This window comes from Colobus angolensis, unplaced genomic scaffold (genome assembly GCF_000951035.1).
Source record: "Colobus angolensis palliatus isolate OR3802 unplaced genomic scaffold, Cang.pa_1.0 Scaffold230, whole genome shotgun sequence".
NCBI classification, from domain to species: Eukaryota; Metazoa; Chordata; class Mammalia; order Primates; family Cercopithecidae; genus Colobus; species Colobus angolensis.
In genome coordinates, this window is record NW_012115489.1 from 1,473,024 (window position 1) to 1,545,112 (window position 72,089).

General features: G+C 41.2%; 1 protein-coding gene across 3 annotated transcripts; it reads right to left on the reverse strand.

Annotated features, from left to right (window-relative positions):
* Window positions 1-18,544: 18,544 nt before the first annotated feature.
* UGT3A2 (UDP glycosyltransferase 3 family, polypeptide A2) lies at window positions 18,545-50,161 on the reverse strand. 3 transcript variants are annotated; one of them, XM_011944354.1, is made up of 8 exons: window positions 50,100-50,161; window positions 49,590-49,778; window positions 47,152-47,253; window positions 35,232-35,346; window positions 32,263-32,794; window positions 22,814-23,045; window positions 21,142-21,361; window positions 18,545-19,331 (listed from the first exon to the last, which is right to left on the reverse strand). In XM_011944354.1, exons 2-8 carry the CDS (start codon window positions 49,681-49,683, stop codon window positions 19,055-19,057), a joined length of 1,572 nt encoding a protein of 523 aa, XP_011799744.1. In that variant the 5' UTR covers window positions 49,684-49,778; window positions 50,100-50,161; the 3' UTR covers window positions 18,545-19,054. The 3 variants fall into 3 exon arrangements, with proteins under 3 accessions (XP_011799744.1, XP_011799743.1, XP_011799745.1); XM_011944353.1 differs by lacking the exon at window positions 50,100-50,161 and having other exon boundaries at window positions 49,590-49,809; XM_011944355.1 differs by lacking the exons at window positions 47,152-47,253; window positions 50,100-50,161 and having other exon boundaries at window positions 49,590-49,792.
* Window positions 50,162-72,089: the final 21,928 nt, after the last annotated feature.

Below are 72,089 nucleotides of genomic sequence, written 5' to 3' on the forward strand. Positions count from 1 at the left end.
GTTAAATTATTGTGACCAAAATTCAGGTAGTGATATGAACAATGAAGTCCAGGCTGAGGAGCTCTCAGATCAAAATGAGGAACTTACTGAAAAATGGAGTAAAGTTTACTTTTACTATACTTTAGCAAAGAGCCTGGCTACATTGTGCCCCTGTTTTAGGGATCTGTGGAACTTTGAACTTGAGAGTGATGATTTAGGGTTACTGGCAGAAGAAATTTCTAAGGAACAAAGAACTCAAGATGTGACCTGGCTGCTTCTAGCAACCTATGTTCATATGCATGAGCAAATAAATTACCTAAAACTGGAACTTGTATTTAAAAGGGAAGCAGAGTATAAAAGTTTGAAAAATTTGCAGCCTGGCCATGTGGGAAAGAAGAAAAGCCCATTTTCTGGGGAGAAATTCGAGCAGACTACACAAGTTTACATAACTAAAATGAAGGCAAGTGCTCATAGCCAAGACAATGAGGAAAGGCCTCTATGGCATTTCAGAGACATTTGCAGCAGCCCCTCATATCACAGACCCAGACTCCTAAGAGGACTAAATGATTTTGTGGGCCAGGCCCAGGGCCCCACTGCCCTGTGAAGCCTTGGGACGATTGGGATGCTGGTACCTGCATCCCAGCTGCTCCAGCTCCAGCTATGGCTAAAACAGGCCCAGGTACAGCTCAAGCCACTGCTTCAGAGCATGCAAGCATAATCTTTGGCAGCTTCTATGTGGTGTTAAGCTTGCAGGTGTACAGAGTGCAACAGGTGATACTTAGGAGCTTCTGTGTAAATTTCAGAGAATGTATGGAAAAGCCCAGATGTCCAGGCAGAAGCCTGCTGAAAGGGTGAAGCTCTCATGGGAGGGAGTAGTGTAAACCACTACTAGGGTAAAGCAGAGGATAAATGTGGGATTGTATTCCCCACACAGAGTCCCCAATGGGGCACTGCATTGTGGAGCTGTGAGAAGAGGACCACTGTCCTCCAGGCCCCAGAATGGTAGATCCACCAGCATCTAGCACCCTGTACTTGGAAATGCCACAGGCCCTTAACACCAGCCTGTGAGAGTAGTCTTGTGGGCTGAATGCTGCAAAGTCACATCCCTGGAGTTGCCCAAGGCTTTGGGATCCCCTGGATGCATGATGTGGGATTAAAGGATATTATTTTGGAACATTAAGATGTAATAACTGCCCTGCTGGGTTTCAGATTTTCATGGGGCCTGTAGCCCCCTTTTTTTTTTTTTGGCAGATTTCTTCCATGGGGGATAGGAGTATTTACCTAATACCTATAACCCCATTGTATCTTGAAAGTAACTAAGGTTTTTTATTTTGCAGGGTCATAGGCAGAAGGGACTAGCCTTGTCTCAGATGAGACTTTGGACTTCAGTTAATGCTAGAATGAGTTAAGACTTTGCGGGACCATGAGGAAGTCAGGATTGTATTTTGCAATGTGAGAAGGACATGATATTTGAAGGCACCAGGGATGGAATGATATGGTTTGGATCTGTGATCTCTCCTAAATCTCATATTGAATTGTATTTTCTAATGTTGGAGGCCTAGTGGAAGATTATTTTATCATGGGGGTGGTTTGTCATGGTTTAACCCCATCTCTCTTGGTGCTATCATGGTGACAGTGAGTTCTCATGAGATCTGGTTGTTTAAAAGTGTGTAACACTTCCCCAGTCTCTCTCCTGCTCCTGCTTCCACTACATGAAGATGCCTTGCTTCCCTCTTGGCTTCCGCCATTATTGTAAGTTTCCTCAGACTTCCCCATAATTTACGCGGATGCCAGAATCTTGGTTCCCATATGTCCTGAAGAACTGTGAACCAGTATCAATTGAACCTCTTTTCTTTATAAATTATTTAGTCTCAAGTACTTCTGTGTAGTAATGTAGGAGTGGGCTTATACAGCCTTCACCTAAATGTAAGTAGAATCTGTGAATATAATGGGACATTACTCCTGTTATTATGTCACTTTATATGTCAAAAGAATTTTTCATATGAAATTAAGGTCATTAATCAGTTGAGTTTAAGTTAATAACAAGGGAGATTATCTTGGGTATGCCTGAACTAATCAGGTGAGTCCTTAGTATAGATTGAAAGCAGCAGCAGACACTCTCCTGCTGGCTTTGAGGCAGCACCCTACCATGTTGTAGAGTGGACTATGTGGACGGAAACAGCTATCATCCTCTAGAGAGCTGAAGGCCTCGGTCCTACAACAGCAAATAACTAAGTTCTGCCAACAATCTAAGGGAGCTTGGAACTGAACATTTCCCTAATTAAACCTTTAAATAAGGATACAGCTAACCAAAATACCAAAATCTTGATTTCACCTGGTGAGACCCTGAACAGATGACCTAACTGAACCATTTCCAGACTCTAGACCCACGCAAACTGAAATCTGAGTTTATAAACATGAGATAATAAATTTGCATTGCTTTTGGTTCCTAAGTTAGTGATAATTTATCACACAGAAGGAGAAAACTAGTACAGTCTTCTTTTGTTTTACCCATGAAGCCTCACTTAGAACCTTAAGAAAGTATTAAAAGTTTTAGTTAAAACTCAAACAAGTAGATTCCTCCTTTCATTCACAACAGAGTACTTATTATAACCAGATTGTCCTTCCTATCATCGCTGCCTACAAAACCAGTCAGGTACCTAGGAGACAATTGTTTTCAAATGTCAGACAGCAAGTGGTGCAGAACTGTGATGCCTGAAAGGAGGGAAATACTTGAGGATAGCCTCCCAATGGCTCTTATTTTCTCCGCGGAGGTTCTTTTTGAACTGATGTGCAGAGAGGAGGAACCCAGGCAGGGTACAGTGAACTTGCAGAACTGGGAAATCAGATATCAAAGTCCGGGACTGCTGGGCAGAATACCAGTGAGAAAACTGCCATGCATGCATAAACATGTATGCAGGTCTCCTTAAAGTTTAAACCAAATCATGGATTGCAAAAGTGCAGGGTGGGATTTTTATCAAAAACAAATTATAAGCATAGTTAAAATATTCTATAGTTGTTAATTTTTGACAGTTATGAAACATAGGAGACATACGAGTCTGTACATGTGTTGCTAATTGAAGTTTTCAGATTGTGGGAAAAGAGTCACAATTTCATTCACTTTCCCTGTCATAGTGAACAATATCGCTATCCAGTAAGAGACAGATATAGATATCTGTCTATATCTATAAAATAGAGATATCTGTCTATATCTATAAACTCTATAGCAAATAATCTGAAACCTGTGTGTATGAATATTTCTACAATAACTGCCCTGGAAGATTTGAAATTCTATGAACCTCAGTGCTAAAAACAGGGAAGTTCCAATGAGCCACAGTGAAGAGACCTCACTCAACAGCCCAGTCACGTGATGTCTGTCTGTTCTGAGGCTGGTGATACTGTTGAACTGGTTACATTCATTAAGTCCATTTATTGGTAGTTATTATTTTTCCTCTTATAATGACTGAGTGAAGCGATATTTTGAAATTATGAAATATCATCAAATTTGTATCCACTACTGTTAGCATCCATGAATAATTCTTGCAAAGTTAGCTGTTAGGATGATGGTTGCAAAATGGTGATTTTTCTAAACCCATTATTCCTTCAGTATTTATTAGATTAGCATTCAACTGTAAGGAAGAACTTTCCCTTATCCCTTATCTATCTGTCTGTCAATTCATCTATTTACCTATCTATTTCATATCAGTAGCAAATCATGGATATTAAATTCACTGAATGAGGTGTAACATATTACTATCATTTATTTTTCTTTCAATAGGTTTATGGGGGAACAGGTGTTGTTTGGTTACATCAATAGATTCTCTAGTGGTGATTTCTGAGATTTTGGTGCACCCATCACCCAAGCGATGTACACTGTACCCAATGTGTGAGCTTTTATTCCTCACACCCTTCCCAACCTTTCCCCTGAGTCCCCAAATTTCATTGTATCATTCTTATGCCTTTGTGTCCTTATAGCTGAGTTCCCACTTATGAGTGAGAACGTACAATATTTGGTTTTCCATTCTTGAGTTACTTCACTTTGAATAATGGTCTCCAATTCCATCCAGATTGCTGCAAATGCCATTATTTTGTTCCTTGTTATGGCTGAGTAGTATTCTGTGGTGTGTATATATATATATCACATTTTCTTTATACACTTGTCAATTGATGGACATTTGGGCTGGTTCTATATTTTTGCAATTGTGAATTGTGCTGCTGTAAACATGTATGTGCAAGTATCTTTTTTGTATAATGACTTTTTCCTTGGGGTACATACCCAGGAGAGGGATTGATTGCTGTATCAAGTGTTAGATCTACTTTTAGTTCTTGAAGGAATCTCCACACTGTTTTCCATGGTGGTTGTACTAGTTTATATTCCCACCAACAGTGTAAAAGTGTTCCCTTTTTGACTGGGTGTGGTGGCTCACACCTGTAATCCCAGCACTTTGGGAGGCTGAGGAGGGCAGATCATGAGGTCAGGAGATTGAGACCATCCTGGACAACATGGTGAAACCCCGTCTCTACTACAAATACAAAAATTAGCTGAGCATGTGCCTGTGGTCCCAGCTACTCACGAGGCTGAGACAGGAGAATCGCTTGAACCCAGGAGGTGGAGGTGGCAGTGAGCCAAGATCACGCCACTGCACTCCAACCTGGTGACAGAGTGAGACTCCATCTCAAAAAAGAAAAAGAAAAAAAAAAAAAAGAAGTGTTCCCTTTCACCACATCTATCACATTCATGCCAACATCTTTTATTTATTTATTTATTTATTTATTTATTTATTTATTCATTCATTCATTTATCTATTTATTCACTTACTTACTTTGAGAAGGTGTCTTGCTCTGTCTCCCAGGCTGGAGTGCAGTGGTGCAATCTCAGCTCACTGCAACCTCTGCCTCCCAGGTTCAAGCGAGTCTCCTGCCTCAGCCTCCAAAGGAGCTGGCATATACTACCATGCCCAGCTAATTTTTGTATTTTTAGTAGAAACAGGGTTTTGCAATGTTGGCCAGGCTGGTCTCAAACTCCTGACCTCAGGCAATCTGCCTGCCTTGGCCTCCAAAGTGCTGGGGTTACAGGAGTGAGCCACCACGCCTGGCCTATTTTTTTTTTTTTTTTTTTTGGATAATGGCTATTCTTGCAGAAGTGAGGTGGTATCACACTATGGTTTTGATTTACATTTCCCTGATCATTAATGATATTGAGCATTTTTCCATGTTTGTTGGCCATTTGTATTTCTTCTTTTGAGAATTTTCTATTTGTGTCCTTAGCCACTTCGATGGTATTGTTTGGTTTTTTTTCTTGTTAATTCATTTGAGTTCCTTGTAGATTCTGGATATTAGCCCTTTGTCAGATGTATAGATTGCAAAGATTTTCTCCCACTCTGTGGGTTGTCTGTTTAATCTGCTGATTGTTGCTTTTGCTGTGCAAAAGGTTTTTTGTTTAATTAGGTCCCATCTATTAATCTTTGCTTTTGTTGCATCTGCTTTTGGGTTCTTGGTCATGAAGTCTTCGCCTAAGCCAATGTCCAGAAGGGTTTTTCCAACATTATCTTCTAGAATTTTTATGGTTTCATGTCTTGATTTAAGTTCTTGATCCATCTTGAGTTGATTTTTGTATAAGGTAAGAGATAAGGATCCAGTTTCATTCTTCTTCCTGTGGCTTGCCAATTATGCCAGCACCAGTTGTTGAATAGGGCATCCTTTGCCCACATTTTGTTTTTGATTGTTTTGTTGACTACCAGTTGACTGTAAGTATTTGGATTCATTTCTGAGTTCTCTATTGTGTTCCATTGGTCTATATGACACTGGTATTTTTACACCAGTGTCATGTTGTTTTGGGGACTATGGCCCTATAGTATAGTTTAAAGTCAGGTAATTTAATGTCTCCAGATTTCTTCTTTTTGCTTAGTCCTGCTTTGGCTATGTGGGTTCTTTTATGATTCCATATACATTTTAGAATTTTTTTTCTAGTTTATGAAAAATGCTGGTGGTATTTTGATGGAAATTGCATTGAATTTGCAGATTGTTTTTGGCAGAACGGTCATTTTCACAATGATTCTATTCATCCATGAGCATGAAATGTGTTTCCATTTTTTTGTGTCATCTATGATTTCTTTCAGCAGTGTTGCCTGGTTTTCCCTGTAGAGGACTTTCACCTGCTTGGTTGAATATATTCCTAAGTACTTTTTTTTTTTTTTGCAACTGTTATAAAATGGATTGAGTTATTGATTTTATTCTCAGCTTGTTTGCTATTGATTTGTGTACTTGAATTTTGTATCCCGAAACTTTGCTGAATTCATTTACCAGTTCTAGGAGCTTTTTGGATGAGTCTTTAGGGTTTTCTAGATATACAATTATGTCATCAGTAAATAGAGACAATTTGACTTCCTTTTTACTGATTTGGATGCCCTTTATTTCTTTCTCTTGTCTCATTGCTCTGGCTAGGACTTCCAGTAATATGTTGCATAGAAGTGGTGAAAGTGGACATCCTTGTCTTAGTTTAGTACTCAGGGGGAATGCTTTCAATTTTTCCCTGTTTATTATAATGTTGAATGTGGGTTTGTCATAGATGGTTTTTATCACCTTAAAGTATGTCCCTTCTACACTGATTTTGCTGAGGGTTTAATCATAAAGAAGGCTGGATTTTGTCAAATGCTTTTTCTGCATCTACTGAGATGATCATGTGATTTTTGCTCTGTTTATGTAATGTATCACATTTATTGACTTGCAGATGTTAAACCATCCCTGCATCCCTGGTATGAATCTTGATGATGGTGGATTATCTTTTTGATGTGCTGTTGTATTCAGTTAGCTAGTGTTTTGTTGAGGATTTTTGCATCTCTATGTTCATCAGAGATACTGATATGTAGTTTTCTTTTCTTTGCTATGTTCTGTCCTTTGGTATTAGGGTAATACCAGCTTCACAGAATGATTTAGGAAGGATTCCCTCTTTCTCTATCTTTTGAAATAGTGTCTATAAGATTGGTACCAATCCCTCAAATGTCTGATAAAATTCAGCTGTGAATTTGTCTGGTCCTGGCTTTTTTTTTTTTTTTTTTTTTTTTTGTAATTTCTTAATCACCATTTCAGTTTTACTGAGTGTTACTGGTATGTTCAGAATTGCTATATTTTTCTGGTTCAGTCTAGGAGGGTTGTATATTTTTAGGAACTTACCCACCTCCTCTAGGTTTTGTACTTTATGTGTGTAAAGCTGTTCATAGTAGCCTTGAATGATCTTTTGTATTTCTGTGGTATCTATTGTAATATCTGCTGTTTAGTGTTTGGGTGATCAGATCCAACACAAGGTCCTGGGGGTGACAAAGTCCGGCGGAGTCAAAGGATTGAGAAAAGACAGTTTGAGACAGAAATGTGGGCACTAGTGGGCCATCACAATCATGGAGGCTGAGAAGGCCCTGAGCTCTGGGAGCCCGCGCTATTTATTGGTAATTCAACAAAGAAACAGGTGGTGAGAATGTGCGGGCCAAAAGGGCAGTAGCCTGAGCTACAGCTGTGACGGTTTAGCATTTATAAGGAACATGTTCTGCTACTTGAGATAATGTGAATACAATCGATCTAGGAGCCTAGGAGGGCTAGAAGCAAGGAGCCAGCAAGTCTAGACACATTCCAGAGGACATTATGTCAGACATGCATGCCCTGCCTCAGTTTTCTTTCCAACACTCAGCTTTTTCCCAATAGTTTTGTTTCTAATTGAGCTTATTTGGTTCTTCGCTCATCTTTTCTTGGTTAATCTTGCTAATGGTCTATCAATTGTATTTATCTTTTCAAAGAACCAGCTTTTTGCTTTATCTTTTGTATTTTTTTTTGTTTCAATTTCATTTAGTTCTGCTCTGATCTTGTTATTTTTCTTCTGCTGGGTTTGGGTTTGGTTTGTTTTTGTTTCTCTAGCTCCATGAGGTGTGACCTTAGGTTATCTATTTGTGTTCTTTCAGACTTTTTGAGGTAGGCATTTAATGCTATGAACTTTCCTCTTAGCACTGCCTTTGCTGTATCCCAGAGATTTTGATAGGTTGTGTCACATTATCATTCAGTTCAAATAATATTTTAACTTACATCTTGATTTCATTGTTGACCCAATGATCACTCAGAAGCAGGTTATTTAATTTCTATGTTTTTCCATGGTTTTGAGGGTTCCTTTTGGAGTGGACTTCCAGTTTTCTTCACTGTGGGAGAGAGTACATGCTGTAATTTCAGTTTTTTAGAATGTGTTGAGACTTGTTTTATGGCCTATCAAATGGTCTGTCTTGGAGAATATTCCATGTGCTGATGAACAGAATGTATATTCTGCAGTTGTTGAGTAAAACATTCTGTAAATATCCATCAGGTTTATTTGTTCTAGGGTATACTTTAAGTCCATTGTTTCTTTGTTGACTTTCTGTCTCGATGACCTGTCTAATGCTGATTCAGTGGAGTATTGAAGTCCTCCACTATTATTGTGTTGCCATATATCTTATTTCTTAGATCTAATAGTAATTGTTTTATAAATTTGGGAGCGCCAGTGTTAGGTGCATATATATTTAGGATTGTGATATTTTCCTATTGGACTAGTCCTTTTATGATTATGTAATGTGCCTATTTGTCTTTTTTTTAACTGCTGTTGTTTTAAAGTCTGTTTTGTCTTATATAACTATAGCTACTCCTGCTCACTTTTGGTGTCCATTTGCATAGAATATCTTTTTCTACTCCTTTGCCTTAAGTTTCTGTGAATCCTTATGTGTCAGGTGAGTTTCTTGAATCCAGCAGATATTTGGTTGGTGAATTCTTATCCATTCTGCCATTCTGTGTCTTTTGAGTGAAGCATTTAGGCCACTTGCATTCAACATTAGTATTGAGATGTGAGATACTATTCTATTCATCACATTATTTGTTGCCTGTATGCCTTAGCTTTTTTTCATTGTGTTGTTTAAGAAGATTCTATTTTGGTATATTTCAAAGATTTGTTTCAATATTTAGAGCTTCTTTTAGAATACAAGGGACATAATCTCTTGAGACTTCTATGGCCCTGCCCACCACCAGATTCCTCCTATTTTACCACAGCTGATATTCTCTTGAAAGTGCCACCTCCTGATTGGAGGGAAACCAACACAAAACCAGTGCATTTAACAAAAATACAACCAAGGACCCTCACAGAGTCCACTTCACTACCCTGCTGTTTTCACTGGAGCAGGTGCTGGTATCCACGACTGAGACACCTGAAGACAGATCACATTACAAGACTCTGAAGACACTCCCCAGTACCAGTCTGGAGGCTGGTAGCTTTCTTCAGTGGCTAGATCCAGAAGAGAGATAACAATCACTGCAGTTTGGCTCTCAGGAAGCCCCATCCCTAGGGGAAAAGGGAGAGTACCATATCAAGGGAGCACCCTCTGGGACAAAAGAACCTGAACAGCAGCCCTTGAGTCCTAGATCTTCCCTCTGACATAGTTTACCCAAATGAGAAAGAATCAGAAAAAGAATTCTGGTATTATGACAAAACAAGGTTCTTTTACACCCTCAAAAGATCACACTAGCTCACGGGCAATGTATCCAAACCAAGATGAAATCTCTGAATTACCAGAAAAAGAACTCAGAAGGCTGTCTATTAAGCCAATCAAGGAGACACTGGGGAAAAGTGAAACTGAACTCAAAGCAATCAAAAAATGATTCAGGATATGCATGGAAAACTCTCCAGTGAAATAGAGAGCATAAATAAAAGCAATCACAACTTCTGGAAATGAAGGGCACAGATAATTGCAAAATGCACTGGAAAGTCTCAGCAATAGAATCAAACAAGTAGAAGAAAGAACTTCAGACCTCGAAGACAAGACTTTCAAATTAACCCAATTCAACAAAGATGAAAGAAAAAGAACCTAAAAACATGAACAAAGCCTACAAGAAGTTTTGGATTATGTTAAATGACTGAACCTAAGAATAATTGCTGTTCCCCAGGAAGAAGAGAAATCTAAAGGTTTGAAAAATATATTTGAGGGAATAATTGAGGAAAACATCCCCAGCCTTGCCAGAGATCTAGACATCCAAACACCAGAAGCTTAAAAAACATCTGGGAAATATACCACAAAAAGATCATCACCTGGGCACATAGTCATCATGTTATCTAAAGTCAAAATGATGGAAAGAATCTTAAGAGCTGTGAAGATAAAGCATCAGGTAACCTATAAAGGAAAGCCTGTTAGATTAATAGCAGATTTCTCAGCAGAAACCCTGCAAGCTAATTGAAGGAATTGGGGTCCTATCTTTAGCCTCCTGAAACAAAACAATTTTCAACCAAGAATTCTGTATCCAGAGAAACTACACTTAATAAATGAAGAAAAGATAAAGTCTTTTTTAGACAAATACATGCTGAGAGAATTCGCCACTACTAAGCCAGCACTGCAAGAACTATCATATTTATTTTAATGCTAAAATTGTCCCAGGTTTGAGTTGTTGTAGCCTCACAAAATGGGCCTGTGTGTTTTTTTGTTAGGTTTGTTTACATCCTCCTTCTGTTTTTAAGCACGTTCTTACTTTTTAGCCAGAAAAGGTCTAGGCCCTGAAGTGTATAGATACACAAATATATTTACATCTATTTATACATATTTATTAAAAACCATGAGTTCATACTAATAACTCAAGTTCCATTATTTCAGTTCAATACCACAGGGTTCCTGCCAGTTTTCTTCCTTTCTATATTGGGTCTTCTTTCTGACAGTGAGCAACCTGACTCCTGACATCTTCAATATATTTACACATTTGCTCAATCCTACAATCAGAACACAATGCCAAATTTTCTAACTCATGCCACTGGTAAAATCAAACCTACTTCCACTTAATGAGGTATGGAGAATAGTCAATTCATGGAGGCAGAAAGTAGAATGCAGACTACCAGGGGCTAGAGGGAAGAAATAAGGGAGTTATTCTTTAACAGGTAAGACATTTCAGTTTGGGATGATGAAACAGTTCTGAAGATAGATAGTGGTGGCACAACAATAAGACTCTATGCAATGCCACCGAATTGTGCACTTTTCAATGGTTGAAGTAGTAAATTCTATGTAATCTGTACTTCATCGTGATTTAAACAACACTACAACACTCGTTAGACATCAAGATTTATTTGTTCTTGTTTTTGTCTTTAGACTGGGGAGATAGAGAGAGAGAGAGAGAGATGATAGATAGATTCAAAATCTATATATATTACTTATCTTCTTTTTAAGTATGGTTATCTTATTTATTGAAATATAGCCAATTTATTTTCATGTTGATTCCATTTAGTCTCCATCCTTTAATTTAGGTTTAAAACTGTGTAACATAATGGCATAATTCTGATGTCAAACGTATTTAGAAAGGAAAAGTCACCTCCTCCCCAATCCCTCCCTTGTTTCCACCCAGCCCCTGGAGATAGCCAGTCTCATTCTTTTCTAATTGATCCTTCCTTATTTCTTTTTGCAAAACTAAGCAGATACACAAAAGGTATTATAAATTCTTTCAAAGAATATTCCGTCTCCTAGAACCCACAACATTTCACTCTATAGAAAGCTTTCTAATTCATTTACATGGCTGTATAGTATTCCATTGTATGACTGTGCCATGGTTTCTTCAACTGATCTCCTACATATGGGCATTTAGGATGTTCCTAATATTTTTCAATGTATGGTAAATAATGCTGCAATAAGGAGATGTATTTGGATCTTGTTGGAGATAATCTTCAAGGAAAATTCCTAGATGTGAGAATCCTGGGTCAAAAGATAAATGCATGTGTTGTGTAGTTTTGTTAAATATTGCCAAATTCTCCTCTATAAGGTTCTACCATTTTGTTTCCCCACCAGCAATGCTGACAGAGCCTGTATCCTCACAGCCTCACCACAGAGTGTTACTAAATCTTTGTAATGTTTGCCAATCTAATGAGAAACAGTATCACAATGTAGTTTTAACTTGTCTTCTTCTGAAAGCGAGCAAAGGCAAGCATCTTTTCATGTGTTTAAGGGTCACTTATGTGATGCATGTGTGTACACAGACATATGTGTGTGTAAATTTTAGGCTCTTAGAATTTGCCCATTTTTTTCAAGTTTCTTCTCATTTGTTAGTCTATTGGGATATTTGAATAACACTAGTGTCGAGAATCCTCTAAGGAGAGTACAATTGCAGTTAGATAAACAGAGTGTCCAGAAAACAGATGGTCTCTGTGCTCAGTGAGCTTGGAAGCTGTGGAAAGCAGACTTGATTGGACCATCCAAACACCTACTTCAGCTCAATTGTAAAGCACAGCAGAGTTCAGTGTCCAGCCTGAGGAAGCAAAAATCCAGTAAGATTCTGAAACAAAGTCTGGTAGGCTGCTTCCTTGTCAGAGTCACACCACAGCAAGATCACACCTCTCCCACCCTTACACACCTCTAAAACAGAAGAGAAGAGAATGGAATACAGCAGACCCACCAGTGTTTAGTTATTTTGTCTTGCTCATCACCAACAACTTTTATGGAGAAGTTAGCAGCAAGCCCGGGAAGCTCCCTGTGACCCTCACGTTCCTGACTCCCCATCCCCCTCAGAGGAATGAGGCGACCACCAGTCACCCTTGCCTACCATTCTGGAGGAGGGAAGGCACCCATTCCAGCCTAGGGTGGCAAAGAAAGGTGGAGGCCTGCACTGAGCCAGGCCTGAGGCCCCAGGAGCCCCTAGTGGCTCCAGCAGGCTCTGGGACATAGCAGGTGCAGAGGTGGGCATTCCTGTGGACTCGGGGACTCACAAAGCTCTGGTGACTGCTCCAGCTGAGACATGGTGGCAAGGAGCCTGACTCCTTGCCCATTTTTCACTTGGGATTTTCGCTGAAGCTTTTCCCTCAATTTTAAGACTTCTATATGGTAGGGTGGAGTATGGTGAGTTGCGATCTCCTAAATGCATGGATTTTGTTGTGGGGTGATAGGGGTTAGGAGGTTGCAGTGTCCAACTTCCTACTTGTCTGTCCTCTGCAGAACCACACATTGCCTCCTATTGCATATTTTTTCTTCATCATCCAGTATCCAAAGAATGGCCCCCTTTTTTCTTTCACCCTCTCTTCCCTCAGAAATGAAGACTTCTCGAGACTGTCACCAAGGGTCCCTAATGCTTTCATGTCCTTTTCCTGTCATCAAAGTTTTGATCTCCGAGGACTTTTTCTCAGAATGTTCATATGCAATGTAGACCGTCTCTTCCTGGGCATACATTTAACTCATCTGTAGGCCATCCATAGTCCTTTTCTCTTTCCCTACACTGCAGAACAGTTCTCTAGATGGCCTTGGGCTGATTCAGTTCTCCTATCATGTCTCTCCTGTAGATCTCAAGAATAATTGTAGCATGAGGCCGGGCGCGGTGGCTCAAACGTGTAATCCCAGCACTTTGGGAGGCCGAGACGGGTGGATCACGAGGTCAGGAGATCGAGACCATCCTGAGCTACACGGTGAAACCCCGTCTCTACTAAAAAATACAAAAACTAGCCGGGCGAGATGGCGGGCGCCTGTAGTCCCAGCTACTCGGGAGGCTGAGGCAGGAGAATGGCGTAAACCCCGGAGGCGGAGCTTGCAGTGAGCCGAGATCGCGCCACTGCACTCCAGCCTGGGCGGCAGAGCGAGACTCCGTCTCAAAAAAAAAAAAAAAAAAAAAAGAATAATTGTAGCATAGTATACTGGGAATGCAACATCTTGAGACAGGGAGTAGCTGGCTGGGACAGCCCAGGCTCTGTTCCCATGCCCCCACCTCTAGAACAGGATGTCCTTCAGTCTTTAACCCAGTATGTCATGTTGCCTTCAGGTATAAAACCCAGGCTGGGCTGCTTTCTGGGGTCTCTCATCTGCTGTGCAAGTATGGCGCACTAAATGGAGATTCCATCAACAATGGGCAGCTTTCCTGAGCTATGGGGAATCAGCTCCCAGTGAATCTAGGCCTCCTTGCTGCCTATCTGTAAGTAATAAACCCACTTCATGTCACTTGCTAGAGGTGAAGGCTGGATTCTGTATCACTGGACTCAGATAAGTTACTAACCCGTGCACAGTGAACCTGTTTAACAAAGTTGGCACAGCAAGCATGGTTCAGTCTGACAGAAGCATGGCTTATTAGTGAAACAGGAGGGGTGATACCCCACAGTTTCTAACACATGGTGGAAAGGCCAATCCGGGTTGCAGGGTCTGAACATGCATCTGGAAGTTTTCTGAGGATGGAACAGTGAGAAGCAGAAAAAAAGTCACCCACAAAGATGTGAACGAGCTGGCTGCATGAACACAGGCAGCAGAAAGGGATGTGGAAACATGACTGCAGCTCATAATCCTCTGGTTTGGGGGCACTTATGTAATCACTCATTACTGGGGCCAGCAACTTCCAGGAGTGGGAACTCAGCAGCAGCCTGAGGCACTTGAGAGGGAACAGGAAAGACAGTCTCAAATAATCCCTGAGGTCTCTGAGTGAGAACGCACACGAGATGTGGGACCTGACCAAGAGGGAGACTTTCTTTTCAAAAAGCAGATACGAAGAAAGTCCAGGGAAGTCTCACACAGCATGGTTAGTGTGGTTTGACAAAGGGATAATGCAGACCCAAATGTCTGTCTGGATGGTGCAATTAGGGGTAATGTTAAAGTCTCCAGGTACCCACCAGACACCAGTGGTCCTATACTGCTGTCAAGCATAAAAGGAGGAAAGAGAGAAAAAATTAAACTGATGACATGAGGGAGTTTTAGGATGAACACAGTGACTGAAGGTGCTTATCTGCTTTGGATGAGGCTTTTTGTGCCATTTTGTGTGGCAACGACTACAGTTCCTACCCCTGAGTGCATTATAGGCATTGACATGTTGGCTGCTCTGGTACAGAACATCACTGCTGCCTGAGAGGCTCTGCCCCTCACAGCCAAGAATTTAAGCCATAACAATGGGACATATCCACTCCTGCCTGTCACCTAAGCTACCCAAGTCCCAGTGGGTTATTCAACAAAAGCCGTACTGCATAGTGAGTGCAGAATTGCACATTGCTTTGTTAATTCTGGATTCGATACAAAACATTCTATTGCAGTGTAACAGCCCAATTTGACTGGTCAAAAAGGCCTCAGGGCATGAAGACTAATAGTGGACTGTCGCAGGCTGAATGCCAAGGCCACTTGGCATTTCTTGGTTTACAGATGGCTGTGGAAAACTACAAGCAGACGGGGTCTCTTGTGGTTTCCCAGATGTAATTTACAGATGGCCAGCCAGTGAATGGCCATCTCTTGACTTATATAGAACATAGATGTTCTGCCCAGGCCAACCTCACACAATGGTTGCCAAAGAGATAGTAGCCTCTGGACTGGGTGCTGCACCAACTGAGACCAACTCCTCTCCAATAGGTAGGGAACATGACGTACTACAGAAGGGGTGGGGGTGGGGCACCAACCTGTCATTCTATTTTCTCCACAAGGACATGGCGGCAGAGGCCTGGAAGCACAATGCCTTCTTTAGGTCCTCCCAAGCTGTGGTCACCACGGGTGATATGGGTTGGATCTGTGTCCCCATCAAATCTTACATTGAAATGCAATCCCCAGTGTTTGAGATGCCACCCAGTGGGAGGTGTTTGGGTGTTAGGGGATGATCCCTCAAGGCTTGGTGCTGGCCTCACGAGAGTGAGTGAGTTCTCATAAGATCTGGCTGTTGTCGAGTGTGGCACCTCCCTCCACCCTCTCACTCCTGCTTTTGCCATGTGAAGTGTCTGCTCCCACCTCAACTTCTGCCCTGAGTGAAAATTTCCTGAGGCCTCCCCAGAAGCAGATGTTGATGCCATGTTTCCTGTGAAACCTGCAGAATCATGAGCCAATTACATTTTTTTCTTGTAAGTTACCCAGTCTCAGGTACTCCTTCATAATGATGCAGGAATGGCCTAATACAATGGGTCAACTGATGAACTGTTGGATCGGCCATGCTGTACCTTATTCTGTCATAGACCACAGAGGCCCTCTCATCCTGCCATGAAAGGGAACCAGAGGTGCCCTGTTTAAACTTAATTGGCCTAAGGTGGCAAAACGTCATGACCACAATTAGTAAAACCTTGGTGGGCTAATAATTTAACACACTACTTTCTTTTTTTCTTTTTTTTTTTTTCTTAGACGGATCTTGCTCTGTCACCCAGGCTGGAGTGCAGTGGCATGATCTGCACTCACTGCAACCTCTGCCTCCTGGGTTCAGGCGATTCTCCTGCCTAAGCCTCCCAAGTAGCTGGGATTACAGGAGCCCATCTGTATTTTTAGTAGAGATAGGGTTTCGCCATGTTGGCCAGGCTGGTTTTGAACCCCTGACCTCTGGTGATCCACACACCTCAGCCTCCCAAAGCTCTGAGATTACAGGCATGAGCCACCGTGCCCGGCCTGACACACTACTTTTATCTGATTACACGAAAGATAAGTGTCCCAGTGGCAATGATGAAAACAAGGACTGCAATAATGCTAGCTCTTTCTGAAGGGACCTTATAAACAATAGTGTAGGGGTGAAACTGAGCTCATGCAACTATGACTTAGCTGCAAATGGCTACTTGTAACCTCGATGCCGGGATCCCAGGCTATTACTGCCCGGACAGGCCTGCTCGTCCTCCTTGTGGTATGGTCCCCTTGGGCATGGTGAAAAGTATTGTAGTTACTGTTTGCAGGTCACAAGAATAATGCAGAATGTGCTGGATCAGCTACATCTGGATATAGGGAGGGTCTGGCTGAAACAGCCAGGGCTCTGTTCCAGTCACCCCAAAACAGGAAGTCTTTCCACACTGTAGCCCAGTATGTCATGCTGTCCCTGAGGTATAAAACCAGGGCGGGCTGCTTCCCTGTGTGCCTCAGTTGTGGTGCAAGTGGGGCACAGGCAGATGAAATGCCATCCACCCTGGGGAAGTCCCTGAGCCTGGGGGATCAGCTGGCAATGAATCCTGGACTTCTGTTGTCCCTTGCTGGTGATCTATAATAACAGGTGCACTTCATCTAACTCGTGTGTGGAGAAATGATCTGTTTCACTATACTCAGAAAAACTGGGAACCAGTACATAGTGAGCCTGCTTCACAAGCACAATATTTGCAGACTCATTAGTGCTCATAAAAGCTGGCAGCAGGATTTCGGGAGAGAGCTCCGCTGCAATCTGGTGTTTCATCTCTTGGGAAGTTATGGGTTCTGTGGGTGTTATGTGCTCTTCTTGTTTATCACACATAGAGCATTTCATTACATGCAGATTGTGGAGGCCCCAGAAGGAAAAAGCCCCAAGGTGTGCTCCTTCCTCCATCCTGATACCATCCTACACATTTTCTAAACCTTAATGTCAGTCAAAAGGGAGGAGGTTAGCGAAGAGTGGGAAGGCTTCACATGGAAACAGTAAACATGAATGCTAAGATTAATTCTAGCACCTATTAGTAAGCCTAAAGCCTCCATTCTCCCATACATGTGGGGACATTTTGATGTGGATACATACCTCCTACTCATTAGTACAAAATCCTTTGCACCAGCCAGTTACGGTGGCTCACGTCTGTAATCCCAGTACTTTGGGAGGCCGAGGCAAGCGGATCACCAGAGGTAGGAAGTTTGAGACCAGCCTGACCAACATGGAGAAACCCCGTCTCTACTAAAACTACAAAATTAGCTGGGGGTCGTGGTGCATGCTTGTAATCCCAGCTACTCAGGAGGCCGTGGCAGGAGAATAGCTTGAACCCCAGAGGCAGAGGTTGTGGTGAGCCGAGACCATGCCATTGCACTCTACTCCAGCCTGGACAAGAGCAAAACTCCATCTTAAAAAAAAAAAAAAAAATCCTTTGCACTGAGGACTTCAGAGCCACACTGGCTGAAAAGAGTCAATTTGCAAATCACATTTTCTACAGAACACTAAATAGGGTATCTTTTATTCTTCTTATATTACTTAAGGTTTAGTGCCCATTGGTTTGTGGTAATGGTCCCTCAAGAAACAACACACAGTCCTGTCCTTGGAACCACAGCTACAATTGCATTCCCCCTTCTTATCTACATGGACCTGGGGCTCCATGATTGAAACCATCTGCTCTGGCTGCCTGCCTCGGCATCCCTATCACACTTAGAAAGTCATTGAAGCCAATTCAGTGATTCCTCAAATCCAGCCAGAGACTGTAACCAGGAAACAGAAGTGTTTCTTTATCAGCCCGCCCATGATTGCTTGCTTGATGTGCATGAATATAGGCCAAGACTAAATAGCATGAATATATGTGCATGAATATAGGCCAAGACTAAATAGCAAAACAATCTGGTTCAACAGGTCAAGCATTCTGGAGGATTGTAGGCCACTTTTCCCATTCTTCAGACCCTACAGATTGGCTAACCCTCCACCCACTTCCCGCTGCCTTCATCCTGGCCAGTGCCAGTGCACAGACGTGCCTCATTCCCCAATAGCCTTGAGTAGCCAGATGACAGAATTCTGGGCAACTAGAACAGTAATCTCTTGGTCAAATGTTTAGTGAGGCTGCAAGGAGATAATTCTGTGAACTTTTACTTTTCAGGAAATCTGGAAACCTACAGTTTCCATGCCTGATCAGCAAAGAAGGAGCTCTCTGTGGGCACCAGAGACAGGGACCCAATGTGGAGACCTGCAAGCACAGGGCAGGGTTCCTGAGCATTGAAGAGAATATGCAGGAGAACAGAACAGAAACGGAAAGAATATGCGAGTTGTCTTTCTCGGTGTTATTCCGTGACACATGGTGACTGAAAGAGGCTGAGAAGATCTGGACAGGGAGTCTGGAATGGTCAGGCTGTGATTCAGAGAGGCGCATGAGAAGGAAGGTGGATTTTAAGGCTGGAAATCTGAGGGTCAGTGGTCCAAGTCACTTAGAGACAGAATCACAGCACAGCCCTCGCTGATGACAAACAAAGGAGGGCAAGAGGACTGGAAAGAATTCTGCTAACAGGCAGGAGCTAGTAAGGATGAATTTGTAGCAGAATTAGCAAGTGGAGAGGATGATTTTTGGCCATTTTTCCTGTTCTTCAAGAAAACAGGAGATAACTAGAAGGACGGGAGAACAGGGTTGCCAGAGCTAGTGGGAAGCCCCCTAGAAATGGTGACATCACCCACCAAAGAGACTCCACCAAGGCCACACCTGGCCTTATGTCTCCTTCACCTTTCTGGCCCCACACAGCCACCAGACAGCTACACCCAGCAGCTTCCCACAAAGCCATAGAGTGCCCAGAGTGAGCCCCAGCAGAAACACAAAAACATCAAGCAGGTACTGCTCATGCCACGGCTGCTGGAAGACATAGGGCTTGAGGTGAGTCGCCCCCCCTGTCTGGAGGACGTGGTCAATCCAGCCCACCAGCCGCTGTGTGGGGCTGAGCGGGTGGGAGCGCAGGATGACGCTGGCAGCCACTGCTGCAGACTTGTACCTGTTGAGAGAGACAGAGAGCGGGCATTACTAATGTGACCTCACAAGAGTTAGACTCTGTGATCCATTCTATATGGTGCACGAAAGACTAAGTTTCAAGGAAATTTTGTTGGCTTTGCCGTAATTTATCTGAGTCCCCTTGAAGTTTAATCATGACACCTACATGCAAAGATCCATGCATAATGCTGAAAGTCTTAAACTTCAAAAAAGTGACTAAGTCCACAAAGACTAGTCCCTACTCCAAGGAGGTTTATGATGTACCCTAGGAAAATTATATATGATGTAATTATTATATATATACATGTAGCACCTCCATTGTGCCAGTCTCTAGATGGGGTGACAAATCTCACTGTAGGGAATGTCAGGCACAGGCTAAAGCCTACACATTCCTCACCATCAGAACGTCATGTTGACCAGGGCTGACTTCCTGGGCCGCAGGCTGCATATTTGTACCACATACTTCGTAGCATCCTGTACTTGGTTTCACCATGTCGAAGTTCTCAAACTTTATAATAGGAGGCTCCACATTTTTATTTTACACCATGTCCCACAAATTGTGAAGCTGGCCCTAGTTATGTACAATGTCTGAGGACCATCCCAGCTCAGAATGGTCATTTTGGGTCTAGGTCATTGAAAAATCCAATGAAAGTTACAAACACATTTTTCAGAAAATTACCATCGGCAATACATAAAATTGCAAATATATACAACTGATCTGAAGTTAACTAACCCATGGAATTTAATGACTCTCCTAGGGCTAAGAACCATGAGCTATGTGGTTGTTTTAAGTCACCTAGCGAGAATTGCTGAGTGTCTCCTAATACATGTTAAGCTTTGAGGTCTGATTTTGGTTTGTGCCTTTGAAACTCCAATAAATTATTCACTTATTACACGAGGTGTATTTTTCTCTTCACATGAGATCACTGTGCTGGATATGTAGTTAGTTACCTTGGAGGTCACTGGGCCCCTTCTATTGCCTCACTTAAGTAAAACTCATTAACCATTTACTTTGTGGCACACCATGTGCTAGGCACTAAGAAGACAGCAGAAAACAAGAGACACATGCTGCTGTCCTCATTAAGCTAACTCTCCACTCTCTGGTTGGAAGGTGAGGGGGACAAATAATAAATGAAAACATAAGCCAGGCATGGTGGCTTATGTGATCCCAGCTACTCAGGAGGCTGAAGCGGGAGGAACATTTGAGCCCAGGAGTTTGAGACCAGCCTGGGCAACATAAAGAGACTCTGTAAACAAACACATAAATAACTGAGGTAATTACAGACCTTAAGAAGTGTTAAGAAGGAAATGATATAATGGGGGTGGGTGAGAGAAGAGGTTACTTAGGACTGTCGGAGGTGAACTCTAAGAAGAAATGGGTTGGAGATGAGACCGGAATGTGACGAAGGAGCCAGTATGTGAAGAGGCAGCACCACAAACAAAAGGCCAATGGGGAGAAGAGTGTGGAGTATTTGGGGAGCAGAAAGGCAATCACCTGCCTCAATTGGATTCCCGCTGACCTGAATTCCAATTGACCTGAAATACAGCTCACAGAGACCCTGTGTACATAGTCCAGGTTCTCCAAAATGAAAAAGTAGGAAATGATTCTTAGCATCTAACTTAAATGCTCTAGTCTTGCTCTCAGAGGACACAGGTCAGCTGTTGGCATCACACACATATTATCCCATGTCCCAGAAAATACAGTTTTAATCTAAAGCAAAACAAAGCAAAACCAAAGAAACAGACTCCCACAGTATCCTTAGTGTTTTTGCCTTCATTCATCATTATGACCACAACCCCAGAGAGCTGCATACCTCTTGTCTTCCATGATTTGTTTCATCTTAAGAGCCAATGTCTCTGCCTTGAGCTTCTTTAACTGAATAGAGACACCAAAGTTTTTGGCTTCTACTCGGACCATGTTTTCAGGCTGGTCTCCAAAGAGAGGGATCCCCACCATGGGCACACCATGCTGAATGGCCTCCATTATGCTATTCTGCCCACCATGGGTGACAAACAGACGGATGCTGGGGTGAGCTGTTGTAAATAAGAAAGAGGGTGGGACACTTCAGGATGAAAATCTCAAGATATCAGGCAGAGATGAAGGGGATAAGAAGCGGATCTAGCAGTGTGTTGGAGACATTGTATCTAATGACTGTGCTTGGGACACATCCAAGGTTACAGTTCCAAGATACAAGATTCCAAGCATTGTTATCAAATGGAAACATCTTCCCTCAGCCAGAAACTCAGCTAAGGCTTAGAATTGAGTGACTTCTGTAGAGAAGAGTGCTAAGCAAGGCATCCATCTCTATCTGTCCATCCATTCTTCCTTCTCTGTCTTCCCTGTGCCTCTCTTTGCTTCTCTCATCTGTATTCTGTGTGTCTCTCTGTTTCTACCTCCTCTGTCTGTCTATATTGAGCCCTCTTTTATCCACTGACAGCTAATTTCCCTTTTCTTGTATTCCTGACATATTTGTTGACAGCACAACTCATGTGTCACTCATAAAACTTGTATTGACTGTATGGTGTCCTCAATTATAAGAGAAGCCCCTTGAAAGTAGACTAGATCTTTCACCTCTGTATTTCCAGTTCCTGTCTTTCCACGCCAGCATTACTTAGAGCTAACTAAAGTGATTCTTGATAATGACAAGCACATCTCATCCTGGGTCACTCAACTGCAATGTGCATCAGACTCCTTGTCTCTTCTTTGAAATGGGAGGCATATGGCCTACCCCAGAATTTTAAAATATATATTTACAGAAGTAGGACCAGGAATCTACTTCTTAAATTGCCCAGATTCTTTTGAGCCATAATCTTGGTTATGAATCTCTGCTCTAGTCAGTGTCTATGGCAGCACTTGGCATGGAGAAAACCTTTTGGGGGTGAGGCAGCTCTCTAGTCCCAGACAATTCGGTAGACCAAATCACCAACTATGAAGTTGCTAAGCCTGGCACACAGGTATGTTGGCACATCCTAAAAACATCATTGGCATTAATCTTGTGATGGTAGAAATTGCTCAGACCCTTAGTAAATTAAGAGGATGTGTCCATATTTATGTGTGGATGTGTGTTTGTGTAAGTCCATGTGGCCAAACTGGTGCTCACAAAGTCACTAAAGCGAGTGGCAACTCTCCCAATCCCTGGTATATACATTCAGAGTTGATAGGTTGTCTTTAATCTTGTTTGGGTGACCTTGTTCAAGACCAAATGCAGTAGGGTTAAAGAGACTTGACAGGAATATCACATAGGACTGCAGACATCAGGTATGGGATAGAAAAGAATGAAGGAAAGATGGCTGCTTTGACATCTGATCCCATTGGAAGTATAGCCTTGTTTCCCAAGAACTCCAACTGGCTGCTACTTTTCTGTCCACTGAGCCTTATCTGTGCCATTCAACAGTGGGTACAAGTGTCCAGCTAAAGGTCAGAGACCAGATGAGCCCCAAAGACAAGTCAGTGGAAGGAGAGGAGCAGTCCTGGGCAGCCCTTACCCAGGAGGTCACTCTGAGGAAGCCAGTCTACAATTTTCACATTTGCAGCCAGGTGGACATCTTTGGGCCAATGAGAACACTGGCACTTCCATATCACCCCTTGGGGTAGGTAGGCAAAGGCATTGTTCATCTCCTTGAAGATTTCTGGATTCTGACAGGTGTTCACCATGGAGCCCAAGGTCACAAGGACAAAACCAGAGTCCCCAAACTTGGCAATGAAGTTCTCCAAGTCCTGGAGAAAGATTACCAAGGTAAAGAGGTGACAAAATTATTGGTGAAAGCCTAGTTGACCAGAAAATGAAAGCCAGACTATTTACTAACACAGTGCCCTGTCCTCACTGTCCCAAAGCTATTATTATAGCTCCTAAGATGGCGCTATACTAGCTGCACTGTGGTCATGTCCTTTGTGTTGGTGAGAACATCTTTCTTCTTGAAATCCTGACCCTACTATCAGGGCCTTTCTTGACCTTCCACCCATTATAGGCTCAGGGACTCATAGGAGTTTTCCAAGGTCAGACTAGAGGTAATAGTATCTGGAAGAGTACTAGTAGGTGGCCAGGGTCCAACATGAGGAGTGGGATTTCTGGAGGCTGGAAGAACACCTCTGTTGCAGGCAGAAACAGTGGCAGAATAGGGTAAGGCTCCTCTCCATCTACACAAAATGTATCATTTTAGTGTGTTTTCCTCTAATGTTTTATGATAGTCTCGGTCACTGATCTTTTTGTACATACTTCATCCTCTACCTCAGTAGTTCACCCACAGGACTGCAGATTATAACCACAGAGAAAGATTTTTTAAAAGCAGGAATGCCATAGGGAGGTGGAGCCAGATGGCAGAAGAGAACCCTGAAGAGATTGTGCCCCCCACAGGAATACCAAATTAACAGCTATCCACAAGAAAACACCTTCAAAAGAACAAAAAAAAAAAAAAAAAAATCAGGTGAGCAATCACCATTCCTGGTTTTAACATCATACCGAGGAAAGTGGCACTGAGAGGGTAGGAACGACAGTCTTCAATTACCATGTGGTGCAGAGAGAGAATCTGTGTGCTTAGGGGAGGCAGAGCACAGAGGCTATAGACTTTGCACTGGAAGTCAGTGCTCTGCAGTCACAGAGCAAAGCAACACAGGGAAGAATTTAGCTGGCACCCATGCACGGAGCATTCAGACGAGCCCTTGCTAGAAGGGAATCATCCACCTCAGCAGTAGGGACCTCAGTGCTGGTTAGACCAACCACCACAGGCTAAAGTGCTCTGGGGTTCTAAATAAACTTGAAAGGCAATCTAGGCCACAGGAACTAAAATTCCTGGGTGCACATGACCTGGTGGGACACCAGCCAGGGCAACCAAAGGAGTGCTTGTGTCACCCCTCCACCAACTCCAGGCAGGGCAGCCCACAGCTCCAGGAGAGACTCCTTCCTTGAGGAGAGGAGAGAGTTAAAAAGTCTTTATCTTGCAATTTGGGTACTAGTTTAGCTACAGTAAAATTAAGCACCAAGGAGAATCCTAACATCTCCACATCTAGGCCTTAGCTCCTGGACAACATTGCTAGACATGCCCTGGGTCAGAAGAGAACCTACCGCCCTGAAGGGAGAGACCTAAGCCTGGCAGGATTCACCACCTGCTAATTCAAAAGCCCGTGGGCCTAAAATAAACATCAGCAGTAGCCAGGCAGTACTTCTCACAGGCCTGGGGTGGGGTGGCCACAGGTGAGACTCCTGCTTTAGGAAGGGAGGGAAGAGAGTAAGTAGATCCCTACAGTTCCCAATTCCAGGACCCAGTTCCCAGACAGAATTCTTAGACCCAACCTGGGCCAGAAGGGAACCTGCTGCCCTAAAGGGAAAGGTATAGGCTTGGAAGAATTCACCACCTATTGACTAAAGAGCTCTAGAGCCTTGAATAAACATCAGCAGTAACCAGGCAATAGTTATCATAGGTCTTGGACGAGGTCCAGTGCTCTGTTTGGTTTCAAGAATAATCCAGCACAATTTCAGTGGAGGTGGTCATGAGAGTGTTTGTGTCACCCCTCCCCCAATGCCAGGCAGCTTAGCGCAGGGAGAGAGAGAACCTCCGTTGGTATATAGGAAAGTAAGAGAAGAGAATCAGAGACTCTGCCTGGTAATCCAAGAAATTCTCCTGGCTCTTACCTAAGACCACCAAGGTGGTATTTCTACAAGGCTGCAAGAGTCAGCATGACTGGGCTTGGAGTGCCCCCTAATGCAGACACAGGTGCAGTGACCAAAGACTTAGATCACAACACTCAATTCCCTTTGAACACTTGGAAAGCTTTCTCAAGAAGGATAGATACAAACAAGCTCAGACTGCAAAGATTAGAATAAATACTTAACTCTTCAATGCCCAGACATTGATGAACAAGTTACAAGCATCAAGACCATCCAGGAAAACATGTCTTCACCCAATGAACCAAATAAGGCACCAGCAACTAATCCTGGAGACACAGAAAAATGTGACCTTTCAGACAGGGAAATCAAAATAACCGTTTTGAGGAAGCTCAGTGACATTCAAGATAACACAGAGAAGAAATTCAGAATCCTATCAGCTAAATTTAGCAAAGAGATTGAAAGAATTAAAAATAAAAAAGTAAAAATTCTGTAGTTGAAAATGCAATTGACATATTGAAGAATGCCTCAGAGTCTCTTAACAGAAGAACTGATCATGCAGAAGAAAGAATAAGTGAACTTAGACAATATAATAAGATATAAATAGAAACAACAAAAACTTAGCGGACTGGGAGATAAAGTGTAGAATTTCTTTACTGTTCTTTTTTGCTTAATTGTTTGTTTCTTTTTGCAATCAAACTTAAGTTGCCATCCGTTTAAAATAATGGGTTATAAGATGTTACTTCCAAGCCTTGTAGTAACCTCAAATCACAAAACTTAAAACAGATACACAAAAAATAAAATTCAAGAAATTAAAACACACCACCAGAGAAAATAATTTTCACTAAAAGGAAGACAAGAAGAAAGGAAAGAAGAAAGAGAAGATCACAAAACAACCAGAAAACAAATAACAAAATGGCAGGAGTAAGTCCTTACCTACAAATAATAACATTGAATGTAAACAGACTAAACTCTCCAATCAAAACAGAAAGAGTGACTGAATAAATAAAAAAAGAGACTTAACATGTTGCCTCCAAGAAACACACTGCCTATGAAAACACAGACTGAAAATAAAGGGATAGAAAAGATATTCCATGAAAGTGGAAACCAAGAAAAAAGAAGGAGTAGCTATACTCACATCAGATAAAAGAGATATCAAGACAAAACCATGAAAAGAGACAAAGAAGGTTACTATATAATTTTATAAAGGTTGATTCAGCAAGCACATATAACAATTATATATATATAGGCACTGGAGCCCCCAGACATATAAAGCAAACATTATTAAAGATAAAGAGAGAGATAGACCCCAATACAATAATAGATGGAAAATGTAACACTTTCGGCATTGGACACAACATCCAGACAGAAAATCAACAAAGAAACATTGAACTTAACCTGCACTACAGATTAAGTGAACCTAATAATATTTGTAGAAATTTTCATCCAATGACTGCAAAAAAGACATTCTTCTCCTCGGTACATGGACCATGTTTAAGTGTAGACCATACATTAGGCCATAAAACAACTTTTATGAAATTTAAAAAAATTGAAATTATATCAACTGCCTTCTTAGACCACAATGGAATAAAACTATAAGTCAATAACAGGAGGAACTCTGGATATTATACAAATGCATGAAATAAAACAATAGGCCCCTGAATGACCAGTAGGTCAATGAAGTAATTAAGAAGGAAATTTAAAAATTTATTGAAACAAATGATAAAGAAAACAGAACATACCAAAACCTATGAGATACAGTGAAAATAATACTGAGGAAATTTTATAGCTATAAGTGCCTACATCAAAAGAGTGAGACTTCAAATAAACCATCTAAGGATGCATCTTAAAGAATTGAAAAGTCAAGAGCAAACCAAACCCAAAATTAGTAGAAGAAAGAAAGATCATAGCAGAAATAAATGAAATTTAAAATTAAAAAATAAAAGATCAATGAAATGAAAAGTTTGGTTTTGAAAAGATAAGAAAATAAACAACCCTTTAGCCAAACTAAGAAAAGAGAGAAACCCAAATAAAATCAGAGCTAAAGAAAAAAGACATTACAACTGATGCTACAGAAATTCAAAGGATCATTAGAAACATCTATGAGCAACTGTATGCCAATAAATTGGAAAACCTAGAAGAAATGAATACATTCCTAAACACATAAAACTTACCAAGATTATTCCGTGAAGAAATCCTGAACCTGAACAGACCAATAACAAGTAACGAGACTGAAGTTGTAATAAAAAGTCTCCTAGCAAAGAAAAGCCTAGGACCCAATGGCATCAATACTGAATTTTACCCAACATTTAAAGAACTAATACCAATCCTACTCAAACTATTCTAAAAACCATAGAAGAGAAGGGAATAAAAGGCCTGTATTACCTTTATACCAAAACCAGACAAATACACATCAGAAAAAGTAAACTACAGGTTAATATCTCTGATGAACATTAAGGCAAAAATCTTTGACAAAATATAGCAAACTGAAATCAACAACACATTAAAAAGATCATTCATCATGACCAAGGGGGATTTATCTGAGGGATTCAAGGATTGTTCAACATATGCAAATCAATCAATGTGATTCATCATATCAACAGAATGAAGGAAAAAAACCATATGATCGTATCAATTGATGCTGAAAAAGCATTCAATAAAATTCAAAGTCCCTTCATGATAAAAACCCTAAAAAAACTGAGTATAGAAGAAACATACCTCAACACAATAAAAGCCATATGTAACACACCCAAAGTTAGTATCACACTGAATGGGGAAAAACTGAACACCATTCCTCTAACATGACAAGGATGCCCACTTTTACCACTGTTATTCAACATAGTATTGGAAGTTCTAGCTAGAGCAATCAGAAAACAGAAAGAAATAAAGGGCAGTTAAATTGGAAAGGGAGAAGTTAAATTATGCTAGTTTGCAAATTATATAATCTTATATTTGGAAAACCCTAAAGACTCTACCAAAATAACTATTAGAACTGATCAACAAATTCAGTAAAGTTGCAGGACACAAAATCAATATATGTAAATCAGTGGCATTTCTATATGCCAACAGTGAATAGTCTGAAAAAGAAATCAAGAAAGTAATTTCATTTAAAATGTCCACAAACAAAATAAAATACCTAGCAATAAAGCTAAACAAAGAAGTAAAAGATCTCTCCAGTGAAAACTATAAAGCATCAATGCAATTATTTGAAGAAAACATTTTAAAAACTGGAAAGCTATTCCACATTAATGCACTGAAAGAATCAATATTGTTAAAATGTCCATACTACCCAAAGCAATCTACAGATTCAATTCAGTCTCTATAAAAATACCAATCACATTCTTCACAGAAGGAGGAAAAATAATCCTAAAATTTATATGGAACCACAAAAGACCCAGAATAGCCAATGCCATCCCAAGCAAAAAGAACAAAACTGGAAGAATCACATTACCTGACTTCAAGCTATACTACAAGACTATAGTAATCAAAACTGTATGGTACTGGCATAAAAAAAGAAACGTAGACCAACAGAACAGAATAGACAACCCAGCAATGAATCCATACATCTGCAGTGAACTTATTTTTGACAAGGGTGCCAAGAACATAATGACAGTCTCTTCAATGAATGGTGCTAAAAAAAAAACCTAGATATGAATATGCAGAAGAATAAAACTAGACCCCTATATCTCATCATATACAAAAATCAAATCAAAATGGAATAAAAGACTTAAATGTAACACTTTGGGAGGCCGAGGCAGGTGGATCACCTGAGGTCAGGAGTTCGAGACCAGCCCAGCCAACTTGGTGAAACCCCGTCTCTACTGAAAACACAAAAAATTAGGTGGGCGCCTGTAATCCCAGCTGCTTGGGAGGCTGAGGCAGGATAATTGCTTGAATCCAGGAGGCAGAGGTTGCAGTGAGCCAAGATCACACCATTGCACTCCAGCCTGGGCAACAAGAGCAAAACTCAGTCTCAAAAAAGGAAAAGAAAAAGACTGAAATCTAAGACCTCAAGCTATTAAACTACTAAAAGAAAACATTGGGGAAATGCTCCAGGATGTTGATCTGGGCGCGCTTGTTTTTCTTGCGTAATACAGGCAACCAAGGGAAAAACGGACAAATGAGATCACATCAAGTTAGAAGGCTTCTATACAACAAAGGCAACTATCAATAAAGCAAAGAGATAACCCATGGAATGGGAAAAAATATGCGCAAATTCTTCTTCTGACAAAGGATTAATAACCAGAATACATAAAAGCTCAAACAACTCTATGAGAAAAAAAAATCTAATAACCTGATTAAAAAATAAAAGATCTGAATGGACATTTTTCAAAAGACATACAAATGACAAACAGGCATATAAAAGGTTTGCTCAACATCACGGATTACCACTGAAATGCAAACCAAACTACAATGAGATATTATCTCACCCCAGTTAAAATGGCTTTCATCCAAAAGACAGGCAATAACAAGGATGTGGAGAAAGAAAACTTGCACACTGTTTGTGGGAATTTAAATCAGTACAACCACAATGGAAAGCAGTTTAGAGGTTCATCAAAAAACTAAAACTAGAACTGCCATATGATTCAGCAATCTCACTGCTAGGTATATACCCCAAAGAAAAGAAGTCACTATACTGAAGAGATACCTGCACTTCTGTGTTTATTGTTGCACTATTCGCTGTAGCCAAGATACGGAATCAATATAAATGTCCAACATCAGATGAATGAATAAAGAAAATATAGTATGTGTACATAATGGAGAACTCATCAGCCATAAAAAGAAAGGGATCCTGTCATTTGCAACAATATGGATGAAACTAGAGTACGTTATGTTAAGTGAAGTAAGCCAGACGCGGAAAGACAAACTGCATGTTCTCACTCATTTGTGGGAGCTAAAAATTAAAACAATTAAACTCATGGAGACAGAGAGTAGAATGACTGTTACCAGAGGCTGGGATGGGGAAGTGGGTATAGTTAATGGTACAAAAATATAGTTAGAATGTATAAGGTCCAGTGTTTGATAGCACAACAGGGTGGTTACAGTCAACAATAACTTATAGTACATTTTCAAGTAACTAAAAGAATATAATTGGGATGTTTGTAACATAAAGAAGTGATCAATGCCTTGATCTGGTGGATTTAAAAAAAAAAAAGCAGTAATGCTCTGTCCCGAAAGCAGTCCTGGGCAGCTTGTATCTTAAAGTCCCCCAGGTAGTTCTTAACAAAGTTAGTGTTGTGAAAGGAAAATAAATCTCAGGATCCCCAAATCTAAGCCAAAGAGAAAAGTCAAGCTGGGAACTGCATCGAGCAAAACTGCCTCCCATTCCATTCCTAAATAGGATAGCCACAGCCACAAAGATTAAAAAAAAAAAAAGCTGCATACCCCCCTCACCATTTGCCCACAAGAAAATTCCTTGTGGACAAAGAGCAGACAGAACTCAAAAGCATCCGTCTGCCCGCCTGAGACAAATGTCAGCTTGATTCCTCTGCCCTATTGTTTCACTAAACCAGACTAAGGTAGAAGTGACTGTTTCTGTAAATTGTGCACTCAGTGAAAAGCTAATCAGAGACTCAAAAAAAATGCAATTGTTTGTCTCTTGTCTACCTATGACCTAGAATCCCCCTCTCCTGCCTTTCTGAACCAAACCAATGTTTATTTTAGACATATTGACTGGTGTCTCATGTCTCCCTAAAATGTGTAAAACCAGCCTGTGCCCCAACCACCTTGGGCACATGTCGTCAGGACCTCCTGAAGCTGTCATGGATGCATCCTTAACCTTGGCAAATAAAGTTTCTCAATTGGTGAGACCAGCGTCCTGTATTTTGGGCTCACAGTATCCAATGTCTTAATTTTGTGTGTAGCACAATTTTGTCAATTCTTACTTCCAAATATTTCTTTGAACTCTGTCTGATTCTCTCTGCCCTACAAGGGCTCACTCCACCTCCCAACCCATCATTCTACTACGTGGTTCAGACTCTACTGGATTCCAGCCAGCGTACCACTTACCATTCCTAAGGACTTCTTTAAAACAGCCTTGTCATCATTTTTATAATTACAAGGCAACATAAGACCATTTTATAAAAATTGGAAAATGCAGAGAAGAAACTTTTTTTTTTAGTGTATGTTGTTTCACAGTCATTACAATCCTTATTCCCGTTGTTATCCTCTTAACAACGTCCTCTCCCTACTCCATGATGGAGGCCTGATCCACCCACCTGCTAGCTAAGGTTTCTGGTAAATCCCCACAGTTTTACTCATGCAATTGAATCTTCTACTCCACTAGTGTAGCCAGCGCCACCCAGGGAACCCAGCCTTATTGCCATCTCAATTACATCTCCACATATTGGGACCCCTGCTCCCCAGGTGCTTTCCCTCTCAGCTCCATTCCTAAAACTTCCTGCCACCAATGCAAAGCCCATATCACCTATAGATCATTCCCCACCTCTTCCTGCTCACTCAATGCAAGTTAGAAGAGTGGACACTTGGGTGGCTGGAAAGCCCAGGCCCTCAGGGCCTCTGAAATACATGGTGGTGGGAAGGTCACCTACATCACCTGAGCCTCTGTCCTCCGTTTATAAAAATGAAGATGATCACACCTCCATACAGATAGAAGGATATTAAATATGATGACTTCTGTTAAATGGGAACCCAGCGCTCAGAGGCAACAGGCAGCCAAGTCATCCTAGCTCTCCTCCCTTTGAAAAATTTCTGTAGCAGAGGTTCTGAGTTGTGAAACTGCGCTGTGCATTCAAATCACCTGGGCCGCATTTGCAAATTACAGTAGCAGGGGTCCACCCCAGAGAAATCAAGTCAGAAGATCTGGGTGGAGCCAGGAGCCAGGGCTCTACAGGCAGGGAACACTGGAGATACCACCGGTAGTTCTTGCTGTCGGTCCCGTACAGACCCACCCTGCTTACTCCGAATCCTTAGTGTTGTCATTTCACTGTGAGTATCTTATCTCCTTAACAATTATTGCATGTAATGGGCACTAACTACATGTTTATTGTACACATGATCATGCAAAATAAAAATGCAAACAAAAATTGAAACTTTAATATCGGGCTTATTTTATCAAGGCTAGAACTAGGGTGTGGCAAAAGAGGAGCCAGGGGAACCCATACAAAGATGCCCTTGATCTCAGGATGGTGCAAGGCCTAACATTATACTTGCACAACCCTGAAACTCATCACTTCCTTTAAAAGCATGCCCTAGGTGCCTCCCTTGCCTATCCCTACTTCAGCCTCAGGATCCTACTGGCAGGTGGCAGCCATCAACTATGCACTGAAGACCTCTGTGTGAATCCCAAACTAAATGCTGAGGGTCACTTACTTGTGGTACTGGTTTAATAGGTTTTTCCATCAAGCCTCCAACATAAACAGTATTGGGAAGCAGAGGTCGAGCAAAATCAAAGGCAAAGTCAGAGTTAATGAACCACAACTCTGCTTTCAGTAGAAGATGAGACAAAACTGGCCTAGAGCCTTCTGTGAAATGCTCCTTGATGGTGTTGTCAAATGCAGACTGCATGTGCCATTGCCTCCTGCAGAAACTAAAGAACATCAGAAAATTCTTCACTCGGCCCCAGAAGTCCATGTGATCAGTCAGCAAGGAATGGAATACTGGAACATAAGACAAGGGGATTGGTAGCCCAAATTCCAAAGAGCCGAATGAGGTGGAAAGAATGGCCACAAATGGTTTACTGAGCTTCTCAGCAATCAAGAAAGGACAGTAGTCAAAAGTTTCAACTATCACCATGTCGAAGTTCTCATTCTTTAAGGAATCCATGATATCCTTTCTCCTTAAAAAATGACTGCACTGCAATGCCAAGTATTCTAGAACTTTTAATAAGTTTTCAAAATTTCCTCTGTAAGAAAAAATAATAATAAATATTCATGGGAAGTGTTAAATTTATAGTACATTAAAGTATCTTGAGATACAAAGAAAATATCCCAGGGAAGCAACAACAGCCTTTCTAGCAGTCAGCCACAAATTCAACCAGTTTCCCACAAATGCCCTCTGCCGTAATTATCCTGGCTTAAATGTTTCTACTCCCTAGAGTGTACCCTTCTCCCTTCCCCTTTTCTCCCCTTATCCAAATCCCAACCACCATCAATGCCAACTCAAGGTCCTTCTACTCTGGGAGCCATCTCTCAGAGCAGCAGATCTCAGAGTTCCATCTCCTTGATAAATTAGGTGACACTCTATTTAGCCCTCATTTACATACGGAGTGTTTATGAGTGATTTTCTTATTTATCCAACCAAATTGTGTAAGTAACTTGACGAAAGAGTTTATCAATATTGATTATATGTGCTGTGTTTTAGCACTGTGTGCTTGCATACGAGAGATTGCCTCAGTCAAGTTACTCTTTGATTATATTACAACCGAATATCTCAGCTGAAAATGAGAATTCCACCTTTCTATCCCTAGGAGTTAAGCAATGGAAAAAATAAAAACAAAAGGAACCTGGTTTTTGAAACACATTGCTTTTTTCTTTATTATTCTTTCTTTTTTACTTTTATTTATTTTCATTTTACATATTTTTATATATTTATTTACATATTTGTTCACTTATTTATATTATTATTTTTATTCAATTATTTATTATTATTATTTCTTTCCACCTCAATGCAGGCTGGGGTATTCAGGTAAGATAATGTCAAAGCTTTACTGACATATGCAAAGGGATGATTCTTTTGCAACGTATTCCCAATAATGCCTGCATAGAATATGATCCTATTTTACAGAATTTGGGGGAAATAGATGAGGATGCCTAGGCCAGTTGCAATAAGTGTAAGAGCTCTAGATATCAGAAACCTACTGGCTGTATGGAAGACTGAGAGAATCAATTCCCTGACACACCTGTAACCTGTACACCACTGTACCATTGCCCTCCAGTTAGAGAAGGTCCCTCACTAATGATATGTAGACTGACTGAAGTCATCCTCTGTTGTATATTTTTAAAGATTCATATAACAAAGGAAAAGTTGCCAAACATTTTTGAAAATTTCAGTAATGAACTGGGTGCAGTGGCTCACGCCTGTATCCCAGCACTCTGGGAGGTCGAGGAGGGTGGATCACCCGAGGTTAGGAGTTTGGGACCAGCCTGGCAAACATGGTGAAACCCCGTCACTACTAATAATACAAAACTTAGCTGGGCATGGTGGCACACTCCTGTAATCCCAGCTACTTGGGAGGCTGAGGCAGGAGAATTGCTTGAACCCTGGAGGCAGAGGTTTCAGTGAGCCGAGATCGCGCCATTGTACTCCAGCCGGGGCAACAAAAGCAAAACTCCATCTCAAAAAAAAAGAAAGCCAGTAATGTAGTAAAAATTTTTAGACTGTAGTTCATTAATCATATTTAAAATTAAGCTAATAAATTAAAATATTTTAAGAATGCACTCTTAACTATACCTGTCCTTAAAAATATTAAACTGGGAATGAAGAGACAAGGCATATGCTTAAAATATATAACTAACTCTGCAAGATGATATAGGCTAAGTGTCAAATGGGTGGATTAGATCAGACGTATAGAGGACAGAATGTGGTGTTCCAGCTTGGGTGAGGAGGGAGGCTTTATGGAAGAAGTCAGATTTAAGCACTACGTTGACTATTGAGTGGAATTTTCAAGGAAAGCAGAGTAGGTAAGGCCACTGCGATTAACCAAGATAGGCATAGATTTCTGTGTTTCCTCTTTTATGTCTGAGATCAAAAAGTTATGTGTTCCTTCCCATCCAGATTAAGCAAAAGGAGTCAGTTTCATGTTTCATTTGTACCAGGTTGATTGCTTTTTAAAAGAACTTTGCATGGCTGTATGTTCAACTTCTACAAACCCAATGTTCATAAGCCTTCCCTTTATTCATGAATATATGTGAGAAGAAGGGAAGACAGTAAGTGGGAAAAGGTGACTCTAATTTTCCCACCAACAATGAAAACTGGAGGAGCCTATCCCAATTTCTGTGTTGGGGATATTACAGGCAATGATTGTAGGTGAAGTGTTGCAAGGAAGTCCCAGAAGAAACAATTTCCCACTTTCTGCAGGAAAGCACTCATGCTTATAGTGTAAGAAAGATGATATAAAGAAGAATGCCCAGGGACTTCACTGGATGATGTAGTATGTAGTACTCATCTACTCCCCCTATCATCTGTCTCTCCATCTATCAATCCATCCATCCATCCATTTGTCACTTTCTCTTATTAAAATAAAACCTCATTAAAATAAAATCCAAGTATCCATGCATCCATCCATTCATTTGTATGATGAAAATAGTGATGCTTTGGTTCAAAGAATAAAAAAAAAGTACCTGCCACCTAAAGTTTCTTCCAGAAAGAAATCAAAACTCTTCTTAAATTCTCTTTGATGATCTTCAGGTGCAAGCCAACTGATAACTTGATACGATTTTTCCTCCTTTTTAAAATCTAAGAAAACAGCAACAGGTTTAAAAAAAGTTAAATATGCTACACAAAAGAGTAACATTAGCATAACAATATCAAAACTTATTTCAAAGATTATGTATGTATTTGAATGATTGCTTCTTTAAGTATTTTTAATATATGCATTTATTTATTTTTGAGACAAAGTCTTGCTCTGTCATCCAGGCTGGAGTGCAATAGCACAATCCTAGCTCATTGCAGTCTCAGCTCCCTTACAAACCACTGGGATTACAGGGGTGAGCCATTGGTATAATTTGTATTTAAATACAGTACACATTTGTTTGATTCCAGAGTCTCTGTTCTTTCCGTTTTACAAAAACAATCATTTTTATTATTTAAAGTGATACATGCAAATAATTTTTTTTTCTTTTTTTTTTTTATTATACTTTAAGTTCTAGGGTACATGTGCATAACGTGCAGGTTTGTTACATATGTATACTTGTGCCATGTTGGTGTGCTGCACCCATCAACTCGTCAGCACCCATCAATTCATCATTTATATCAGGTATAACTCCCCAATGCAATCCCTCCCCCCTCCCCCCTCCCCATGATAAGCCCCAGTGTGTGATGTTCCCCTTCCCGAGTCCAAGTGATCTCATTGTTCAGTTTCCACCTATGAGTGAGAACATGCGGTGTTTGGTTTTCTCTTCTTGTGATAGTTTGCTGAGAATGATGGTTTCCAGCTGCATCCATGTTCCTACAAAGGACGCAAACTCATCCTTTTTTATGGCTGCATAGTATTCCATGGTGTATATGTGCCACATTTTCTTAATCCAGTCTGTCACAGATGGACATTTGGGTTGCTTCCAGCAAAAGCCAAAATTGACAAATGGGATCTCATTAAACTAAAGAGCTTCTGCACAGCAAAAGAAACTACCATCAGAGTGAACAGGCAACCTACAGAATGGGAGAAAATTTTTGCAATCTACTCGTCTGACAAAGGGCTAATATCCAGAATCTACAAAGAACTCAAACAAATATACAAGAAAAAAACAAACAACCCCATCAAAAAGTGGGGAAAGGATATGAACAGACATTTCTCAAAAGAAGACATTCATACAGCCAACAGACACATGAGAAAATGCTCATCATCACTCGCCATCAGAGAAATGCAAATCAAAACCACAATGAGATACCATCTCACACCAGTTAGAATGGCCATCATTAAAAAATCAGGAAACAACAGGTGTTGGAGAGGATGTGGAGAAATAGGAACACTTTTACACTGTTGGTGGGATTGTAAACTAGTTCAACCATTATGGAAAACAGTATGGCGATTCCTCAAGGATCTAGAACTAGATGTACCATATGACCCAGCTATCCCACTACTGGGTATATACCCAAAGGATTATAAATTATTCTACTACAAAGACACATGCACACGTATGTTTATTGCGGCACTATTCACAATAGCAAAGACTTGGAAGCAACGCAAATAATTTTTAAATTCAGTTAAAAAGTACTAAAAGATTTCATTAAAAGAGTAGTCCCCTACATCCTGACTTGCCAGCTTGGCCCCTTCTTCATTACCCATGTGTAATAAGAAGTCTGACTCCATTTTCACTGTTTGCCTCTTGACAAATGTCAAGCCCCATTTCCCCTTCCTAACCCCATGCTTCATCTGAGCAAATTGGTATGAAAACTCACACATACCTTCTCTCTTATACCTGGTAGGAGTTTCAATCCATGCAAGTCAGGACAATGAAGGGAAATCCTCAGCTCATCCTACCTCTCCTCACAGTAAAAACTCAAGCCAGTCATCCCTCCCTGCTCTCTAAAGCCATTTTTCAGATTTGCCTGGGAGCCTGTCCTGCTATTCTGAAAAAAAGAAAAAAAAAAAGCTCACCCTATGAGTCATAAACCTCTCATATCTTCTTAATACATGTGTGCCTTCATCACATCCAAATCAAATTTTGTGTGAGGATTGGGGGTATATTAACACATAGTCCCACATATTAAGGCTGTCATACTCAACTTAATTGAAATGAAAGACTCTATCCAAGTATCTACTGGCAAATACTTTGCAGTCATAGACTTGGCTAGAATGTTCTCTTCCATGCTGATTTTTACAGGCTCTCAGCCACAGTGTGTCTTTACCTTGGAAGAAACACAATGCATGGCTACCCACAGTGTACTTCAACAGCTTTACTATTGCCCACAATCTTTGCCAGCAAGAGCCACTGCTTCCAGCTTTCTCCAGGAGTACAGGTATAACATTACATTGAGCGTGTCCTCCTCTAAGGAAATTCATTCGCCACACTTATTTAGGACACAGAAACATTCAAAAAGGAGCTCATAAAGGGGATAAGCCATTGTCCCATGCAAAGTAGCAGACCCAGTCCCTCACTTAAATTCCAAAGGATCAGTTGGTTAGCTGAAGGCCTCTCTATCCCCAATACTACTAAAAAACAACTATTGAGCCTCCCTGTGCCCATAATGTTAGAAGCCAAACATCTTTTAGGCCTTTTTGCATTTTAAAGACAACATATTCCTTATTTATAAATTTTACTTAGGTCCACTCATGTTTATTACTTGCCCACATTGCGTAGCATCCCCTGTAACAGAAGGCTCCAGAATCTATCTAAGTTGCAGTACAGCAGGCTTTCTCATTAGTGACCCCCAGGAACACCTGCAATGTAAAGGCATTAGCATCCTCCTTTCATGCTTCCTGGAGTTCTTCTGAGCACCTATCATGGCCGTTTCAGTTTCCTATTGCTGCTTTAACAAACTACAACAAACTTAGTTGCTTAAAATTACAAGGTATTATCCTATAGTTCTGGAGATCAGAAGTCCAAAATGGATCTCATTAAAATAAAATCAAGGTGTGGGTGAGCTGCATTTCTTCTGAAGGCTCTAGGGAACAATCTTTTTCTTGCCCTTTCCAGCTTCTGAAGGCTACCTTCATCCCTGGCTCATGGCCCCCTTCCAACAGGCAACCACATCGCTCTAATTTCTTCTTCCATCATTAATTCTTTAACTCTCCTACGATCTTCTCTCCTTTATAACAAGGGTGTCCAATCTTTTGACTTCCCTGGAACACATTGGAAGGAGAAGAATTGTCTTGGGCCACACATAAAATACACTAATACTAACAATAGCTAATGAGCTTAAAAAAAATTGCAAAAACAATCTCATAATGTTTTAAGGAAGCTTATGAATTTGTGTTGGGCCACATTCAAAGCTGTCCTAGGCCACATGCAGCTGGTGGGCCACCAGTTGGACAAGCTTGCCTTATAAGAACTCTTGTAATTGCATTGGACTCACCTGGGTAATCCATGATAATCTCCCTGTCTCAAAATCCTTATATTAATCATATCTGCAAAGATCCTTTTGCCATGTAAAATAGCACACTCATAATTACAGGAATTTGAACATATATATCTTTGCGGGGCGGGGGGAGTGGCATTATTTGCCCACCGCAGTGTGTTCTCTAGATCCCAGACATTCATATACATCCCCCATGGAATGAAAATGTATTCATCCTGTCCCAACGTCCCCCAAAGTCTCAAACAATTATATCATCAATTCAAAGTGAAAAACCTCATCTAAAGCTCATCAGCTCAGAATTCCCAAATCACATCATCCAAATAATCTGCATCAAGTATGGGTGAGTCTGGGTGTAATCCATTCAGTGAAAAATTGCTCTCCTTCTGTGGATCTATGAAACTAGGAAAAAATGACCTGCTCCCCAAAACCAAGAGTGGGACAGGCATAGGATACCAGTTATAGACATTATTCTAATGGGGGCAAAAAGGAAGTAAAAAAAAAAATGAGGTGCCAGTCCCAAGACATTTGACTACAACTGGGCAAACAAAATTAGGTTTTAAGGACTGGGAATAATCCTGTGGTTTGGCTCAGCCTTCTGGGCTAGAAGCTCTGCCATCTGGGCTCATTGCTTCACCTTCAGAGTTATCCTTGGTTTTTCATGAAGCGTTGCATGTGGTTACAGCTGAGTGGTTTGTCAGTTTAATTCTTACTTGCAGATTGGGGAGCTCAACAGCCCTCCTGCCTGTCATATTCTCCTCATACCTTTTAATCCAAATTGGCAGTACTTCTAAAGGTGTGAATTTCTTGGGTACCGGGAGGCTGAGGCAGGAGAATTGCTTAAACCCGGGAGGCGGAGGTTGCAGTGAGCTAAGATCATGCCATGATACTCCAGCCTGGGCGACAACAGCAAGACTTAGTCTCAAAAAAAAAAAAAAATTCTTGGGTACCTTGTGACCTTCCTGGGTATGTCATAGGAATTCATTCCACTAGACAAGAAGTTGCTCCACAGATTTGTTTTATTCTGTTTTTGTTTTTGTTTTTTAGACAGAGTCTTGTTCTGTCACCCAGGCTGGAGTGCAGTGGCATAATCTCGGCTCACTGCAACCACTGCCTCCCAGGTTCAAACAATTCACGTGCCTCGGCCCTCTTTGTAGCTGGAAATACAGGCACGAGCCACCATGCCTGGTTGATTTTTGTATTTTAGTAGAGACAGGGTTGCACCATGTTGGCCAGGTTGGTCTGGAACTCCTGACCTCAGGTGATCCGCCTGACCTCCCAATGTGCTGGGATTATAGGTGTGAGTCACCGTGCCCGGCCTAGGATCCACTGCCTTTTAGAACAGCAAGACCACCAGCTAGTGTCTAGATGTTCACCTCATCATCCTTTTAATATGTTGCCTCTGTAATGTGGACCATTAAAATCTTTTATCTGGCTGGCTGGCTTGTAGGAATACCCCATCAATTATTTTACTCATTTACTTCTTTTCCTTTATCCTCAACTCAGTGTGCTTCCTCTGTACCTTGCTGATCTAAGTAGCAATAATATTTTACTTCTATTCCTTTTCCTTTTGATTTCAACCTGTTTCTTTTGAACAAGAATAAATATCCTTTCAGGGTCATTTTCTCATTCCTTTTCACCAGGTCTGTGAGATAGTCATGAGCCTCTATTTATTTTTATTTACAGAAATTGATATTTTATTTGATTTGTAGACTAGTCATTACCTTGTCCTACCCATCTTTTCCTTTGTTTGATTCATTTCCTTTTCCTTTGTTTCATTTCCTTTCATATCCTAGGATTACCGGCATGAGCCACCATGCCCAGTCTCCACATATCTTTATAAGAGTTTCATCCACATATCATTATGAGATAGTTTCATCTTGATTGGTGGCTTCTACCATTATGGGTGAAGGAATCCATGAGACAGACACCTAATTGCAGGACAGTTCTCAAGGTGGCCTTGGGCTGACCCTGTTTTCCTCTCTGCTTGTCACTTGTAGTTATCAAGAATAACTGTAGAATGAGCTGGGAATGTAACACTCTGAGATAGAGAGGCACTGAGCGGAATAGCCCAGGCTTTGTTACAGTCTCCACTAGAAACAGCATGCCCTTCAACACTTAGCTTAGCACATCATGTTTCTCCAGGGTATAAAACCCAAGGTGGTCTGCACTTCATGGTCCTTTATCTGCATTGCAAGTGGGGCATGTACAGTTGAGACTCCATTCATCCCAGGCACCTTTCTGAGCTTTGGAGGACCAGCTCACAGTGAATTTTAGGTTTCAGTTGTTGTCCACATGTAAGTAGTAAATCCACTTCATGGAATTTGTTGCGTTATGTGGGTGTTCTTTCTTAGCAGACTCAGGCAAGTTGGTAACCAGGGCACACCAAACCTGCTTCATGCTAATCTCTTCAATGAGCTTTCTGTGTGACTGAATACTCTGACCGTTTAATCCTTCAGAGGCAATAGCAAAAGGCTGTCCAGCCATACAATTGGCTTTCTCTACAAGACAACAGGATACACTGCTTTCCTGACATTTGAATTCCCTAATTTTTAAATATTTTCCATCCTAATAGGCTAAGAATTTCCAAAACCATAAAGTGCTTGTTTTCTGTCTCATAGTTATTTTCTCAATTTATCTTTCCTCTCACATTTTACTATAGACAGTAAGAACACTTGAACATCTATATTTCTACAAAAAGTCTGTGTATGATGATTTATATTCTCTAAGACAATACAGATTTTCTCTATTATGTTCCTTTCTTCCTTCTGAGTCATCACTAGCAGAGTTCTTAGAATTCCCAGTCTACTTACAGTCTGTTCAAAGCAATCTAGGCTTTCTCTCTTATGCTCTTGAATAGTCTTCTAGTCACTGTGTATAATCCAATTGTGATTCCATATATTGATGGGTTGGAGCAGTAGCACATGTGAGTATTAGAAACCTTTGCTTCTTCAGTGCCTCTGATGTCATTTATTAAAGTTGCAAATAAATAAACAGTATGGGAAAGTGTTTCCAAATAAGGAGTTAATAATTGGCTCAAATGTTTCAATTCATTACATTGGGCATCTGATCAGAAATAATAACCCAATCATGTATTTCCTTGTTTGCAGACCTTCAGCCAAGCTCTACAGATGAAATGAAAAATGGGAATTCTATTTCAAAGCTTCAGAGACATCCATGATGAGGGAATTATTAAAAGAAACTCTAGACTCCTAATCCTATGAAAAAACAGAAAGGATCCACACATTCCTTGAAGGTTTATAGATTTTGCTGTGCTTATATTTGTTAAAGAGTAAAAGCTCTGTAGCTTTCAGTAGTTTCTCTCTCTCTCTCTCTTTTTTTTTTCTCAGACTGGGTCTCACTTTATTGGCCAGGCTGGAACGCAGTGGTGTGATAATAGCTCATTGCAGCTTCGGCCTCCAGGGCTCACACAATCCTCCTTCCTCAGCTTCCCACGTAGCTGGGACCACAGGAGCATGCCACCATGCCCAGCTAATGTTTTATTTTTATTTTTAGTAGAGATGAAGTCTCACTGTGTTGCCCAGGCTGGTTTTAACTCCTGGGCTCAAGTGATCCTCCTGCCTCAGCCTCCCAAAGTGCTGGGATTACAAATGTGAGCCACTATACCCGGCCAGTAGTTTCTCAAAGTTTATTGGAAATGCCATCATTAATTTTTCATCTAAATTTTAATTTAAATCAATTGAATTTAGTTACAGTTTTTGAAATTAAGAAATAATTGTCTTAAAATGAAAATACTACAACTATTTAATCGGATATACAGTTTAGGCAGATACAAAGGCAGCGAAGAATATGAAACCAAATGTAAAAGATACTAAAATGGTTTTAAGTGGGGACTCAGAAAGATATTTGTATACCAGTGTTCATAGCAGCATTGTTCACAATAGTCAAAAAGTGGAAAAAACCGAAATGTCCATCAATGGATTAATGGATAAACAAAATGTGATATATCCATAAAATTGAATATCCAGCCATATAAAAGGTCTAACACACGTTAAATATGAATGAACCTTGAAGATATTATGCTAAGCAAAGCAAGCCAGACACAAACGGACAAATATTGTATTATTTCACTTATACGCTGTACCCAGAATAGTCAAATTAATAGAGAAATAAAATAGAATACGGTTATCAGGGGCTGAAGGTAGAGGGCAATGGGGAGTTGTTGGAGGCCGAGAGAGGGTCGAGATCAACTCAGTATACCACTGGAGACTATATAAGTAAACAGCAAACTGTTTCTCATAATCGCAGAATGTTGGCAAACTGACAAACTGCGTCTGCCACCCAGAAGGAATGCTGAGGGCAGTAACGCCCCAAGTACAGTGTTTCTTGTGATTAGGCAAATCTGAAGCCTGTTAGTAATAATATGAACCTGTGATCAATCAAGCAGCTGACCAATCGTTACCTCCTCCTCCACTCTTTCTACTCAATAAATACAAAGTGTTGCGGAAGCTCAGCAGCTGCGTTTGCTCACTAGAAGTGGAGCACTCTTTTCTTCTTCCCCTGGCCCCCTTCTTTACAACAGTTTCTTTTGTCTTAGGTTTTCATCTCTATGGTTGTCCTCCTTCATTCAGTCTTGTAATGACAGTCTCAAGTAGTAAGAGTAATGTCCCTCGTAGTGATAGTAACAAGTAGTAATTGTGGCAGTCCGCCACAAGTGGCGCCTGAACAGGAATAAATAGGGACATTCAGGGACAAACAGAGACCTGAAGAGACCTGCAGGGACAAATAGAAATAAGTAGGGATAAATAGAAATAAATAGAGACAAATAGAGATACGTGGGGAAAGACAGGGACTTGCAGGAACTAACAGGGACCACAGGGACAAATAGGGATAAAGACTAGCAGAGACTAGCAGAAACTTGCAGAAACAGATAGGGACACATAGGGTCCTACAGGGACTCGAGCAAGGAAAGTCTGCTGGAGCAGAAAAAAACTAAAGCCCAGAAAAAAATAACACCAATCAGATGAACGAGAAACCCCGTTACAAGTCTGCTGGCAGCAACATAAGGTCAATGCCCTAGAGGTACAAAGAACGGGAAGTTTTTGAATCAAAATAACATGGGGAAGAATTTGGTTATTTCTTTTCTCTTTTTTGTTTGGAGTTTAGTACGTACCATCTTTTTGTTATTATTTCAGGGTTTGAGAGAATTTTTTGCCCCACCTACAGCACCTATTGAGGGTGGTGAACAGGAGAGGGAGGATGAAAATTGGCTTGTACCGTCTTCTGTGGCTACAGAAAGGCTAACTTTAGCTTTGGCTTTCATGGATTGTAAACATGTGCCGGCAGCTGTGAGATGTGCAGAGGACTTGGGAGGTTTTCTCGGAGCTTAAGTTGTGGGAACTGAGCACGAGAAGGATAAGCCTCAGATTTGCTTTCTCTGTGTCTTCTGTTAATCAGAAAGAGCCTGTTTCTCGTTGGCAGTGGAAAGTTTTACCCCGCAGCAATTAACCAAAAGAGGCAGAAACTGAGTGCAGCTTGTGGAGCAGATGCTTCAGCAACAGCATGCCTCCTGGCTACAGCTACAAAATCCTTTGCTTTTGTTTTGGTAGATTTACTAATGTGGGGACCAGGGTATGTTTGTGTTTTCACAAAAAATGAACAAACCGTGTGGGTGCTCCCAAGGTGTGTGCGACCATGGAATGGGAGACTGGGGGGACCCATGGATTCCAAACACAGGCCTGGTTCCCCCAGTATAAGCCATGAGCCAGTTGAATCTGAATGTGAAGATGGAACAAGGACTGACTGGAGTCACACTCACATCAACCCCATGACATGCAAACAGATCAAGAAAACCACACAGGAAGCTGAGAATCTGTTAGAGCATCAAAGTCAGGCAAAAGCCCCTGACTCCATGTTTGTGGCCATGCTGGCCATAGTTTCCTGTGCATCTGTAAGATCAGCTGGACCACCAGCTGGCAATTGAGGGCTGCACAGACTGTAATTGCCTTTCTCAATTAAAAACAAAAAGGGAGAAATGTTGGAGGCCAAAAGAGTGAGGACTGTGATCAACTCAGTATACCACTGGAGACTATATGAGTAAACAGCAAACTGTTTCTCATAAATGCAGAATGTTGGCAAACTGACAAACTGCATCTGCCACCCAGAAGGAATGCTGAGGGCAGTCACACCCCAATTGCAGTGTTTCTTGTGATTAGGCAAATCTGTAGCCTGTTAGTAATAATATGAACCTGTGATCAATCAAGCAGCTGACCAATCGTTACCTCCTCCTCCCTGTTCATTGTACCCGATAAATAAGAAGGGTTATGGAAGGTCAGCAGTTGCCTTTGCTCACTAGAAGAAGGGAGCTCTTTTCTTCTTCCCCTGGCCACTTTCTTTATAACAGTTTCTTTTAAGTTTTCATTTCTACATTCGTCCTCCTTGGTTCAGTCTCGTTAATGATGGTCTCAAGCAGTAACAGTAATAACTGTCATAGTGATGGTCTCAAGAAGTAAGAGTGGCTGTCAGTCACAGGGAGTCACTGTTTAATAAGTAGAGTTCCACTTTGTGATGATGACAAACTTCTGAAAAGGGATGGTAATAATGGTTCTACAACAATGTGAATGTCCTTAAAGCCTCTAAACGGTACATTTGAAAATGGGGCCAAGTGCAGTGGCTCACTCCTGTAATCCTAGCACTTTGAAGGCCAAGGCAGGCAGATCACCTGAGGTCAGGAGTGTTCAAGACCAGCCTGGCAAACATGGCGAAACCCTGTCTCTACTAAAAATACAACAAAATTAGCCAGACGTGGTGCCGCACACCTAATGGTGCCTACCTGTAGTCCTAGTTACTTGGGAGGCTAAGGTACAAGAATCACTTGAACCTAGGTGATGGAGGCTGTAGTGAGCCAAGATCATGTCACTGCCCTCCAACCTGGGAGACAGAGCGAGACTCTGACTCAATTAAAAAAAAATGACTAAAATGGTAGATTATATGTTATATATATTTCACCACAATGAAATTTTAAAATTTAAATGAAAAAATGTAGATTAAAAAATGGTTTTGGCTGGGCGCAGTGGTTCACACCTGTAATCCCAGCACTTTGGGAGGCCAAAGCAGCAGGATTACCTAAGGTCAGGAGTTCGAGACCAGCCTGGTCAACATGATGAAACCCCATATCTACTAAAAATACAAAAATTAGCTGGGCATGGTGGCACACACCTGTAATCTCAGCTACTTAGGAGGCTGAGGCAGAAGAATTGCTTGAGCCCGAGAGATGGAAGTTGCAGTGAGCCAAGGTCATGCCACTATACGGCAGCCTGGCCAACAGAGCAAGACTCTGTCTCAAAAAAAAAAAAATGGTTTTAGAAATCTGAACAATAACAAGGCCTGATGTTACCTTCAAATGCTGAAAATATCTCAGAATTTTCTTCCTCAAAGATGCTTGCTTTTGATTTTTTTTCTTTTTTTAAATTATAGCTTCAGGAGGTGCATGTCCAGGTGTGTTGCCTGGGTGTATTACATGATGCTGGAGTTTGGGCTTTTCCTGGAGCAACACTTTCATATTGAGCAATTTAGAGCATAAAGTCCTAATCCACCCAACTCTTTATCAAGCAAGTCTGTTAAGTTCTCAGGGTTTCTGTTTCAGAGGAGTTCATAAGATTTATGAGCTTCATTTTGGCTAAAATTCTTTGGATTCAATGACTCCATTAAGAACATCTGAAATCACTATGCACAAACTTGTGGGCAGCCACTTATTTTTCAAGAATGCAAAACCATCTCAGCCATAGACTCCTAACTTAGCTGCATAAATAAGGGGCTCCCTGCGAGAACTTACTTACATTCTGATATCATAAAAAGAGGAAAAGTAATCTATAAAAAGACAAGTGATTCTTACATGTAAGTAGTGTTAAATAAGGCTGAATATTTCTGTTCTATCTATATACAGAGAGTCTTTGAGATGGAGCCTCACTCTCTTGCCCAGGCTGTAGTGCAGTGGTGCATTCCCAGCTCACTGCAACCTCTGCCTTCTGGCTCAAGCAATCCTCCACCCTCAGCCTCCCAAGTAGCTGGAATTACAAGTGGGTGCCACTACGTCAAGTTAATTTTTATATTTTTTGTAGAGACAAAAATACTGTGTTGCTCAGGCTGGTCTCAAACTACTGGGCTCGAGTGATCCACCTGTCTCAGCTTCCTAAAGTGTTGGGATTACAGGTGTGAGCCACCTTGCCCAACCCTGTTTAATATATTTTTTAAGCCATCTTATTAAGTAGTATTTGTTAAAATAATCCATAATAATGAGTGGATGGTTGCTTGGGATGGAGTAGAGGTCAAGTAAGGGGAAAAGAAATATGGGAGTATGGAGTGTCAAGTCCTGGTAATTAGAGCCTAAGAAGCTTTTTGGCACTTTACATACACACACACACACACACACACACACACACGCAAGCTTTTCATCTTTCCAATTGAATTAGAATTTTTAAAAAAATTTTACTAAGCCTTTCTATGCAAACAATATTTTGCTCTTTGCTTGGAGTAGAAGAAATCAAGAAAAGTGAGAAAAGATACCTGGCATAAAAGGACCTCTTTTGTGGTTAAGCATGGTGATATTATGACCGTGATCTTGAAGAATCTGAGAAACCCGGTCCATCAGTAGATAATGGCTTCCACCTAGGAACAATGCACAATTTCAGTTCTGGAATGATGAGAACACCGTGTCTAAAGTCGATAGTGATCAATCCAGGAGAGGAAAGGTAGGGGAACAGGAAGTGGATAGTGAGTGGAGGAAGATGAGTTTTGCCAGTCTCCTCATGTCCCTCTGGGTAAAACCCAGCCCACTTACCCAGAGCATGACCACCCAAATTTTTACCTGTGGCTCTGGTCCGTGAGAGATTGCCTCTTGTGAATCACAGTACCCATGTCAGTGTAATGAGTTACTATGTGCTTAGGCCATGGGAGTTCCTCATCCTGAGGTACATGTACATTTTAACCAAGGCCTTATGGAGACACAGAGTCCAAAAGAAATCACAGGATTGGTGGAAATACAGGTATGGTGTTGTACATATGAGTGTGAATAATTCCTAAAAAACAATGAGAACTGTTTCTGGGATCCTGCTCTTTGGACATTTATGCTGCTGTAGGAGATAGAAACCTTAAGAGATCTGTCCAAGAAATCATCACTGGAAGGGAAGGAATGAGGGACCACTACTTAGAATCCAAATCTTTAAGATTCTAATGTATTTGGAAAGGATGTACTTAATTTAGGCCAAACAATGATCAAGTTCTAATTAAGACATTTGAGGACAAATGTGGGGCCCTTGGGGTGGGCCTGCTGGATCCTGGTTGCACGACAGACTAGGGAATCACTGATTCCAGAAAAATCCTACCATCCTAAGGAAAGAGAAGCTTGATCCTCAAAAGAGGTACAAGTTCCATGAAATCAATGTCTTCTCAGTATATGTTCTAATACACAGCCTTTGCTTGAATCTAAGGTTCTCAGCAGCAGAGAAAGGAAGATCAGAAGAGAAGGTAATTTAATGGTAAATACCAAAAGTTTGGGGGTGGAGGTGGAAGGGAGTAGAGAAGTAGTGTGCAACTCTCTGCATGACTCAGTTTACTTATACCCAAACTTGAATAGTCTAGAGCAACAAGCGATGTATAAAGTACCAATCTGCAACAGATCTTGCTCACATTTTAATCCATGTAAGAACAGGGAGCCAGGAAGAAGGGGTCCCCACAGAAACAGCTGTTGGGGTGGATCTTGGGGACTCAGGTGACTTTCTGGGGCAAAAATCAGGATTCCAGCACCTCAGAAACGACACCAACTCCTTCTTGGAGCCTGAGGAAGGAGGACGGTGTACTTTCAAGAAGTTAAGAAGCTCTGTTGCTTCACTGAGACTAACACTCAGAAAGGGGGTGGGGCGAGTCTTCGAATGGACTTGCACTGTTTCTTAAACAGTGATTTTTGAAAATCCCCAGTGAAAAGGGCTTCAGAATGGAAGTTGTGGTGAGCGTGGTCCTGCAGTAAGAAAACCCTGAGTTAATTCCTCATGGGACATCAGGGAGGCCACATGTGCTCTTAAGGAAGGCATCTCGCTCCCCATCCCTCAGTTGCCCTCTCAGGAAATCAAAATGGGCACTAAATTAGATGATCTGTGGTTCCTCCCAGTTCTAGGAGCCCTGATTCTCCGCGATAAAAGGAATCCATTAGAACCCACTATGGGTTGAAATAAAGTCTTGGGGAAGCTTGATCCTGGGATGATTCCTTTATGTTCATATATGCTTCTCTTTTGTTTCCTATTCCCTTTGGGGTAAAAGTAAAAGAAGTAAAACTGAGACCCAAAATGCTGAATTAACAGTTCCATGAATCCCTCAGAAACGGTCAGCGGCACAGGTAAAAGGAAGGAGGCTCCAAAAGATCCGAATGACCTGGGTCCTCTCCTTAGCCCTGGGCAGTTTTCCAGGTTTCCCGTGGAGGAAAACACTCCACTGGCCTTGCAGCCATGAAATTACCTGCCTGCGCTACCCTGGCTCCGGATGCAGCTTCACAACATTTGCAGTGCTGCCCTCAGGAGCGCCTTTCCCTGGTCTCCAAGGGCTGAAAACGCTCACCACCGTTTCTACTGGAAGCTACTGCGCACCCCCGCCCCACGGAGCTTAGGGTGAGCCTCTGAAAGTCCCACTGCGCTCTGGAGAAGGCAGCCCAGGGTCTCAAACTCCGGGATGAGTCTCAAATTTCTGGCCCCAGCCCAGCGGGATGGGGAGCGCATCCTGAAGAAGAGAGAGAAACAGAGAGTCTCTTTTCTCCAAAACTATCTTCCCCACCTCAGCAGTAGAGGCCCCTCTCTGCCCCACAGCTGGATGGGTTTCTCACTCCTGCAGCCGGGTCCGCAAGCCCAGCCTGGAAAATCGCCTGGATGACTCTGATCAAGCGCTGTTCTCTGGAGCCCTTGCAGTGCGGGTATCCCGGACGCGCCTGTCTGGGAATTCTCCGGCCAAGCACTCACCTACTGTAGATATTGTCAGGATTTTGGCAGCCTCTAAGAGCAGGACCCCAGGGAGAAGGAAGCCCACTAGAAGCAGCACCCGCTGCCCAGCCATGCTCACTTCCACAGAAGCCGCAGACCTCAGCCTGGGCTGCGCGCCCTGCGCCCGGCTAAGGGACCCTGTGCACCTCAGTGCGCCAAAGGCACTGGCTGTGGGAAGAGGTAGAAGTGAGGATCCTGCCAGTCTTCTCTTCTGTCCATCCCCTCTCACCTCCTCCCTCGTGCTCCATTGGATAATCTATCCTTGCTCTACCAGCAGTCAGTAGGAGGGGCTGGCGAGTCCATCCTTAACCCTGCTCTGTCCGTGTGATCACAGCCCTCCTGCCTGGAAAATCCTTACTGTAAACCAGGAATGGCAGGGACCTCAGTAAATCGCTCTGATGAACGCTCGATCTCCATGGGACCCATCTCTCTTCTGCCAAGGCTGTGTGAATTTACCCACTCTAGTTCCCTTCTAACTGCCTCCACTACCTCATACTGCCAGCCCCGTGATCTGTTTCCTGAGAGACTTGCTTAAAATCTTGAGCTGATGTTCCAAGCCCAAGACCTCCCTGGAAGGGGATCCTCAAGGGAAATCAATCTACCATCCCTGGAATCTACCTCTTAGTGTCTCTTTAGAAGGTAACATTCCTGAAGAGAGGCTAGAGTCCTACCTCTGGAAGTCCAGGTCTGTCCCTGGAGGACTGAAATTCAAAAGCTGAGACTATCACTCCGAATGAGTATCCTGAAATAGGACTGGTGAATCTTTCCGTAATTTCCAAGAGCACATGCTGAAGACAGGTTGTAATTCTACCTCCGTGCAACGTCAGCCCCAGTGAGGGCAGGGATCACTAGGTCCGGTAGTCCCCTTTACACTCTCTATCCTCAAACTAAGACTTCCTTTAGGAAAGGCTTTCAGTGCAACTCTAAACAAGCAGAGGAATCCTTGGTTGCAGTGGGTCCTTGAATTCTGCTTGTACTCTTCCTGCCTTCTTCAGTCTATAGGTGTTATTTTTTCTCATTGGAATTTAAAGCATTACATTCCTATGCATTTGTGCATCCCTCACCTAGCCATACCTACTGTGGAGGAAGAGAGAAGAGAGGAGAGAGAGAAGTGTGGGAAGGGCCAGGTTTACCAGACATCACAAGGCTCCAGTTCGTCTTAATCTTGTACTTTTCATAATGCATTAGCAAAATAAAGGATTTGTTATCAAACTCCAAGATTTTCATTTATTCAACAATTAGATTGATAGCTTTTATTTATTTATTTATTTATTTTATTTTGAGACAAAATCTCACTTGTCACCCAGGCTAGAGTCCAGTGGTGCAATCTCAGCTTACTGCAATCCCTGCCTCTCAAGTTCAAGCAATTCTCCTGTCTCAGCCTCCTGAGTAGCCGGGATTACAGGTGCCTACCACCACACTCGGCTGATTTTTGTATTTTTTAGTAGAGATGGGGTTTCACCATGTTGGCCAGGCTGGTCTTGAACTCCTGACCTCACAAGATCCACCCCCCCTTGGCCTCCCAAAGTGCTGGGATTACAGGCATGAGCCACCACACCTAGCTGATAGCTATTTATTATGCCAGGCATTGTTCTGCCAGGCAAACTGATACTAAACACACTAAGAAATAAAATATATAGTACATTAATGGCAAATGTTACTAAGAAAAATCAAATGGAAAGAGATATGAAGAGTCAGGTATCAGATTCGTTAACGTTTTAAATAGCATGATTCCAATGGACTCTAAAACATTATAGGAGTAGCAGAGATATTTGAACCCAAATTTTGATTGTATTAAGTAGTTATTGTTGCTTTGGAGAAGAGTTCTATGTAATTGTGGTTATAAACATCTTATAAAGAAATTCTGGCCAGGTGCAGTGGTTCACGCCTGTAACCCCAGCACTTTGGTAGGTGAGGTGGGCAGAACATGAGGTCAGGAGTTCAAGGCCAGCCTGGCCAACATAGTGAAACCCCGTCTCTACTAAAACTGCAAAAATTTGCCCGGCATGGTGGTGCATGTCTGTGGCCCCAGCTGCCCGGGAGGCTGAGGTGGAATAATTGCTTGAACCCGGGAGTTGGAGGTTGCAGTGAGCCAAGATCGCACCATTGTACTCCAGCTCAGGAAACAGTGAGACTTTGTCAAAAAAGAAGGAAGGGAGGGAAGGAAAGGAAGGGAGGGAAGTAAAGGAAGAGACGGAAGGGAAAGAAGGGAGGGAAGGGAAAAAAGGGAAGGAAGGAAGGAAGGAAGGAAGGAAGGAAGGAAGGAAGGAAGGAAGGAAGGAAGGAAGGAAGGAAGGAAGTTGGCTCTTAAGGTACATTCTGAAACATTTACAGATTCAGTCTTATGATTTCTTAGATTTGCTTCAAAATAATAGGTTGTGGGGGTAAACAAGGTTAAATGTGGGTGGCAGCATAAGAACAGAGAATTTGCCAGGAGTTAGTAATCAATGAAGCTGAATCCTGGGCATAAAGAAGCTCTACTTTTGTGAATGTTTGAAATTTTTCATTAAGATGTTTTTATAGTTCTTCCACTATAATTCTATTTTTCCTTGGTGTTTTAGCAATTTTTCCTCTATACCCCTAAGGCTACTCATTAAATGCATGTATATGAATAATTGTAGTTTCAGGTATTATGCCTTCCAGGGAAACAGTCGGTCCTCATTTTATAATGAGGACCTATTTTGTCTCTAGTAATACTTTTCACCTAAAGTCTATTTTGTTTGCCATTACTACTAACCATTCAGATTTCATTTTCCACTGTGTGAAAAGATCTATCTTTTCCTATCCTTTCATGTTCAACGCTCCTGTATCCTCATATTTTAGGTGTGTCTCTTGAAACAGCAATCAGCTTGAAATTTTCGTTCAAGTCTGTCAGTCTTGTATTTCAGTCTGAATGCATGTGTTTAATCTACCAGGTTGCTATTTCTCCCATTTATTCTGTTACATTTTCTCTACTTTTTGGCTTTCTTTGAAGACTTGATTATTTTAGGCCAGTAATTCACTTCAATTAACTTGGAGCAGGGGGTGCTGCTCCATCTCACTGGACTCAGACAAACTGATAACCCATTCACAGTGAACCTGCTTCCTATGTACAATATTTCCAGACTCATTAGGTCTCCATAAAGGCTTGCAGCAGAAGTTGAGGAGATAGCTTTGCTACAATCTAGTGTCTTCTTTTCTACTTATTGGAAGCTATGGGTTCTGTGGGTGTTATGTGATCTTCTTGTTTATGTTTATCTTACATGCACCATTTAATTACATGCAGTTTGTGGAGGCCCCAGAAGGGGAAACTTTCTATGGTGTACTCTCTTTACTCCATCCCAATACCAACCTATGCATTTTCTAAACCTTAATGCCAGTCAAAAGCAAAGAGTGGTACAGGCGCCACAAAGGAACAGTACACATGAATACCCAGATTAATTCTAGCACCTATTAGTAAAGCCTAAAGTCTCCATTCTCCTGTACATGTGGAGACATTTTGATGTGGATACATACCTCCTACTCATTAGTACAAAATCCTTTGCCCAGAGAACTTCAGAACCATACAGACTGAAAAGAGAGTCCATTTGCAAGTTACATTTTCTACAGAACCCAAATAAAGTGGGTTTCACCCTTTTTATACGACTTAAGGTTTAGTGCCAACTGGTTTGTAGCAACACACAGTCCTGTCTGTGCTTGCTGTCCTTGGAACCACAGCTATAATTGCATTCCACCTTCTCATCTACATGGATCTGGGGATCCATGATTGAAATAATCTGCTCTGGCTGATTGTCTTGTGGTCCCCATCACACTTAGAAAGTGCTAACTGAAGGCTGGGCGCAGTGGCTCACACCTGTAATCCCAACACTTTGGGAGGCCGAGGTGGGCAGATCACCTGAGGTCAGGAGTTGGAGACCAGCCTGGCCAACATAATGAAACCCTGTCTCTACTAAAAATACAAAAAAATTAGCCAGACGTGGTGGTGGGTACTTGTAATCCCAGCTACTCAGGAGGCTGAGGCAGGAGAATCGCTTGAATCTGGGAGGTGGAGGGTACAGTGAGCCAAGATTATGCCACTTGCACTCCAGCCTGGGCAACAGACTGAGACTCCATCTCAATTACAAAAAAAGAAAGAAAGAAAAAGGAAAGTCATTGAGGCAAACTCAGTGGTTCCTCAGATCCAGCCAGAGACTGTAACCAGGAAACAGAAGTGTTTCTTTATCAGCCCGCCCATGATTGCTTGCTGCTTAAGTGCATGAATATAGGTCAAGACTAAATAACAAAACATTCTGGTTCAACAGGTCAAGCATTCTGGAGGATTTGGGGCCACTTTTCCCATTCTTCAGACCCTACAGGTTGACTAACCCTCCACCCACTTCCCACTGCCTTCATCCTGACCAGTGCCAGTGCAGACTTGCCCCATTCCCCGATAGCCATGAGTAGCCAGATGACAGAATTCTGGGCAACTAGGACAGAAATCTCTTGGCCAATCGTTTAGTGAGGTTGTGGATAGATGATGTTGTAAACTTTTACTTTTCAGGAAATTTGGAAACCTACAGTCTCCATGCCTGATCAGCAAAGAAGGAGCTCTCTGTGGGCACCAGAGACAGGGACCCAATGTGGAGACCTGCAAGCATGTGTCTGGCCCTGAACACTCAAGCATAGGGCAGGGTCCCTGAGCATTGAAGAGAATATGCAGGAGAACAGAACAGAAATGGAAAGAACATGCAAGATGTCTTTCTCAGGTGTTATTCTGTGACAGATGGTGACTGAAAGAGGCTGAGAGGATCTGGACAGGGAGTCTGGAATGGTCAGGCTGTGATTCAGAGAGGCGCGTGAGAAGGAAGTTGGATTTTAAGGCTGGAAATCTGAGGGTCAGTGGTCCAAGTCACTTAGAGATAGAATCACAGCACAGCCCTCGCTGATGGCAAACAAAAGAGGACAAGAGGACTGCTAATAGGCAGGAGCTAGTAAGGATGAATTTGTAGCAGAATTAGCAAGTGGAGAGGATGTGGAGAACAGGTTTGCCAGAACTGGTGGGAAGCCCCCAAGAAAATGTAACACTGCCCAACAAACACACCCCGCCAAGGCTGTACATGGTCTCACATCTCCTTCACCTTTCTGGCCCCAGGCAGCCACCCAACTGCCATGTAGTCCCACAAAGCTACATAGTGCCCAGAGTGAGCCCCAGGAGGAACACAAAGACATTGGGCAGGTTCTGCTCATTTCAGGGATGCAGGAAGGCATAAAGTTTGAGGTGTGCTGCCCCCTGTCCCCACCCCATCTGGAGGATGTAGTTGATTCAGCCCACCAGCTGCTGGTGGGCTCAGGGTTTGGGAGCACCCGATGACGCTGGTGGCCAGGGCTGCAGACTTGTACCTGTTTGCAGAAACAGAAGGGTGGAAGCAGCATTCAATGACAGCTCTCAGCAACTTAGGCTTGACACAGAATTCTGGTTTTCAGACAGTTGTAGCCTGGCCCTGAAATTTACTAGCTAGGTGCCTACAAACCGTTCAATTTTCTAAAGATTCCTATGTTCATGAAATTGAACTTAATGCTGAAAGGTAAGGATGTGCATGAGTCAGTCCCCACCTTCATGGAACTTATGATCTACTAGTCCAAGAGACACCTACATGGTTGTTATGTGTGCTCTTGCTAAGGAAGCACTGCTGTTTGTAGTTCCCTCAGTGGATAGAGCTAGGACATATATACAAGCAGATGTGCATATAGATATTCCATATATAAATCTCTATGTCTCTATCTCCATGTCTTTACTATTGTGAATAATGCTAAAATGAACATGCAAGAACTTGTGTCTTTTTGGTAGAATGATTCATTTTATTTTGGGTATGTACCCAGTAATGGGATGGCTGGGTTGAACAGTAGTTCTACTTTTAGTTCTTCGAGAAATCTCCAAACTGCTTCCCACAGAAGCTGTAGTAATTCGCATTACCACCAACAGTATATAAGTGTTCCCATTTCTCTACAGCCTTGCCAACATCTGTTATGTTTAGAGCTTTTAGTAATAGCCATTCTGACTGGTGTGAGATGGTGTTTCATTGTAGTTTTGATTCAGATTTCCCTGATGATTAGTGATGTTGAGCATTTTGTCATGTTTGCTGGCTGCTTTTATGTCTTCTTATGAGAAGGGTCTGTTCATGTCCTTTCCCACTTTTTAACTGGGTTGTTTTGATCTTGTTGAGTTCCTTATAGCTTCTGAATATTAGTCCTTTGTCAAAAGCATAGTTAGCAAATATTTTCTCTCAACCCATAGGTTGTCTGTTTATTCCGTTGATAGTTTCTTTTGCCGTGCAGAAACTCTTTGGTTTAATTAGGTCCCACTTATCAATTTTTGTTATTGTTACAATTGATTTTGAAGACTTAGTCATAAATTCTTTTGCTTTGTTCATTAGAAAATGTTTTTTCTTTATTTTTGTCTGACTCGGTTGATTCAAAGGATCCATCTTTGAGCTCTTCAATTAGTTCCTCTGTTCCAAATAGTCTGTTGTTAAGGCTTCCAAATATGTTTTGAAATTCCTGTAGTGGTTTTCTGTATTCCAGAAGTTCAGTTTGGTTCTTTCTTCTAGCTGTGATGTCTTTCATATATTGAGTCGGTTTTCTGGCTTCCATGGCTTGAATTTCAACCTTCTTTTGGATCTCGTTGAACTTTTTTGTCATCCAGATTCTGAATTCTGTGTCTATCTTTTCAGACATTTCAATCTGGTTAGGATTCATTGCTAGGGAGCTAGTGCAATTCTTTGGAGGTAACGAAACACTCAGACTTTTTGAATTGCCGGAGTTCTTGCCCTGGTTTCTTATTATCTGAGGGACCTGGGATTTCATTTTCTTTTTGAATTTGGATGGGCCTTTTTGTTTTCATATATTATTTTTTCCCTTGAGGGTTTGACTGCGGTTAATCGTTGTCTTCTTTGCTGGGTACTTTCAGAGGGCGGAGGCTCCGAATGAGTTCCTAGGTTGCAGGTTCCTGCGGTGGGTTTCAGAGGCATTGCATTGTTTGGTGGTGTAATTCAAGCTGCAATCCAGTAGATGGCACTTAATGTAAGGCCCACAGATAGGCTCTTCCTCAGCCAGGTGCCCCTTTTGTTTTGCAGTACGTGTACAACAGTGCCCTGCAGAAGAGAGGCAGGGGCAAGAATTGATATATTTTCTGAGTCTGCTCCCAGGCTTTGGTGACATATCCTTCAACTACCGGCACTGCGCCCACATTTCCTTTGCGTCAAGGGGGACTTTGGAATTTCCTCATACCTTATACCTTAGGGCTAGTCCCAGCTAAGGGTTAAGTCACCAGGAGACTCACAACACCCTAGTGATATACCAGTTCCCTGTAAGAGTCAGAGTGGGCTGTGGAATGTGTCTGGCTGGTGATACAATGGGTCAAGGGTGGAGTCTAGGTGCCTAGGCAGGACAAACTGCTTTCCCCAGGGACTGAAGAAATTTACATCCTCAACAACAGTGTATAAGCTTTCCATTTCTCCATAGCCTGAACAACATCTGTTATTTTTAGACTTTTTAGTAATAGCCCTTCTGACTGGTGTAAGATAGTATCTCATTGTAGTTTTCATTTGCATTTCTCTGATAATCAATGATGAGAATTTTTTCATATGCTTGTTGGCTGTTTGTTTTCTTTTGAGAAGGTCTGTTCATGTCATTTGCCCAATTTTTAATGAGGTTATTTGTTTTTTTTCTTGTTGATTTGTTTAAATTCTTTGTAGATTGTGAACATTAGCCCTTGGTCAGATGAATCATTTACAAATATTTTCTTCCATTCTGTAGGTTGTTTGTTTACTCTGTTGATAGTTTTTGTTGTTGTTGTTTTGGGTTTTTTGCTGTGCAGAAGTGCTTTAGTTTAATTAGGTCACATTTGTCAATTTCTGTTTATATTGCATTTGATTTTGAGGACATGGCCGTAAATTCTTTGCCTAGGCCAATGTCCAGAAGTTTTATCTAGGTTTTTATCTAGGATTTTTATAGTCATAGATCTTATATTGAGCATCTTATCCATCTTTAGTTAATTTTTATACAAAGTGAGAAGTAGGTGCCCAGTTTCATTCTTCTGCAAGCAACTAGCCAATTTTCCAGCACCATTTATTGAATAGGGTGTTCTTCTCCCTTGTTTTTGTCCACTTGTCAAAGATCAGTTGGCTGTAAGTAAGTGACTTTATTTCTAGATTCTCTGTTCTGTTTCATTTGTCTATGTGTCTATTTTTGTACCAGTCCTGTGCTGTTTTGGTTTCTATAGACTTGCAGGATAGTTTGAAATTAGGTAATGTGATGCCTGGCTTTGCTGTTGTTTTGCTTATGATTGCTTTGGCTGTTTGGGTTCTTTTTTTTTTTTTTTTTTTGGTTCCATATGAATTTTAGAACAGTTTTTTTCTAATGCTGTCAGAAATGATGTTGGTAATTTGATAGGCATAATGTTGAATCTGTAAACTGCTCTGGGCACTGTGGACATTTTAACAATATTGATTCTTCTAATTCATGAACATGGAATGTTTTTCCATTTGTTTTGTGTTGTCTATTTTTTTTCAGCAGTGTTTTGTAGTTCTTCTTGTAGAGATCTCTCATCTCCTTGTTTAGATGTATTCGTAGGTATTTTGTGGGGTTCTATTGGTGATTGTGAATAGAATTGCCTTTTTTTTTTTTTTGAGACTTATGCTGGAGTGCAGTGGCATGATCTCAGCTCACTGCAACCTCCGCCTCCCAGGTTCAAGTGATTGTCCTGTGTCAGCCTTCTGAGTAGCTGAGATTACAGGTGCTCACCACCATGCCCAACTAATTTTTGTATTTTAGTAGAGACAGGGTTTCACCATGTTGGCCAGGCTGGTCTTAAACTCCTGACCTCAAGTGATCTGCCCCACTCGGCCTCGCAAAGTGCTGGGATTACAGGTGTGAACTACTGTGCCAGGCCTAGGACTGCATTTTTTTAATTTTTAAATTTTAACTTTTGTGGGTACATAATAGGTGTATGTATTTATGGGATACATGAGGTATTTTGGTACAGGCATTCAGTGCATAATAATCAGGATTGCATTTTTGATTTGGCTCTCAACTTAAACACTGTTGATGCGTAAAATTGTTAATGATTTTTGTACATTGATTTTGTATCCTGAAACTTTACTGGGCATTTATCTAGTCTAGGAGCCTATTGGAATAAGCTTTAGGGTTTTCTAGCTATAGAATCATATCATCATTGAAGAGAGACAATTTTACTTGCTTTTTCTAAATTTGGATGTCTTTTATTTTTTTTCCCTTCCCTGATGGCTCAGGCTGGGACTTCCAGGGCTATGTTGAATAGAAATGGTAAGAGTGGATATCCTTTCCTTTTTCCAGTTCTTAGGAGGAATGCTTCCAACTTTTGTTCATTCAGTATGATGTTGGGTGTGGGTTTATCATAGATGATTCTTATGTATGCTTCTCTAATGCCTAGTTTGTTGAGTGTTTTTATCATGAAGGGATGTTGGATTTATCAAAAGCTTTCTTATATATATTGAAATAACCAAATGATATTTGTTTTTAATTCTGTTTATGTGGTGAATCTCATTTATTAATTTGCCCATCTTGAAGCATCATTGCTTTTCAGGAATAAATGCCACTTGATCACGGTGAGTTATCTTTTTGATGTGCTGCTGGATTAGGTTTGCTGGTATTTTGTTTAGGATTTTTGCATCTATGTTTGCCAGCAATATTGGCCTATAGTTTCCTTTTTTGTTGTGTCCTTGCAAGATTTTGTTTCAGGATGACACTGGTTTCTTAGAATGAGTTATGGAGGAATCCCTCCTCCTCTACTTTTTGGAATAATTTCAGTAAGATTGTCACCAGCTCTTCTTTGTATGTCTGCTAGAATTCAGCTATAAATCCATCTGCTCCAGGAGTTTTTTTGTTCTTTTTGTTTTTGTTAAAAAACAAAACAAAATTAAAAAAAAAAAAAAGACGGTCTCACTCTGTCACCCAGGCTGCAGTGAAGTGGAGTGGTCACAGCTCATTGCAGCCTTGACTCCCTGGGCTCAAGAAATCTTCCCACCTCAGCCTTCCAAGTAGCTGAGACTACTGGCAAACACCACCTTGCCTGGCTAATTTTTGTAGTGTTTGTAGAGATGAGGTTTCACCATGGTGCCCAGGCTGGTCTCAAACTCCAGGGTTCAAGTATTCCACCCAGTTCAGCCTCCCAAAGTGTTGGGATTACAGACATGAGCCACTGCACCTGGCCCATTTTTTTATAGTGAGTAAATGTTTATTACTTATACAACTCCAAAACTCATTATTGGTCTGTTCATGGTTTCAATTTCTTCGTGGTTCAACTTTGGGAGGTTGGGCATTTCCAGGAATTTATGCATTTCCTCTAAATTTTCTAGTTTGTGCACATAGAGATGTTCATAGCAATCTCTCAGGATCTTCTGTATTTCTGTGGAATCAGTTGTAATGTCACCTTTGCCATTTCTGATTGTAGTTATTTGGATCTTCTCTCTTTTTCCCCTATATCTAGCTAGTGGTCTATCAATCTTGTTTATCCTTTCAAACAACTAACTTTTTATTTCATTGATCCTTTGTATGGCTTTGGGGGTCTCAATTTCATTTATTTCTGCACTGATTTTAGTTATTTCTTTTCTTCTGCTAGCTTGAGTTTAGTTTGTTTTTGTATATTTGTTCTTGTTCTTGTTCTTTCAGGTGTAACATTAAATTGTTATTTTAAGATTTTTCTATCTTTTTGATGTAGGTATTTAGCACTACAAACTTTCCTCTTACCACTGCTTTTGCTGTATTCCAGATATTTTGGTATATTGTACCTCTATTTTCATTCATTTCAAATAATTTTTTATTTCTCCCTTAATTGTATTATGTACCCCAAAGTCTTTCCGGAACAAGTTGTTTAGTTTCCATGTAATTGTATGGTTTTCAGAGTTCCTCTTGGTATTAATTTCTAATTTTATTCCACTATGGTCCATGATGATGCTTGGTATAATTTCAGTTTTTTTAAAATGTATTGGGATTCGCTTTATGACTGAGCATGTGGTCAATCTTTGAGAAAGTTCTGTGCACAGATGAGAATAATCTGTGGTTGTTAGGTGGAGTATTCACTAGATGTCTATTAGGTCTGTTTGGTCAAGTATCAAATTTAAGTCCAGAATTTCTTTGTTAATTTTCTGTCTCTGTGATCTGCCTAATGCTGTTATTATGTTATTATATGGCTGTTTATCTTCTTTCTTATTTCTGGAAGTAATTGCCTTATAAATCTGGGTGCTCCAATATTGAATGCCTATATATTTAGGATAGTTAAATCATGTTGTTGAATGGAACCATTTATCATTACATAATACCCTTCTTTGTTCTCTTTTAGTATTGTTGGTTTAAAGTGCATTTTATCTGATACAAGAATTGCTACCCCTGCTCCTTTTGTTTCCCATTTCAGTGATAAGTCTTTCCCTATCCTTTTACTTTGAACACGTGAGATGCATGTGTTGAAGGCAGCAGAGGGTTAAATCTGTTTTTTATCCATTTTGCCATTCTGTGTCTTTTAAGGGGCACATTTAGGCCATTTACATTCAAAGTTAATATTGATATGTAAGGTTTTGTTTCTATTGTGGTATTGTTAGCCAGTTGCTAGTTGTCAGTTGCTTTGTAGTTTCAATTATGTAGTTGCTTTATATAGACTCTATGGGCTTTGCTTACACATGTTTTTGTTGTAGCAGGTATTGTTTAGTGGTGGAGTTCAGATGCAACCCTGTAGCTGGTGATAAAGAGTAAGAGCTACCAGGTAGGCTGATGCCCAGTGTACATGCCCTCCCTGATGGGGGTGGCAGAAAGACTTCCTGTTGGAGTATGCTGAAGTCTCAGGGGAAGGTGGAGCAGGAAGTGCACCAGATCCTTGTCCTGAGCTGGCAGGAATGTGATCTGCTTCCATATCATGCCCCTGTCACAGGTCTCATGACCTGTTTACAAAGGCTTTGTTCTTTGGTTTCAGGCCACAGTGTGGCTATACACCACAGATTGACCTCTCTGATGGCTACCACTACTAAGGGGGTCAAGGAAGAACTTCTTCCCCCAGTCCAGGGCAGGAAACTTCATGGTCTGTCCTCAGTTGCCAGGGCACTGCTGCTCTATGTAGGGAGGGGAAGTTGGACCCCACTCTTCATCCCATTGTATTGTTAATGGGAATCTGGTTGTTACCAGCTCTTACCATCATAAACAAAGCTACAATGAACATTCTTATGCATGCCCTTTGCTGGACATGTGTATTCATTTATCTTGGTATAAATCTAGGAGTGGAATTCCTTAATCACAAGATAGGGTAGGTTAATCTTTCTTAGATATTACTGAAGAGTTCTTCTAAGGATTGTACCAGTTTCCACCACCACCAGCAATGTATGAGAGTTCAGATTGCCCCACAACCTTCCCAACTCTGGAATTGCGAATCTTTTTAGTGTTAGTTATTAATATCTTTGTTTTAATTTGCATTTTCCTGATTACTAATGATTTTGCATACTTTTGAAATATATTATTGGCAATTTGGGTAGCCTTGCTTATGAAATGCCTAATCAAGTACTTCGCCATTTTTAAAATTATGTGGAATTTTTTTGTTTTGTCTAATTTTTTTGTAGGAATTTATATATATTCTGGATCAGAGTCCTTTGTCAAATATACATTGGGCACTGTCTTCTCCCAATATATGGCTGGCCCTTTATTTGCTTAATGATATCTTTTGATTAATAGAACTTCCTAATCATAATTCTAAGGTAGTTATTTTTTATTTTTAGAGTAGTTCTTTTTATACTGTTCATTAAAAAATACCTTGCGTATTCTGAGTTCAAAAGTATATCACCTGTTCTTTTCAAGACTCTTTATTGATTTATCTATTATACTTTGGTCTATGATTCATTTCAAATTCTCTATGTATAGTGCTGGGTACTTTTTCCACATGGATATGTAATTGCTTCAGCAACATTTATTGGGAAAAATTTTTTAACTTTTATTTCCACATTTTATTGGGGTTTTGGTCATAAAATGAAAGATCATTTTCTTGTGGGATTATTTCTGAATACTACTATTCTGTTTCATTGATCGACCTGATAGCCTTATTCTAATATCATACTGTCTTAATCACAGTAGCTTTAAAGTTAATCTTAAAATCTGGAATTCTAAATTTTCTGAAGGTCTCCTATTTCACATTGCAAACAACTTGTTAATTTTAACAAAGATGTTTATAGTAAAATTATATAGTAATGTTATAGTTTCCTTAATATTTAATTGAATCTAGAGATCAATTTGAGTGAATTGATTTCTTCACAATATTAATTCTTCCAGTCCATCTCCAATTAATTACATCCTCTTCAATTTTTTCCAATACTTTATAGCTTTCAGTGTACAGATCATTTAATTTATTCCAAAGATTTTGTTTTATGATTATTATAAAATGTACTATGGCATTTTATGTCCATTTTCAATTGTGTATATCTGGTATATGGAAATACAATTGATATTTGTAAGCTGTCCCTTTATCCTATGACAAGTTTGAGTTCATTTAGTAAGGGCTGTAAAACCAGAGCTGGTGCTGAGAGCTTACTGAACCATTTCTGATACCTTTGGTTTTTCGATGTACCTAAATGCATAATCTGCAAATAGTTTTATTCTTTCTTTTGTATTTTATTTTTTGGCCTAATTGCACTCCATGGGCTTCCATATAATGTTGAAAGGAAATGGTGAGAGTGGACTTGCCTGTCATGTTCCTGACTTTAGGGAAAAGAAAAGTTATCTTTTCACCATTGAATGCTACATCAGTTTAGGATTTGTAAATACTTTTTATTAAATGAGGAAGATTTCTTTATATCTAGTTATATTATAAAATAGACAATTTTTGATTACAGATCAATAAATTAAAAATGCATGTTATAATCCCTAAGGGAACCACTAGATACACATACACATACACCCTCCCCCGGTCCCCCCCACACACAAACTAAAAAGTCAATAGAGGAAATAAAGTGGTGTAATAACAATATACCTCCAATTCACCCAAAGAAGGAACAAGAATAGAAATTAAGTAGCAGGTGGCACAGCTCAGTGCCCAGGGAGTCCTTCTTAGCCCACAATTTCTCCCAAAGGAGAAAATGAAAAGTGAATTACAAGTTTTCTCAACCTGTGGTACACCGCCCACCCGGAACATTAAGGGGATCAGGAAAACTGAAATGTCTGGGACAGCTAGAAGCAGTGAGAAGGGGAGGAAGTACACAGCAACTGGTGTGTGATTCTTAATAGCTGGACATGGATTCTGCTAAGTGGCTTGAGGATTCTAGCAAAAGGCCCACCCATAAACTCCACACAAGGACAACTTGCTGGCAGACTCCCCCTTTAACAAGCTAGTGCATTCCTTAAACATCCTGTGTGTCCATCCATGGATGTTGCCCTGTGCATCCCTGTGCACAAGGCCTATGTACTCCTGAAAATGGCCCGTGTATCTGAATAGCAGATGCAGATTTTAGCAGCAGGTTCAACTCCATTGGAATGTGAGAAGAAGCACACAACCTTGAAAACTTTGGGACATTGTTGGGTAAAATAGATAAGCTCTCAGTACCAGGTCTGGTTTTACAAGATTGAGAGACAGAACATAATCCTAAAACTTCCTCCCTTAGAGGGAACAAGAGGAGTGTAGCAGATGCATCCATAGAAAAGGTCTGAGAGACCCCAGAATCTCTAGTGGGACTTACTGAGGAAAGTCTGTCTCTTGCAATGCTAGAAAGTAGACTGTCATAGGTGACTACTTTTGCAAATGCAAACAAAGAAACAGAACCCTTCAAAGAACACAAAGAATCAATGAATTATGGTATTACAAAAGGAACAATAGAAAGCTCTGGTGGCTGACCCAAAAGAAAGAGAAATCTATAAACTGCCTGACAAAAAGGAAAAAAAATAATCATTTTAAAGAAGCTTAGTGAGTTACAAGAGAACAGACAGACAACAAAGTGATATCAGAAAAACACTACATGAACAAAATGGAAAGTTCAACAAAGGGACAGAAACCATAAACATAAGCCAACAGAAATTCTATACAATATCTGGCTGAAAAACTCAATAGAAATCCTCAACAGCTGACTCTATCAAGTGAAAAAAAAAGAATTTGACAGCTGACCTGTGAAAACCTGTACAGACTGCTTTTCAAAATGGGTCCCCAATCCCATTCCTCCTCAATGGGCAGGACCTCCCAACCAGGGTCTCCAGCCACCCTGCCAGTGCTTTCTGGCCAACAGAGATTTGAAACCTCTCTAGGATGGAGCTCCCAGAAGGACAGTGTGGCTGCCATCTTTGTTGTTTGGGTGACTTAGCTGTTCTGGCCTTCAGATTTTGGAGAGTCCAAGGCGATCAGGGGCTGAAGTGGACCCCCAGCACAGCACAGCTACCCTATGAAAATGTGGCCAGACTGTTTTTTAACCAGGACCCTGATCCTGTTCCTCCTCACTAGACAGGGCCTCCCAACCAGGATATCCAGCCACCTCCTACAAGTGTGTGTGGGCCAGCAACAGGTCCATACTTCTCTGGGACAGAGCTCCCAGAGGGATGGGCAGGCTGCCATCTTTGCTGTTTTGCAGCCTTCAGTGGTGATACCTCCACGTACTAGAAAATCTGAGGTGACTACAGACTGGAGTGTGCCCCCAGCATACTTCAACAGCCCTATGGAAAAGTGGCCAGACTGTAACATGGGTGCCCATTCCCATATCTCCTCATCAGGCATGTCCTCCAGCCCTCGGCCTCCAGCAACCACTCCCAACCCCAGAGCTATCAAGCCAGTAGTAACTTGGCAACTCTCTGGACAGAGTCTCCGGGGGCAATTGAAAGCCTCTCTGCCACTGCCTCTGCAGTAGAACTGCCTTTGCTACCCTTGGACTAACAAACAAGCAAAGACCCTAAGTGCTTTAGTCACACCTCCAATAAGCTGCAGTTGACCTAAGGAGAGGAAGCCAGTCCATCTCCCATGCGTCCCACACACCCTTCACTGCTCATCTTAAGAGAGGGAACTCCTGGCTTGGGTCCACAGTACAGAACCTTCATCCTGAGCTGATTGCACTCAGCAATTGCTCACCTGCATCTCTCTGGGGTGGAACCCCTAGGAGACAAGCAGAAGACCCTTGGCCACAACCACTACTAAGATCCCTTCTTCTGCTCCTTTCAAGTTGGGGAAGGAACATAAAATCTGAGATCACCCCAGAGCTGTAGTGGAAAGCCCAAGAATGCCAAGCCATGATCTACAGCCAGAATTACTCAAGGGGGAGAGAAACCCACACCCTCAGAGCATTAGAAGGAACACAGTTGCAACTGTGAGGAAACATAGTGGAGACACATAACCAAGTAAGAGTGTACCAACTGACCAATAAGCCTAAGTGCCACCTATTGGATCACACCCTAAAGCTTCAACACCAAAAACACCTCACTAACATACACCCCTGAAACCAGAGACACTACAAATAAAGACCATGCACAAAGCCATGGCCCAATGAAAACATCCAGAACAGAAGTCTATTGGCTGTACTCAATGTACACTGCAGTTAAAGGAACACCCACATGCAGAGATGAGAAAGAACCAACGCAAGAACTCCAGTTACTCAAATGGCCAGAGTGTTGTATGAGTTTAGTAATTCTAGACATTATTTGTGATTGAAACAAGATTGAGGAGTCAACCTTGTCCTCCAAACAACGGCACCAGTTCACCACCAACAGTTCTTAACTGGGATGAACTGGCTGGAATTACAGAAATAGAATTCAGATTATGGATAGGAATTAAGATAATCAAGATTCAGGAGGATGGAAAAACCCGGTCCAAAAAATAAAAAATAAAAATCACAATAAAGTGATACAGGAACTGAAGGACAAAATAGCCAGTATAAAAAAGAACTTAATGAGTCTGACAGAGCTGAAGAACACAGTACAAGAATTTCACAATGCAATCACAAGTATTAGCAGAATAAACCAAGCTGAGGAAAGAATCTCAGAACTTAAAGACTGATTCTTTGAAATAAGACAGTCAGACAAAAATAAAGAAAAAATAATAAAAAGGAATGAACAAAACTTCCAAGAAGTGTGGGATTATGTAAAGAGGCCAAATCTATGAATCATTGGCATCCCTGAATGGCAGGGGGGGCAGGAAGCAAACAACTTGGAAAACACATTTCAGGATATCATCCATGAAAACTTCCCCACCCTTGCTAGAGAAGTCAACAGCCAAATTCAGGAAATACAGAGAACTCCTACAAGATTCTACAAGTAGATCATTCCCAAGACATAACTGTCAGATTTTCCAAGGTCAAAATGAAAGAAAGAATGTTAAAGGCAGCTACAGAGAAAGGGCAGTTCACCTACAATGGGAATGCCGTCAAGCTAACAGCAGATCCCTCAGCTGAAACCTACAAGCCATAAGAGATTGGGGGCCTATAGTTAACCTTCTTAAACTAAGAAAATCTTTGACCAAGAATTTCATAGCCAGCCAAACTAAGCTTCCTAAATGAAGGAGAAATTAGATCCTTTTCAGATAAGCAAATGTTGAGAAAGCCTTACAAGAGATCTTGAAGAAAGCACTAAATATGAGAAGAAAATACTGTTACCAACCACAAAAAACACACATGAAGTACACAGACCAGTGACACTATAAAACAACCACACATCCAAGCCAACATAATAGCCAGCTAACACCACAATGACAAGATCAAATACACACATAACAATACTAAAATTGAATATAAACAGGCTAAGTGCCCCCACTTAAAAGGCACAGAGTGGCAAGCTGGATTTAAAAAAAAAGCACGATCCTGTGTATGCTGTCTTCAAGATACCCATCTTACATGAAATGACAGTCATATGCTCAAAATAAAGGGATGGAGGAAAATCTAACAAGCCAATGGAAAACAAAAAAATGGGCTGCAACCCTAATTTCAGACAAAACAGGCTTCAAGTCAACAAAGATCAAAAAAGACAAAGAGCATTTTATAATAGTCAAGAATTCAATTCAACAAGAAGACCTAACTATCCTAACAATATATGCACACAACACAGGAGCACCCAGATTCTTAAAGCAAGTTCTTAGAGACCTACAAAGAGACAGAGTCACACACAGTAATAGTGGGAGACTTTAACATTCCACTGACAGTATTAGGCAGATCATTGAAGCAGAAAATTAACAAAGATATTCAGGAACTAAACCCAACATTGCACCAAATGGGTCTAATAGACCTCTACAGAACTATCTACCCAAAAGCAACAGAATATACATTCTTCTCATTGCCACTGGCACATACTCTAAAATTAATCACATAATTGGATATAAAATTATCCTCAGCAAATGCAAAAGAACCAAAATCATATCAACTCATGGATTAAAGGTTTAAATGTAAAACCCTAAACTATAAAAACCCTGTAAGACAACCTAGGCAATACCCTCCTGGACATAGGAATGGGCAAAGATTTCATGACAAAGACACCAAAAGCAATCATGAAAAAAGCAAAAATTGGCAAGTGGGATATAATTAAACTAAAGAGCTACTGTACAGCAAAAGAAACTATCAACATAGTAAACAGACAAACTGCATAATGGGAGAAAATATTTGCAAATTATGCATCTGACAAAGGTCTAATATCAAGCATCTAGAAGGAATGTAAACAAATTTACAAGAGAAAAACAACTCCATTAAAAAGTGGGCAAATGACGTGAACAGATTTTTCAAAAGAAGACATACATGCAGCCAACAAGCAGATGAAATAAAAGCTCAATATCACTGATAGTTAGAGAGGTGAAAATCAAAGCGACAATGAGATACCATCTCACACCAGTCAGAATGGCTACCATTAAAAAGAAAAAAAAAATGATGCTGGTGACGTTGCAGAGAAAAGGGAACACTTATACACTGTCGGTGGGAGTATGAATTAGTTCAACCACTGTGGAAAGCAGTATGATGGTCCCTCAAAGAGCCAAAAGCAGAACTACCATTCAACCCAGCAATCCCATTACTGGGTCTATACGCAGAGGAATATAAATCATTCTATGCCCTTTCTCTACCTTTTGATTCCTGCTCTGCTCTGCTGACCTCTCATCTTGACCCTGCCTAGAAGCCCTGGATTGGCAGGTATCTATGGAAATCACATAGGTGACAGGCCTTTTGTTGAAGTGGGCAAGCGATGCCCTGACCAGCACTGACACAGTACACCAATGTGAGGTACACGGAGTCCACCTTCAATGTTCACATGTCTCCCTTTCTGGACCTTCTCTCGATTTTTGGGTGCCCCATAACCCTTCTTACTAATTCTAACTAATTCTGTACTCCCAACCTTACCCCAACTCACAGGGAAGAGATAGAGAGGTGGTGAGGTTTAAAAAGCAGCACGAGGTTCTCCCTGTCTAGTATACTAATGAATATACCTGTACCTATTACAATGCAGTAGCCTAGATCAGGGCAGGGTGGTGACTGACTAAATTACCTCATTTATACCTGGTCGATCCTGCCAGTTAAAAAAAAAATGCACCCATTTATCTGTTGAGTCAACACAAATTTGTTGAGCATCTACTATGAGCCAGGCAGGGGTGATTCCGCAAATAAGACAAACAAAAATCATCCCTTGTGGAGCTTGTATTTGAGTAGAGATGGGCATTAGTGTACAGTATATTAGGCAGTGTTAGGGAGAAAAAAAGCAGGAAAGGCCCCTCAGAGAAATGACTAGCCAGTAAAGACGTGAAGAAAGAGGGTGAGCTAACCATGCAGATGTTTGGTGTTTCTTAACAAATGAGCCCTGCTATGGGGCAGCATTATACTTTGCATTTGCAAGGGCATTATCTGATTATAATCTTCACAGCAACCCTGAGAAGTATTATATTATAAGCCACCCTTTTCTCTTTTTTTTAACAAATGATGAGTTTGAGGTTCAGGTTTACTGACTTAACCAAAGTTCCCAAAAACCATATATTAAGAGATACCACTTTCTTATCAATTTTAATAATTAGTAGTTTTTAAATTTTTCACATACATAACCATGTCATAATAAATAAATGCTTGTTTCTTTTTTTTCCTCATCCTTAGGTCTTTTAGTTCTCTTTTCTTGTATTATTATTTTGTGGCATACAATGTTGAACAGAAGTAGTGAAGGCAGAGGAAGGACAGAAGGAAGGGAAGGGAAGGGAGGAAGGGAAAGAAAAAAGAAAAGAAAAAAAGAGAAAAGAAAGAACAAAATGAAAGAAAGGAAAGAAAGGAAGAAAGGAAGGAAGGAAGGAAGGAAGGAACAAAGGAAGGGAGGGAGGGAGGGAAGAAGGAAGGAAAGAAAAGAAAGAAAAGAAAGGAAAGAAAGGAAAAGAAAGAGAGAAGTTCCAAGATGGCCAAATAGGAACAGCTCCAGTCTTCAGCTCCCAGCGTGAGCGACACAGAAGATAGGTGATTTCTGTATTTCCAACTGAGCCCCTGGGTTCATCTCACTGGATCTTGTCAGACAGTGGGTGTAGCCCATGGAGCAGAGTGGGACATCACCTCACCTGGGAAGTGTAAGGGGTCGGGGAATTCCCTTTCCTAGCAAAGGGAAGCCATGACAGATGGTACCTGGAAAATCGGGACACTCCCATGCTAATACTGTGCTTTTCCAACGGCCTTAGCAAGCAGCACATCAAGAGATTATATCTCGCACTTGGCTCAGAGAGTCCAACACCCGTGGAGCCTCACTCACTGCTAGCACAGGAATCTGAGATCGAACTGCAAGGTGGCAGTGAAGCTAGGGTAGGGGTGTCCACCATTGCTGAGACTTGAGTAGGTAAACAAAGCGGCTGGGAAGCTCAAACTGGGTGGAGCCCACGACAGCCCAAGGAGGCCTGCCTGCCTCTGTAGACTCCACCTCTGGGGGCAGGGCATAGCTGAACAAAAGGCAGCAGAAACTTCTGCAGACTTAAATGTCCCTGTCTGACAGCTTTGAAGAGACTAGTGCTTCTCTCAGCAAGGAGTTTGAGATCCGAGAACAGACAGCCTGCCTCCTCAAGTGGGTCCCTGACGCCTGAGTAGCCTAACTGGGAGACACCTCCCAGTAGGGGCTGACTGACACCTCATACAAGTGGATGCCCCTCTGAGATGAAGTTTCTAGAAGAAGGATCAGACAGCAACATTTGCCGTTCTGCAATATTTGCTGTTCTGCAGTTTCCACTGGTGATACCCAGGCAAATAGGGTTTGGAGTGGACCTCGAGCGAACTCCAACAGACCTGCAGCTGAGGGTCCTGACTGTTAGAAGGAAAATTAACAAACAGAAAGGACATCCATACCAAAACCCCATCTGTACATCACCATCACCAAGACCAAAGGTAGATAAAACCACAAAGAGGGGGAGAAACCAGAGCAGAAAAGCTGAAAATTCTAAAAATCAGAGTACCTCTTCTCCTCCAAAGGAATGCAGCTCCTCACTAGCAATGGAACAAAGCTGGATGGAGAATGACTTTGACGAGTTGAGAGAAGAAGGCTTCAGATGATCAGTAATAACAAACTTCTCTGAGCTAAAGGAGGATGTTCGAACCCATTGCAAAGAAGCTAAAAACCTTGAATAAAATTAGAATAAAAATTAGACAAATTGCTAACTAGAATAAACAGTGTAGAGAAGTCTTTAAATGACCCAATGGAGCTGAAAACCATAGCACAAGAACTACATGACACATGCACAAGCTTCAGTAGCCAATTTGATCAAGTAGAAGGAAGGGTATCAAGTTGACTGAAGATCAAGATTGATAAGAAAGTAGTGTCTCTTAATATGGAACAGAACCAAGTTGGAAAACACTCTTCAGGATATTATCCAGGAGATCTTCCCCAACCTAGCGAGGCAGGCATGAATTCAAATTCAGGAAGTACAGTACAGAGAACTGTACAGAGAACGCCACAAAGATACTCCTCGAGAAGAGCAACTCCAAGACACATAATTGTCAGATTCACCAAAGTTGAAATAAAGGAAAAAATGTTAAGGGCAGCCAGAGAAAGGTCAGGTTACCCACAAAGAGAAGCCCATCAGACTAACAGCGGATCTCTCGGCAGAAACTCTACAAGTCAGAAGAGAGTGGGGGCCAATATTCAACATTCTTAAAGAAAAGAATTTTCAACCCAGAATTTCAAAGCCAGCCAAACTAAGCTTCATAAGTGAAGGAGAAATAAAATCCTTTACAGACAAACAAATGCTGAGAGATTTTTGTCACCACCAGGCCTGCCTTACAAGAGCTCCTGAAGGAAGCACTAAATATGGAAAGAAGAAACTGGTACCAACCACTGCAAAAACATGCCAAATAGTAAAGACCATCAATGTTAGGAAGAAACTGCATCAACTAATGAGCAAAATAACCAGCTGATATCATAATGACAGGATCAAATTCACACATAACAATATTAATCTTAAATGTAAATGGGCTAAATGTTCCAATTAAAAGATGCAGACTGACAAATTGGATCAAGAATCAAGACATCAGTGTGCTGTATTCAGGAGACCCATCTCACATG

Coding starts and splice junctions, on each gene's coding strand:
- UGT3A2 (XM_011944354.1), bottom strand. CDS start 49,683: ATGGCTGGGCAGCGGGTGCTGCTTCTAGTGGGCTTCCTTCTCCCTGGG. Junction 35,347..47,151: donor AAGAGGTCCTTTTATGCCAG/GTATCTTTTCTC, acceptor CTGTTTTCTTAG/ATTTTAAAAAGGAGGAAAAA. Junction 23,046..32,262: donor CTATTAAACCAGTACCACAA/GTAAGTGACCCT, acceptor ATCTTTCTCCAG/GACTTGGAGAACTTCATTGC.